The sequence below is a fragment of the Halichoerus grypus genome, chromosome 1 (assembly GCF_964656455.1).
Source record: "Halichoerus grypus chromosome 1, mHalGry1.hap1.1, whole genome shotgun sequence".
Lineage (NCBI taxonomy): Eukaryota > Metazoa > Chordata > Mammalia > Carnivora > Phocidae > Halichoerus > Halichoerus grypus.
The window spans coordinates 8,464,624-8,536,712 of record NC_135712.1 but is presented as its reverse complement, the minus strand read 5'-3'; the positions used below and the strand labels follow the sequence as shown (position 1 = coordinate 8,536,712).

Below are 72,089 nucleotides of genomic sequence, written 5' to 3'. Positions count from 1 at the left end.
AATGGAATCATACAATATGTGGTCTTTTATGACTGCCTTCTTTCACTTAGTGTTCAGAGTTCATCTATTTTGTAGCATGTACCAGAACTTTGTTCCTTTTTATTGCTGAATGATATTCCCTTGTATGAATATACCTCATTTTATTTATTCATTCTTCAGTTGATGAAATTTTGCCTGTTTCCACTTCTTGACTTTTATGAATAATGCTGGAATAAATGTTCAAGTTTTTGTGTGGACATATGTTTTCATTTCTCTTGGGCATATACCTAGCAGTGGAATCCCTCAGTCATACAGTATATATTTAACTTTTTGAGGAATTGCCAGATATTTTCTTAAATGGTGGCTGCACCATTTGGCATTCCCACCAGCAGTATATGAATGTTCCAACTTCTCCACATCCTCATCAGCACTTGCTATTGCCCATCTTCTTTATTATGGTCATCCTAATGAGTCTGAAATGATATCTCATTGTGGTTTTAATTTATATTTTCCTAATGGCTAATGATGTACATCTCAATGACCTCTTCCCCCCAATTTTACTGAGATATAACCAACTTATGACAGTGTGTAAGTTTAAGGTGTACAGTGTAATGATTTGATATATGTATATATTATAAAGTGATTACCAAAATAAGTTTAGTTAACACACCCATCACCTCATGTACTTACAATTTTTTCCCTCCCTTCTCTCCTTCCTTCCTCCCTTCCTTCCTCCCTCCCTTCTTTCCTTCCTTCCTTCCTTCTTCCTTCCTTCCTTCCTTTTTTCTTCTTTTGTGGTGAGAACTTTTAAAATTTAACAATGATCTATTAAGGTGATTTCTTAATAGAGGGGAAAACTTGCTTTCATATTTATCAATATATGTAGTATTTCTAGTACTCTTTCTTTCTCTATATAGATACAGATTTCCATCTTCCATCTATTACTTTTTTTCTGCCTGGAGGACCTCCTTTAAAATTTCTTGTGGATCAGGTTTCCTGGTGATGAATTCATTCACCTTTTCAGTGTCTGAAAAACTATTTTACTTTTTTGTGAAAGATATTTTTGATGACCATAGAAATCCAGGTTGATAGCTTTTTACTTTCAATGCTGTCTATGTGTTCCATTGTCTTTGGGCTCATATTGTTTCCAATATGAAGTCTCATGTCATTCTTATCTTTGTTTCTCTGTATGTAATGTGCCTTTTTTCTCTGATTTCTTTTCAAGATTTTTCTCTTTATCAATGGTTTTGAGCAATTTGATTATGATATGCCTTGATGTACTTTATTCATGATTCTTTGAATTCATTGAATTTCTTGGGCTTGTGGGCCTATGAGTTTCATCAAACTTGGAAAATTCTGTTATTTATTCAAATCTTTTTCTTGTCCTTCTACTTTTCCTGTGGTGTCCAATTACAAGTATGTTAGGCTACTTGAAGTTATCTTACAGCTCAATGATATTCTATTCACTTTTTTTTTTCATTTTCCACCCTCTCTATGCTTCATTTTGGGTAGTCTTATTGTATTCTTAAATTCACTGATTTTTGTCCCTACAGTTTCTGATCTGTTATTAAACCCACCAAGTGTAATTTTCATCTCAGACATTGTGATTTTCAAGTCTAGAAGTTCATTTTAGATCTTTTCAATATTTCTATGTCTCTATTTAACATGCTTAAACATTTCCTCTACCTTCTCAAACATATAGTTTATGGTTATAAGGACTGTTTTAATGTCCTTGTCTACTAATTCTATCATCTATCTCCCTCTTTTTTTCTGTTTTTGTTGATTGATTTTTCTCATTATTATGGATCATATTTCTCTACTTCTTTGCATGCCTGGTAATTTTTGATTGAATGCTAGACAGTGTAATTTTTATCTTATGTGGCAGATATTTTTCTACAAATATTCTTGAACTTTGTTCTGCAGTACAATTAAGCTACTTGGAAAAAGTTTGATACTTTTATTTTTTTTTTAAACTTTGTTAGTTGAGACTCAAGTAGATTTTAACTGGGGCTTTTTTCCCCCTCCATTACTGAAATAATACCTTCTGGGTATTCTATCTGATACCTTGTAAATTATAAACCTTTGTATTCTAGATACTTGGAACATTACTGGTCCCGAGTAAAGTGTAGGGATTATTCCCTCTGGTCCTTTTTAAAAAATATTTTATTTTTAAGTAATCTCTACACCCAATGTGTGAGATCGAGTCACATGCTCCACTTACTGAGCCAGCTAGGCTCCCCTCCCTCTGGTCCTTTTGGGTGATTCTTTCTCCAGTCTCTCTTGGTGTCATCATATACATGTGTTGATCAGTAATCAGCTGAAGACTCAAGGGGACCCTCTGCAAATCTCTGGGACCCTCTCTCTACATGATGCTCTTCTCTCTAGTACTCTGCCTTCTCAACTCTGATTGCTTTGGCCTCTTTTGACTCCTAGCTCCATTTTCTCAATTCAGGGAAACTACTGGCCTCCATTAGGGTTTCCCCTCCCAATGCTGTAGTCTGGAAACTCTGTCCAGACAGTAAATTGGAGACATTGTAGGACCTTTTTGTTTCCCCTTTCTGAAGGACTACCGTCCTGTGCTGCCTGATGCCCACTATTTGCATATCATTGTTTGTTTGTTTGTTTTCTGGTGTTTTAGTGTTTCAAGCAAGATGGTACATCTTGTCCTTATTCTTTCTGGAAGCAGAAGTCTTAGAGGGTATTTTTAAATATTGTGATAAAATACACATAACATAAAATTTATCATTTTAACTATTTTTAACTGTACAGTTCGGTAGCATCAACATTGCTGTGCAACCATCACCACCATCCTTCTCCAGAACTTTTTCATCTTCTCAAACTTAAACTCTGTACTCATTAAACACTAACTCCCTTGGATTATATGTTAGATATTGTGGATGCTCCTTTTTTGAGAGTCTGTATTTGCTTGTCTTCCCTTAAGTAATGGGTAATTTTATTCTGAAAGGCAGCTAATTTGTTGATAGATCTTAACCTTCCAAGTTTTACTAATATACATTGTGAGGAAACGCTTAGAGTGGCCTTGCCCTGGAGCAATGAGGACTACTCTTTCGAGGATCTCAACTAAATGAACAGGATGCTAAGCAAAGTGTCCCCAAGCAGAAAGCCAGGATGAATGTGGTACTCAATGTTTCACTTTCCTCAGGGACCGTAGTCCTCTAATGGCTTTTATCCAATGTCTGAAAGCAGTTGCTTTACATTTGTTCAGTTTTATTTTATTGTGAGAGAATAAGTCCAATACCAGTTCTTCAGTTCTGACCAGACCTGAAAGTCCTGGAGGGTATTTCAAAAACAGGGTGTCTAATACACCATTTGAAGTTGTTTGCATTTTTGTAATATAAGTGCCTCCTTCTCAACCCTCCCACTTCTTCATGAAATCTATTATAGATTCTGTGTCAGTTGAACTTTTGTGGAAAGTACATATTGAAGAAGAGTTTCATGACTCCATGAGGTGTGGAACAGAGCAGCAGAAACTTGGAAAATGAGCTCGTTGAAAGAACAGAAGCCTCCTGGAACTTGCTGGTATATTTAAGGGAAATTTAGACTTTCACAGGATAGGGCAAAGAAGAGAGGATTCAACTTCACCTTTTCTGACTCGGAGATCTGAGAACTCCTGCTGACACCTGGGTTACACTTCTATTCCTCACAGCACCTAAAAGGGCATCTTATTTAGAAGATGATAAGAAGTTATCATAGAAACATAATGAATAAGTGAATGAAGTAAGTTTATGTTCTTACTTCAAAGGAAAAAGAGAATAGTTGCTTATGTGTTTCTGCAATTTTTTTCTCAAGTGGTCAAAGGATTTTAGATTTGTTCTAAGTTCTAATGTCAAACTCTTATATCCTAACACTTTTCCCCCATGCCACACTTTGTAAGAGGTAGGCCTTCTCTGTCTCAAGAAGCATCTGCAGCCAGGGACCTAGCCCTGTGAAAATGGCATGCCCATCTCTGGTGTGAGCAGCCTCAGAGTCCTGAGCTGGGGAGGGTGAAGAAAGAGGGAAGGTGGGGAACCCATGGCTTGGAGAGCTGGCCTTGGTGCTTGGTGGCCGGCTGGTTTCCTTTCTTCTTGCTGACTTTCTCACTGGCCTCTCAGTGTCCTTCTCCCTCCCTGCCTTAGGACTCCAGGACAGGAGCTGTGGGCAGTGGTGGAGCCTGTGGAGGGAGCAGCCCAAAGTTTGTTGGGTGGAGGAGGTAGAGCCAGACTGGGACAGAGCTGCAATGAGGGGGCAGGAGGGAAGACCTGGCAAGTCACTGCCCTGATATCAAAGATAAAGGGGACAGCAAAGAGCTGAGTCTGGAGCTCAGATGAAGTAGATGCAAATGCTGGAAACCCCTTCCATGCCTCTTGCCAGTTGTCACCACACCAATCCTAAAAATAGTCCCCTTAATCCTGAGGAAGCAACTAGAGGAGAAACGGACTGGGTTTGTTTCTAAGGCTTTCCTATATGTTAGATTGGCTGTAGGGTGCTCCATGGTTCTCGCTGGTTCTCACTGACAAATCTTCATCTGTTCGTGCAGTGGAAGTAGCAAGAGGTGGCTAGATTGTCACTAAATGGCACTGGGTTAGCACACCCCCCAAAATAGCATGCAAACACAGAAGATGTAAAATGAATAAAACCCACTAACATCCAAACACTGGGGCTCCTGACTACATAATATGAGAATAGTATTGCTCTCCCCTCTCGTTTACTGCTAGGCCTCCTCACAGCCTGGAAGTCACTAAGGTATAGTGGGAAGAGTCTGGATCTTCAAGTGGAGCTGATGTGAAATTCAGTGCCCGGCCAATGACTTCTATTTAATGAGCATCACTCTGGGCCTGACATTGGGCTGAATTTGTTACATGGCTGATCCCAGGACCACAGAAGGTGGGAGACGTGTCTGAAATAGAACTCTTTCCTAGCAGACACTTATCACAGAGTCTCCTTCTGGGTGTCTAATTGATGTCATCCATCAGTCAGAGTTCACAAGGTGCAGGAGAGCCTCTGTGACTTCAGCCCCTCCATGGGTTGAGACCTTAGTCCTCACTTAGTGGTTCTCAGCTGTGGCTACTCATTAGAATCCCTGGAAGCATTTAAGCATCCTATAACCAGGACCCCTAGCACAACTAAGACTCTTTAGGGGTGAGATCCATGTTGTAGACTGAATTGTGTCTCCCCAAAATTCACATGTTGAAGTCTTAACTCCTAATGTGACTTTATTTGGAAATAGAGCCTTTAAGGAGATAACTAAGGTTAAAGGAGGTCATAAGGGTGGAGCCCTAACTACCCCCCCGCCCAAAATTGCTGTGTCCTTATGAGAAAAGGAAGAGACCAGCAGGGATGCACACACAGAGTAAAGACCATGTGAGGACATAGTGAGAAGGCGGCTGTTTGCAAGCCAAGGAGAGAGGCCTCAGGAGAAACCAAGCCCGCTGACTCCGTAATCGGGGATCTGGGACTTCCAGCTTCCAGAAATCTGAGAAAATAAATCTCTGTTGTTTAAGCCAGCCAGTCTGTGGTATTTTGTCATGACAGCCTGAGCAAATTAATATAATCCAGCATCAGCATTTTCTTTTTTCAAAATAACTGTGGCTATTCTAGGTCTTTCGCATTTCCAAATACAATTTAGAAGCAGGTTATCATTTTATATATAAAGCCTACTGGGTGTTTTGGGATTGCATTGAATCTACAGATCAATTTTAGGAGAATGAACACCTAAACAACGTTGATTATTCCAACTTGTAAACATGATCTATCTCTCCATTTATTTAGATCATTTAAAATTTCTCTCATCAATGTTTTATAGTTTTCATGCTGGTCTTTTGTATCTTTAATAAGATATATACCTAAGTATGCTGCATATTTTGATACCACTGGAAATGCTATTTTTAAACTTCATTTTCCAAGTGTTTTTTGCTGGCACACAGAAAAATAATTTCTGTATATTGACCTTGTATCCTGCAACCTTGATGAATGTTCTTATTAATTCTCATAGTATTTTTTTATTCCTTAGATCTTCTGTGTAGACAACTGTGTCTGCAAATAGAGGCAATTTTACTCTTTCCCTTCCAATCTTATACCTTTTGGTTTTTTTGACTTAACTGCATTGGCTAGGACCTCCAGTATAAGACATTCTCATTTGTTCCCAGTTTTAAGGGGAAAGAATCCAGTTTTTCATCATTAAGTATGATGTTAGCTATGGATTTTCCCCAGATGCCCTTTATCCAGTTAAGGAAGTTTCCTTCATATTCCTAGTTTGTTGAGAGTTTAAAAAATCATTAATAGATGTTGAATTTTGTCCGTTTTTATTAGTGATCACATGATTTTTCTTTTCTATTCTGTTAATGTGGTGAATCACATCTGATGAACCCTATTTATTCATGATGTACATATTTCTATATTGCTGCATTATATTGGATAATACCCTGAAGATTTTTACCTCTGTGTTCATGAGGTATTAACAGTCTGCTAATCTCCAGCTGGAGTGTCTTCGTCAGGATGTGGCATCAGGGTTGACCTCATAAAATTGCAGAGTGTTCTGTTTTCTGAAAGAGTTTGTGTAATATGGGTACTATTTCTCTGTTAGATGTCAGATAATTTGGAATTTTCTCTGTGGAAGTTTTTTTTTATAGAGAATATATTTAATATATATAGGACCATTCCAATTTTCCATTTCTTTTTGTCAATTGTAGTAATTTGTGTCTTTCAAGGTATTTTTCCAGTTCATCTACATTGATTTTGTTGGCATAAGTTTTTTTTTTTTTTTTTAATATTTCTTTATTGTCCTTTGAGTATCTAAAGAAACTCTAGGTTCTTCTTCATTCCTACTATTGGTTATTTGTATTTTGAGTCCCTGTAGCAGAGAAGGGGCCCAGATTTAAATTTTAAACGTCTCTCCATCTAGAAGCAGAATAGAAACTAAAAGTGGTATCAATTGCAGGGATGGATAAAAGGAACAGATAATTTGCTTTATTCACTTTTTTATATGAAAGACACACCAAAGTTCTCTGATTATAGAAAACTTGATGATGCCTTCAGATTATTTTAAAAGGTAAAGCTCTTCCCAGAAAATTATCTCCTAATATGTAAAATGACTTTTTAAATGCCAGTTTTTCATACCTAAATATTTACTTTAAAATATCAGGACCTCCTTTCACCCTCTCGTCTTGAAATCCATTGCCTGGTCTTAATCTAATTACATCCATTACTTCCAACATCTCATGAGTTTCCTCCTTTGACAGCTTCCCTCTAGAGCTCTTAGGATTGGGTGGAGCAGTTAGCGGGTTCCTCTGAAGATCCAGGGAATTAAACAACAGACCCACTTAGTCTCTTGCTAGGCACCGCGTAGGAAAGTATATTTGAGGCTTTTACATTTTTCTCAATGGCAGTAAAAATAAAAGTACACTGCTTGTGACTATAAATGTAGTAACTGGTAGGACAAAATATTTTATTTTTAGGATTACAAACACAAATTCGGAAATTCTCAGGCCCCCAACCTCTGGTTTCTAGTCTGTCTTACCCCGGAGTGAGGTCACGGGCCGTGAAGACAGGGGCTGGCTGCTCGGCCAGGGAGTCCCCCGCACGGTGCCTGCCCCACAGCCAGTGAGCAACGCATGATGCTGATGAAGTCGCTCTCTTCGTACCTGCCTCCTCACTGCACATGTCGAGGGAATAATAATGGCCACATTTACCCAGCTCTTTTTATGGGCCAGGCGCTGTGCCAAGTGTTTGAATCCTTCCCAGTAGGAGTTACTGTCCATATTTTACAGATGAAAGATTTATCTTTCTATTTGCTTCAGGGGCAGGCCTGGGGATTTACATGCAATTACTAACTAAATATGGGTTGAGCTAATTTAGGTCTTAACCTCTTCCGTTTTTCAAAACAATGGCCAATTCAGCGGTACTAACCACAGGTTGGTGATCTCATCAGCTTTTCTCCAGGCCCTGTTTTTCATTCTCCTTATTCAACAAACATGTGTTGCATACCTCCTCCATTTCAGGCCCCGGGGAACTCCAAGAAACCGTTCAAATTCTGCAGGGTGAGGTGGGCCTGGGGTAGGGTAGAAGCTGTTCCCCTCGAAAAGGGTGAGGTTATAGAGCTCTCAGAAAGCACGGTCCTCAGTGAGCAAGGCTCTGGCCCAGGCCGCGGCCCTCCTGCTGGCTGCTCACGGGGGCCACAATTTGGCCTTTCTTCTCAGTAACTGGAATAAGTAGTCAGATGGTGGCCTCTGGGCTTTTAAGAGCCCCACCTGGGTACTTCCAACATGCAGTCAAGGTGGAAGACCAGGGCACCTGGGGGTAAGGTATTGCAGGTGTTGGCCAATTGGGCAACGGAGTTAATCATATGCCAAGCAGGCCTGGGAAGAGCTGCCCCTTGGAAGGGGGCCTGGTTACCTCCGGCCCTGCAGTCAGGCCCCTAACTGGGGAGCAGTGGCTGAGACTATCAGCTCCAACACCCCCCCGCCCCGCCCTGGGTGGTAACCTTGGGCAAATTACACTGATTTCTCCATGCCTGTTTCCTCATCTATAAGAAGGGGGCGTAAGAGTACTCTCTTCACAGGCTTGTGAGAACTAAGAGCTAATATGAGGCACCAACATGGTAAGCACTAAGTGTCAGCGATTATTATTATAGACAATAAGACACGAGAGAGTCTCCTCTCCTACCCTCGGAAACTTTCAAGCAAAGCAGAAGAGACAGCCCTCCTTACCCATCCTCCCTGCTAGCCTGGGAGGCTTTGTGTGGACATAGGCTCTCCTGCCTGGTGTGGGCTGGACCAGCGGCTGCCGATTTAGGGGTGATGGCCTGGGCCTAGGCACTGGAGGGCTATCCTTGAGTCCCCCCAAGGGCTCTCGGGGGTGAATAATCTCTTCTTGGGTCTCACTCATTTTTCTAGCTCTTTGTTTTTTAAGTACTCTCGGAACCTTTACTCTATTTTCTTTCTTTTTTTTTTTTTTTTAAACTAATTATTGTTAGAGACAGAGTGTGGGGAGGAGCAGAGGGAGAGGGACAAGCAGACTCCATGCTGAGCACGGAGCCCAATACAGGGCTCAATTCCATGACCCTGAGATCATGACCTGAGCCAAACCCAAGAGTTGGACGCTTATCCGACTGAGCCACCCAGGCGCCCCTACTCCGTTTCCTCGTGTTTCAGGTTTATATACATCCCAGGAAGAACTGTGTATGTTGGCAAAGATTTAATTTCCTCTGTAATGAGAAAATTATCACAGTGTACTTTCTTTACCTTAAAAAAATTTGGGGGGCGTGCCTGGCTAGCTCAGTTTGGTAACAGTTTGCCTTTGGCTCAGAAGGATCAAGCCCCACGTCGGGCTCCCTGCTCAGCGGGAAACCTGCTTCTCCCTCCCCCCACCCTTCTTGTGCTCTCTCTCTTGCTATCTCTTTTTCTTTCAAATAAATAAAATCTTAAACTTTTTTTGTAGATTCTTTTTGTTTTTTTCTTAATCTGTGTCACATATGTATTTGCATTTGTGTGTATACGTATGTACATATATACCAATTTATAGTCCCACCAGCAGTGCATGAGAACACATCATATATTTTAAATTTTTTAATTGAGTTTGTTTTAAAAATAAAAAATTACCTGGATATGAGAAACATTCAAATACTACAGAAAGTAAGACGACTAAAAATAAATAAGAAGCTGTTCTTCTGTCCCTCTACCCTGATCCCCTGTCCCAGGGACTCCACTTGTGGATACTTCCATATCCATTTCATAGAAGATAATGTGTGCCCTTTTCAAAGTTACACAAATGGGATGATTCTATACCTACTACTGCATACCTTGCTTTTCTCACTTTATAATATATATGACTTTTCCATATATAAGTACATACAAATCTACCTTATCCAATTTAACAACTCTCTAGCATTATATCAATATATTTTTAAAAGATTTTATTTATTCATGAGAGACAGAGAGAGGTAGAGGCAGAGGGAGAAGCAGGCTCTCCTCAGAGCAGGGAGCCCGATGTGGGGCTCGATCCCAGGACCCTGGGATCATGACCTGAGCTGAAGGCAGACGCTTAACCGACTGCGCCACCCCGGGGCCTCGCATTGTATCAATATTGATGTAACAAAATCTATTTAACTATTTCAATTTTCATCACACTTGGGAATTTTTCAGTCATTATTCATGCAGATATTTTTCTGCTCCCAGTCAACATTTTTTCCAGAACTTCAGTGATAAGTAGGATAGACCACTTGACATTATCCCACAGGTCATGAGGGGCCTTCTTCATTTCCTTTCCCTCTCTTCTTTGTTTCTTCCTTTTTCTTTTTTTCTGAAGATGTAATTGACTTTATTCAATGATCCACAAATCAGGCAGCATCCTTTCTAGTAAACAGGTAGGTGTTTCCCATTTGATTCTTTTTTTTTTTTTTTTTAAGATTTTATTTATTTATTTGACAGAGAGAGAGAGAGAAAGCAAGCGCAGGGGGAGATGCAGAGGGAGAGGGAGAAGCAGGCTCCCCACTGAGCAGGAAGCCCGACGTGGGCTCAATCCCAGGACCCCAGGATCATGACCTGAGCTGAAGGCGGACGCTTCACCAACTGAGCCACCCAGGCACCTCCATTTGAATCTTTTTTATGTCTTCAATTTCTTTCCTCATCATGTTATGTTTTCTCATAATTCCTTCAGCATATTTTAAATAGCTGTTTTAAATTCCTTGTCTGCTGGGCACCTGGGTGGCTCAGTCGGTTAAGCATCTGCCTTCGGGGGGCGCCTGGGTGGCTCAGTTGGTTGAGCGACTGCCTTCAGCTCAGGTCATGATCCTGGAGTCCCGGGATCGAGTCCCACATCGGGCTCCCTGCTCAGCAGGGAGTCTGCTTCTCCCTCTGCCCCTCCCCCCTCTCATGTGCTCTCTCTCTCTCTCTCTCTCTCATTCTCTCTCTCAAATAAATAAAATCTTAAAAAAAAAAAAACCTTTAAAAAAGCATCTGCCTTCGGCTCAGGTCATGATCCCGGGGACCTGGGATCGAGTCCCGCATTGGGCTCCCCGCTCAGTGGGAAGCCTGCTTCTCCCTCTCCCTCTGCCCCTCCCCCCTGCTCATGCTCTTTCTCTCTGTCTCTAATAAATAAAATCTTAAAAAAAAAAGAAAATAACATATAATTCATAAATGAATACTACCTTATTTACATTTTTTTAAAATTTAAAATTTGAAAAAAACATATTTTCTTCTATCAAGCAATTGATTTAAGCCAAGAGGTTAAAGAATACATGGCAGGTGTTTAAAGATTATTTATTATTTTGTAATACTGCTTAGCCAAAAGGCACATCACAGAAAATTTAGTTATGGTGGAGCCAAGCCAGGTTTTAGGCTTATTTAGTGTTCCTTGCTTGTTTCAACCTGATTCATGGACAACAAGTTCTTTGTTTATCTCCCTGAGTCATAAATATTTTGTATCCTTAGTTTCTACTGTGAGGACAGAACAGAAAGTTGTAACATAGAGCGTGAACAAGCAAAGGATTATTAGGCCATGTGATTGGCATACCATTTTTCTTTAAATGAAAAGATTCTCACATATCTGATTTCATACATTTCTGAATCAAAGGTCTTATATAATTTTGTTCCCACATTTCTCTTAAAACAGAGAACTTAAGAACATTTAACTTTCATAGACACCATGCTTTTTACCCCTTTCACTAGGTATCTTAAAACAATGGCTGATAAATAGTATTGCTTAACAGATATGTTGCATAAATGAAGAAATTAACAAGGCTGACCCTTTCTTTTCATGAGTTTATTGGCTACATGCTCTTCTTTGGTGAATTGTCTATTCATATCTTGACCTATTTTCTTTTGGGGTGTTCATATTTTTCTTACTGATCTGTAAGAGTATTCCTATATGTTAATGATATTAATACCTTTCAAATCATTATGTCATAAATATTTTTCCTAATCTGTCTTTTCTCTTTTAACTTACAGAAAATTTTTATGTACGGAAGGTTTTTTGTTTTTTTTTTTTGTATGGAAGGTTTTTACCATCAATATTTTTCCTGATGACTTTTGTCCTTGCTGTCATATTGTAAAAGTTCCACCATATAAAAGTTGTATTTTATCTATATCTTCTTTTTTTAAAGTTTTTATTTAAATTCCAGTGAGTTAACATACAGTGTGATAGTAGTTTCATGTGTGGATTTTTCACTTACTGTATCTTTTGGTAGTATTAGGTCATTATTTACTTTATATTTTTATACCTTTGGAATTTACTTCCTTTTGAGGTGATTATTGGCAATATAATTTTTAACACAAGATAATATTTTCAATTCTTCTGCAATTGATTTGAAGTGACATTTTTACTTAGTGTCCCTTGTTTATCCCATCTACTAAATTATTTATACACCTGAGTCCAATTATGGCTTTTTTATTTGTTAAATTGACCTGTCTCTCTTTTTAAATTTATTTATTTATTTTTAAAGATTTTATTTGTTCATTTGAGACAAAGAGATAGAGAGCATGAGAAGGGGAGAGGCAGAGGGAGAGGGAGAAGCAGGCTCCCTGCTGAACCGGGAGCCCGATGTGGGGCTTGATTCCAGGACCCTGGGATCATGACCTGAGCCGAAGGCAGACACTTAACCATCTGAGCCACCCAGGCGCCCCAACCTGTCTCTTCTAACACAACTACTATGCTGATATAATTTTTGTATTTTTTAATACTATTTAAATCTGGTTTGGTATTACCTTTTATTTTTTCCTTCATTTTTAAAATGTTATTGAATATTCTAACATACTTATTCTTCCACATGAACTTAAGATCCAAAGAAAATATTACATTAAGATTTATATTAGAATAATGGAATGCCTGGGTGGCTCAGTCGGTTAAGTGTCTGCCTTAGGCTCGGGTCATGGTCCCGGGGTCCTGGGATCAAGTCCCTCATCGGGCTCCTTGCTCAGCGGGGAGCCTGCTTCTCCCTCTGCCGCTCCCCCTGCTTGTGCTCTCCCTCTGACAAATAAATAAATATTAAAAAAAGATTGTATTAGAATAAGGTTAAATATTAAAATTTTAAAATTAATTTGGTAACTGATATCTTTACAATTGAGTCTTTCTATATGCTATAATTTTAAGAAGTATTCCTAAATGATGTTATATAGATTTCTTTAAAAAGGTCTTACATGTGCCTTATTAATAAGTTTTATTAAAATTATTCTTTGTATTTTATAGTTTGTTGCTATTGTGAATGGAAACATTGATAAAATTTTATCAGTGTTTACCTCTGTTTTTTGGAAAGCTATTTTTGTATATATGTAATACTATTGTATATTGTATTGTACTATTGTATATTGTGTATATGTATATTTGTAATGGGCTATCTTGGTGAATTGCCTTTACAATTATAATCTTTTTTAATTCAGTTGATTTTCTGGGATTTCTAGGTTTTTTTATAATATCTGCTAATAATGATAACTTTATGTCTTCCTTTGCAATGTTCATACCTAGTACAAGGAACAGAAACTCACTCAGATTAGCTCAAGTGGAAAACAAAGTAATTTGTAAGGATACATTCAGACAGGAAGGCAAAAGCTATTTGGATCTAAGGAAATCTAGGGACTTCTATCTTCTGTGCCCACTCCCTTAGTCCCCTTGGTCTCCTGTGTTGTGCAAATGTTGTCTATATCCCTTTCCCTAAGCATGAACCTACGGAAGGAAGGGCTCTCGGATTGACTTATCACTATGTCACCTGCAACTGCCCTCCTACGCTATCCTAGTTCAAGTACCTGGTCCAATCAATTCAATCCAGATTAAAAGGGTTTGTTTTGTTATAAGCACATATAACCATCACTAAGAGGCTTCCTAGTCTATCTAGTGAGCCCTTCTTTTTTTTATCTTACTGCATTTGCCAAAACTTCAACAGAAAATTTGAATAATTACTTGGAAAGCAGATACCCTCTTGCTCTAAAAATTAACAAGATATCCCCAAAACTTTGTTATGCAGAGTATTTCCGATTCATCTTTATAAATCCATTTTATCACAGTTTTAGAATTCCGTATTTCCCCAGTTTAATAAGTTTTTATTTTTTTTAAGATTTTAAAAATTTATTTATTGGACAGAGAGAGAGACAGTGAGAGAGGGAACACAAGCGGGGGAGTGGGAGAGGGAGAAGCAGGCTTCCTGTGGAGCAGGGAGCCCAATGCAGCGCTCGATCCCAGGACCCTGGGATCATGACCTGAGCCGAAGGCAGACAACAACTGAGTGACCCAGGCGCCTCTCCAGCTTAATACGTTTTTAAAAATCAAAATAGATGCCTTGGACAATTGGTTTTTTGAATATATGAATATGGACACAAAAATCCTCAACAGAATACTATCAAACCAAATCCAGCAACATATGAAAAGGATTGTACCCCACTGACAAGAAAGACTTGTCCCAAGGCTGACTTAATACCTGAAAATCAATTAATGTAATATATTGTATCAATAGAATAGAGGGCAAAACCCACAAGATCATTTCAATAGATGCATAAAAGGCATCTGACAAAATACAACACCCTTGCATAATAAAAATACTCAACAAACTAGGTTTATAAGGGAACTTCCTCAACCCCATGAGAGCATCTATGAAAACCCCACATTTAACATCATACTTAATGGTGAAAGACTGCAAAATTTCTCCCAAGATCAGGAACAAGACAAGGATGTCTGCTCTCATTATATGTATTCAACACTGTACTAGAGGATCTAGCTAAGGCAATTAGGTAAGAAAAAGAAATAAAAGACAAAATTAGAAAGGAAAAAGTAAAACTAACTCTATTTGCAGATGTCATGATCTTGTATATAGAAAATCCTAAGGAATCTACAAAAAAAACCCTATTAGTATTTAATTAGCCTATTTTACTAATTAACCTTTTAGTAAATGTCAGCAAGATTGCTGGGTACAAAACAATATATAGAAATCAATTGTATTCTATACACTAGTAATGAACAACCTGATATTAAGTTAAGAAAATTCCATTTACAATAGCATCAAAAATAATGAAGTATTGAGGAACCTGGGTAGCTCATTTGGTTGAGTGTCTGACTCTTGATTTCAGCTCAGATCATGATCTCAGGGTGGCGAGATCAAGTCCCGTGTCAGGCTTCCCACTCAGCAGGGAGTCTGCTTCCCTCTTTTCGCCCTCTCCCTTTGCCCCTCCCCGCACTCACACTCTCTCTAAAATAAATAAATAAATCTTTCAAAATAATAACAAAATATTTAGAAATAAATTTAACAAAAGAAAAGGAAGACTTGTACAAAGGAAAGTATAAAACATTTTTGAAAGAAGTTAAATGGGGTCTAAATCAGTGGAAAGACATCTCATGTTCATGGATTGGAAAACTTAATATTACTACAATGATAATACTCCCAAAATTGATCTACAGAGTCAGTGTAATTCTTATCAAAATCCTAGGTAACTTTTTTGCAGAAATTGACAAGCTGATCCTCAAATTCATTTGGAAATGCAAAAGACCCCAAATAATTTTAAAAATGAAAATAAAAGTTACAGGACTAACACTTCACAATTTCAAGACTTACTACAAAGCTATAGTAACCCAAAACGGCATGGTACTGACATAAGAATAGACATACAGATTAATGGAAAAGAATCCAGGATCCAGAAACCCATACATTTATGGTCAATTGATTTTTTTACCAGGGTACCAAGACAATTCAATGGGGGAAAATAGTGTTTTTGACAAATGGTGCTGGGACAACGGGATATCCAGATGTAGAAGAATGAGGTTAGATCTCTACTTCACACCATACAAAAAATTAACTGAAAATTGTTCAGAGACTTAAATCTAACAGCTAAAACTATAAGTGTCTTGGGAAAAAAAGCCATTGGAGTAAATCTTCATGGCCTTTGGATCAGGCAGTAAGTCCTTAGATATGACACCAAAAGCTTAAGCAAGAGAAGAAAAAACAAGTAAACGGGACTACATCAAATTTTAAAACTTTTATGCTGCAAATTATGTATTAAGATGGTGAAAAGACAACCCACAGAATGGGGAAAATGCTTGTAAACCATGTATCTGAAAAGGGATTTGTAAACAGAATGTACAAAGAACTCTCATGACTCAATAATAGCAAGAAAAATAATCCAATTAAAAATGGGCAAAAGATCTGAATAGACATTTCTCCAAAGATGACGTACAAAATGGCCAATAAGCACATGAAAAGATGCTCAGTATCATTTGTCTTTAGAGAAATGAAAACCAGCATGATAAGGAGATACCACTTCACACCACTGGGATGACTGCAATAAAGCAGATGGACCATAGTAAGTTTGTGAGGATGCGGAGAAATCGGAACCCTGATGGATTACTGGTGGGAAAGTTAAGATGGTGCAGCTGCTTTGGAAAAGAGACTGGCAGCTCCTCAAAAGATTAAACAGTCATATAACCCTGAACTTCTATCCCTAGATCATCTAAGAAGAGTAAAAACATATGTACACACAAAAGCTTGTATGTGTATCAGTGTTCATAGCAGCATTTTTCTTAATTGCCAGAAAGTGGAAAAACAGTTCAAATGCCTGTCAACCGACGAATAAACACAATTTGGTATAGCTATGCAATGGAATGTTATTTGGCAGTAAAAAGTAATGAGCTGCTGATCCACGTTGCAACGCGGATGAACCTCAACTACGTTCATGTGAAGTCAAAGCAGTCAGCCACAAAAGGCCACATATGACTCTATTTATATGAAATGTCCAGAATAGGCAAACGTATGGAGACAGAAAGGAAATTACTGGTTTCTCAGGGCTGAGACAGCAAGTGACTGACTGCTGATAGGTTCAAGGTTTCTATTTAGGGTGAAGAAATGTTCTAAATTTAGATTATGGGGATGGTTCCACAATTCTGTGAGTATACTAAAAACCGTGAAATCGTAGTGTGAATGGGTCAATTTTATGGTAAATTGTATCTCAATAAAGATGTTAACAAAAATAATATGTATCTTTTGGATATGACACAATCTATCTGATTCTCTCCTTTTGTATATGTTGGAAATTTCCAAAATAAAAAGTTAAAATATATACCCTACGGCATCCATCAAGATGGTTTCCTTCAACCCACTAATGTGATGTTAGTTAATAGATTTCCTAGTGCTGAACTGCCTTTTCATACCTGAAACACAATCCCCCAAACTGCCCCCCCCCCACTTTCTGGTCATGATATATTGGTTTTTTAATACACTTAGAAATCAACTTGTATTGATAAGTGATATAGATTTGTGGGTTTTTTCCTGCTTTGTCAATGTTCAGTTTTCCCTTCTTGTAAAACTTCTGGTATTTTTCAGTTAGGCAAATGACCACACAGAATAATGTGCTTCTTGTTTCTGTGCAGCTATTTGTGGCCATACAAGTTTTTGATTATAAGATATAGGCAGAAGTGTCATATGGCAGTTCTAGAAACCATCCTTAATAGAGGTGGCACCTGGCCTTTGCCTTTTCTCACCCTCCCCCCTTCCTCCATCCTTTCTGGAATACAGATGTAATGGCTGGAACTAGCTGTTACTGTCTTACACCATGAAGACAAGGTAGCACCATGAGCCAAAAGTAGTCCGGATCACTGAGGACATCATGGCTCTGTGCTGATGTGTCAGCTCTGGGCTACCTACCTGTGGACATTTACGTGAGTCTTAGTTTAAGTCCCTCCAACCGTGGGTCTCCCTCACTCACAGCTGAACCAAATTCCACCTGATAGGTCAGATTTTGACACTAGGGCTACCCTGGCTTCATAAGATACACTGGGAGGTTTTCAACTTTAGCAGTAACTATCCAGTCTTTGAAGCTCTGATAGAAACCCGCAATACAGGCGCCTGGGTGGCTCCGTCGTTAAGCGTCTGCCTTCGGCTCAGGTCATGATCCCAGGGTCCTGGGATCGAGCCCCGCATCGGGCTCCCTGCTCGGCGGGAAGCCTGCTTCTCCCTCTCCCACTCCCCCTGCTTGTGTCCCCTCTCTCGCTGTCTGTCAAATAAATAAATAAAATCTTAAAAAAAAAGAAAAGAAAGAAACCCACTATACAACCATCTCGGCCCGGCACCTTTTTAGTGTCATTTCTTTGCCAGTTTTTTTTAGTTTCTTCTTTATTCAGGTAGCCTATATTTTCTGGACTCACTTTGCATTTTATTGAAGTTTGCAAATTTATTAGCAGGGCAGGTACATACTGTAATATAACTTATCAGGCTTTTTATGTGAAGTTGTTCCTAGTGTTACATATTTCTTTTTCTCTGTGTTTAGCTTGTTCTATTAAAGATGTGTCAATTGAATCAGTCTTTTCATGGACTTACTCATAAATTTTTCAATAGTTTTGCTTTCATATCAGTTAATTACTGTTTTTATTGTCATTCTTTTTTTGTTCTTGCTTTTCTAGACATTTGGGTGCCTAACTCATTAGTTTTCATTCTCTCCAATATAATAAAAACACGTAAGGCTATGAATTATCCTCTGATTGCAACACTGGCCACAGTGCAAAGATCTTTGCCATATAGCATATATTCATTTTCATTACATTTTAAAAGGTCTGCAAATGAAGTTTTGGTTTCCTTTGTGAAGAATGTTATAAAATTTACAAGTGGTGGGGCGCCTGGGTGGCTCAGTTGGTTAAGCATCTGCCTTTGGCTCAGGTCATGATCCCAGGGTCCTGGGATCCAGTCCCGTATCAGGCTCCCTGCTCTGCGGGGAGGCTGCTTCTCCCTCTGCCTCTGCCTCTCTCTCATGAATAAATAAAATCTTTTTAAAAATTTACAAGTGGTTATACTGAATTTGATTTTCCCTTTGGTATTAATTTCTCATTTTATTGCAATATGGTAGACTGTGCGGCTTCGGCAGTTTCTACTTGTTAAAATTTTATTGAGATTTTCTTTTTTGGAAGAATGTATAACTGATTTTTGCAAATTTTCCATGGATTAAAAAATATATGCATTTTCTGTAAGATATAAAGGAAGACAGTGGTAAATACTTTAGGAAGTAAATGCTCATCTCTTAAATGTATCTGTTTTTGTGTACTGGGTTTTAAATTTGGGTTTTAATACAGACTGATATTGAAAACTATTTTAAAACCAAAATGAATACTTGATTTGTTTTTTTCTACCACCTTTCCACAACTAAGTCTGAGCGCATCCTTTTTTCAGTACATCAGGAAGCAGTTAGGTCTAGGCTGTTGGCCCAGCCTCCTTCGGGTGGCCTAATCAGTGGCTACTCATCTGAAACAGGAAGCTGGTCCCATTCCATCACTTAAGACCCAGAGATGACGGTTTAGAAGCTCCAGTCCTTGTCCCCCAGATGGCAACCCCCAAGAAAGGAGGTGACTACATCCCACCTCATGGGGCCCTCACGGAACAAACCCTGCCTCAGGGAACTCCAGCTTCCCGCCCCTGCTAGACGTTGTCGAGGGAACTGAACAGAGCCGTCACTGGAGGAAGTGACAGTGGATGCTGATCATAGGCAAACCAAACATTTTGGTGTTTTCTGCTCCCTTGGTCTTGGTCAAGCAGGTGCTCCTCCAAATCTGACAAGAGTTTTACAGACCCAGGTGTAAATTATGTCCTTGTACTCTCCTAAGTACTTTCAACCTCCAGAGTATTGCTTGTATGTTACATGCAAGGTTTCAGACGGACTGGCTGGGTTTGGCTATGAAAAACCTCACAACACTTAGGATCCTGTCCACCCGGACAGGGCTGCAAGGTGTTCCCATTTTACCAGCAACATTCACAGGAAAGTACCGGAGGGTATCAGGGCTCCTCACTGAGTTTTCATTCCTGTTTGCCTTTACTCCCTCTATCATTTGACTGCATTTTATGTAAATGGTAGTTGGATCAACTTTGAGTCTACAAACTGGGTGCCCTTAGGTTTCTTAGTAAAGTCACATTCTCTCAATATTTCAGCCACTCTGACAGTCTTGAATATGAATAGCCTTTGGTGGTCACAGGGGAGAAGACACTGACCCAGGAGGCTCATTCTCACCTCCACTTCTTAGACCCACATGCATAACTTTTTTTCTGCTCACGTGTCTAGTTTTGACCACTTGGAGTTACAGAATTTATACTCAAAACCGGCCTTCCCTTCACAGAGCATTTCCCCAAGCAGTTGTTCTTTGTGATTTTTCACCTCTACACCCTGAGCCCCAACATCCGTTAGCTTGGATGAGCCTTACCATGGAGAGATTTCTTCACATAAAATGTTCTGACCTCGTGGACAATCAGTGGGAATTATGAAGAGTAGCTCTGACAGCAGTGGTTCACGAAGAATGAACGGTGGCTCCGTGAACAAGATCACGTGCACCTTGGGCAATGGCTATCTACTCTAATTCTCTCTTGGGAGGGGAAGTTGGGGTGTTTGGGGGGATATCGGGCCAGGGAATCAGCAGAGTGATGTGGCTCGGGCACAGCTTCTCTGTGCCTCAGCTTGCTTAGCTATGAAGCGGGGATAACAAAACCCCCTCAGAAGGCTATTGTGAGGTCATTACTAAAGGACATTATAGTGGTCTGAGTTGGTCTAGAACATTCCCTGATATTTTCACTTTCCATAAAGGAAATCAGGATTAGAATGTGATTTACCTTGGACTTCTGGGCCTTTAAACACTCACCTTATTCCTAAGCTGCATCCAGCTGCAAACGATTTCCTGTCTCACGATTTCATCTTCCTTTGAGTCACCTCATCAAAGCTGAGGCAATCACTGAACAGCGGTAGCAGAGCCCTGGGCTGCCCTCAACAGCCATGGTGGCACGGCCAACGTGTGATGGGGAAACAGGAGGAAACAAGCAGAAAAGCATGTAGCCGACAAGGCAAAGTGAAGCCCAAATGAAGTGGGGCAAGGGTGGCCTGGGCTTTGGTGCTGGGAAAACTGGACCACATTGAACAAGCTCTCCTGGCCTCGGGAAGGTGTGTGGAAACCCAGACAGGTGCCTTCCATCAGTGACAATCCCTTCGGCAGTAATGCGGGTAGCTGTTCCCTCCTCCTAGGAGTCCCACACAGTCACGTGATACGCGCACTTAGAACAGGGCCCGATCCCAAACCACCACGAACGCTTGTGGAGCTCTTACTCACTGGACCCAAAGCCGTAGCTGGGATCTCCGAACCCGCCAGCACCTTGGAACCACCGGAGCTGAGCTCCCCGGAGCAGGCAACACGTGCCCCCCTCCCCCGAAAGATACCCTGAGAGCCCACTGCAGCTCTTCTCCCAAAACGAAGGATGGAGAAGGGATGCACCACAGTTGTCTTCCCAGGACTTACTCTCAGTATGGATACTTGTCTCTAGGAAAACCAAGAACTTAGTTTTTTTTAGTTGCCTGACTAGTACCAGTGAAAACCTGCCCATTTTCCTTCCACTCAGGTCAGGGAAGTTCTTCTGGGTAGGGCTGGGTCCAGTTGGGTCCTGTGGCCACTGGACGGGGGCCGGTGGTGGCTGCAGGGAGTCCTGGGCCTACGCCCGCCCTGGCACTTGACCAGCTGGCTGCAGCAAGGTTCTGGACCCCCGAGAGGCTCCAAGTCCTTTCTCGGCTCAGAGGATGGTCATGAAGACGGGAGGAGTAGTTCTTTGTTCTACACGCATGTGTACCTCGGGCTCTGCGAGGCACTAGGCCCTGGTATAGGAATTCTGGGCCTTCTGGCCATGAGCCCTGGGGTGGGGGCTGGGCTGCCAAGACCCCTAGCAATCCGGCGGCCTGAAGACAAGTCCCCTCCTTTCTCTCTCCTGTGACAACCCAGGGCGGGGAGGTGAGCTGTTCTGCTTACACATTTGCGGGGGGGGGGGGGGTGTCCCGCTTCTCTGCCATCCCCGACGGCATCGAGCTCCAGCACGGGCTGGGCCGGGACGCAGGCCTGTTCCTGGTCCAGCCGCACAAAGGGGCTCCTGTCCTTGTCACAGGACCACACCCAGCAGCCAAGGAGTCGGAAGTCGGTCCCTAGCCAGGGGGCCGTGGGTTCATGGAAGCACAGCCTTATTTCAGAAGAAGGGGGAATCTGAAGGGGATCGTGGGATCCCAGACTGTAGCAATCTGCCGCAGCCCAAATCCCTGCCAGCGAGCGGAGGTAATCCTATCCCCTGAAGTTTTTTTTTTTTGTTTTGTTTTTTTTTTTTTTAAAGATTTTATTCCTTTATTCATAAGAGACAGACAGAGAGAGAGAGAGGCAGAGGGAGAAGCAGGCTCCCCGCTGAGCAGGGAGCCCGATGTGGGACTCGATCCCAGGCCCCTGGGATCACGACCCGAGCCGAAGGCAGACGCTTAACCATCTGAGCCACCCAGGTGCCCCTATCCCCTGAAGTTTTAAGAGGACAATTCAGACTCGGCCTTGGGACTTAGAGATGCCGCTGACGGAGGCAGAAGGGATGCCGGGGCTCCATTTCCCAGCAGATACCGGAGCGGGCAGGCTTGGGACACCAACTGGGAGAATTCCGGCACAAACGCTTCGGCTTTTCTACATCTGATTTCTGATGTACCTCTTGCCTTTACTCTGGAACTTGCAACGTGGCCGAGAATGGGAGCCAGGCCCCATTGCTGCGGGAGCTCGGACAGCCAGGATGTGTGGCTGCCTACAGGGCATTTATTTCCCAAACAAGATACTGTTACGGATTCGCGGTTCAGACTCCTTCCTTCCCCTCCCCTCCCGTCCCCCTGCTCTAATGGGAGAATCTGACAACCCCGAGCCTCCAACAGAGGACGCCTCCCCCCCCGCCCCCGCCCCGGCCAGAAAGCCAAACATCTCTGTTCTCCTTAACCCCCGAAGGGAGGTGCTGCCCAAGCAGGGGAAGGACACGGCCAGCCTGAGGCCCCTGTCTGGGCCACTCAGGATCGAATGAGATGAAAATGAAAGCAGCCAGGGCACGGGCTGGTCTTCAGTTAACAGCTGTTCCCTAAGAAGAACACTTGTCCTATTTATATCCATACAAGCAGTTTACTAAAGAAGTGATATAGCAATATTCATCCCAAACCTTTGCTCAAAATTCTCATTTAGCTTTTTTTCTTTTCATTAAAAATGATTTCTACCTTTGAAATGTCCCAGAAAGTATGGCCTCTTTGTTTTCCGATCCTCTGAACACATTATCAAAGACAGATAATTGTTAATGTCATATGAGCATAAAAAGAGATTTATAAATCAGAAATGTATTCTCTGGGAGCCAAATCAGAAATGACTCCTTGAATAAGCTGTTATCGGTTTCACTGGTGAAGCCCTGGGATAAAGCAGCGCCTGAGTCAGGTCTGTTTGCCCTCAGGCTCACACGTCGTCAGACGCGGTCCCAGGACGATGGCAGCACAGCCGGGCGCGGGGGGCATCGGCCGGGCCGCCTTGCTCAGGCCGGCCCGGGTGCAGGGACTGTCGGGGAAGGCCGGGTGGCGTGCAAAGCACACAGCTTATTTCTGAGGCCTCATTCATCGTGGACCAACAGGATCAGACGCAGAAATGCGTTGCTATAGGCTCTCCACAGTGGCTTCACTCCGGGGGGGCAGGCCAAGTTCACCAGGTCCAGCGCGTCTGCCCGGGGTCTTCAGCTCTGGCCCCGGGCACCCGTCTCCTGCCCTTCAGAACCCACCCAACAACAGCAGGTGCAGACAGACGCTGTTTCCTCCTGCGACAGCCAGGAACGCTCAACGTTCTGAAGTCATCGGGAAAACTGGGATAAAAGAACTACAGAGTGGAAGAAACGCTAGACGGTTCCAGCGGACGCCGCTGTGCAGCCCTCCTTGGATGGTGTCTACAAACATCATAAGCAACCGGTCGGCTTGTCACCATCCCGAGAAGCTGCTTTGCCGCTAGAGGCTTAGCCACCCGCGCTGGCCAGGTGGGGCGGGTTTCCTTCGTCCCCAGGACGTCCCCTCCCAGCCAAGCTCCACTGCTGCTACATTTTACTGCTCCGTAAAAGGCCAGTTAAGCCAGGAGTCCGAGGAAATTCTGCTTTCTGCGAAATGATCTTGCCAACAACAGTTACGAAGTCCTGATGAAGTTTAGAGACAAGGTCTGATCAGAGGTGCCCACTGGAAGAAGCCTCGAGGAAACGAGGAACAACAGTGATGTAATCTGAGGGGTCAGATTCATTTCTGATACCGAATCATCTCGAAAATAAGCCTATGCTGCAGGCTTGAGCTCCCGCGAGCGCCGGCCACCCTGCGGCACGTCTGCTCGGCCTCTCTCGCTGTCCACGCTCCCTGCTCCCCGGCTACATCCTGCAGAGCTTCAGCGGAAAGTTCTCCGTGATGAGGTGATCCGCGTGAAGCAGCACAACGATGTTAACCTCAAATTCTGAGAAGAGAAAGAACGGGCGTCATGCTCACCTGCCCCAGCGGCAGACACCCCACGCCAACAGCACCACGGGCGGAACAGACTCCGAAAGGTGGGGGGGGCCCACCGGGTGTCCGTGTCCGCGTCCCACATACATCACCCCAAGCTTCCAGGAGAACCAGCGAGGACAGCGACACTGGCCTCTGACCGCCTCTGGCGCGCTTTCTCTAAGGAAACGTGTCTCCTGGCCTTGGGACAGTAAGGGGTCTGCTTCCCAACCACACCTCCCTTGTCCTCCATCTTTACTAGAATCTTCTAAAATCCTTTCTGTTCTTTCATACTCGTTTGCTTTATTTTTCCACTTGTCCACTTTTCCACGTGTCCCCTAGCCGTCCGGGGACACGTCTCCTGCCCCAAATGAGAAACAGTGTCCAGAAACAGCGTGCAGTTTAATTGCTGCTGTTTGGGTAGTGATTCATCTACCGAGACCCCTGTTTACACAATCGTCTCTCGTTGACAAGAGGAAGGGGTGCGCGAGCAGGGAGCTTCGTGCCAAAGGGAGAAGGCCTAGCACCGAAGCAGCTCAGCCCTGCGGAGGGGGCTTCGGGGTCACCGCATCGCAGGCCCCGGTGGCTGGAGTCCTGAGGACAATGTCCCCGCGTGTGGCTGGCTGCCTCCGCCAAGCATTGGCCATGACAGAAGCCGTGCGCCCGCAGCACCGGCCCACTACTTCGCTCGCTTTGCTAATCGTCACGGCACTAGGATGGCGCTCCGGGATTCTGGTCCCCATTCTCTGCCACCATTCCCCCACGCACCTCGCTGGCCTGCCCTGGAGCAAGCGTGGTGTGGCCGGACGCCCAGCAGGCGTGCAAGGCCCACATCAGCGAGCCGGTGCTGGCTTTCCTTAGGGCAGAGCAACCACTCCCCGGGGCACCCTCAACTCGGGGTGGGTTCAGGCTGGAGGCCGGGCTCGAGCCCGACTGCGCACCGAAGGTGTGCTCAGCACCGGCAGAGGTGAAGGGGGCACGTGCGGATTCTGCTCGTGACTCGGGACCTGGGGCTCGCTCCCACCTCCCCGCCTGAGACTCAGAGCCTGACCTTGGCTGGCCACGCGGACGGCAGCTCTGGGCCCCCGGGAGGCCGCGGCGCTCCGCGATCGTGCCCCCCCCCCCCGCCGTGGGCACTCCCGTGGGGCGAGCCTCAAACCGGACGAAACTCAGATCAGGCACGAGAAGCATTACTGACGTCCCGGCTGACGGACTGAGAGCGTGATTTCCATGGAAGAATCACAGGCACTGCATGAGCCGTTATGTGGACACTTTCTAAATCTGACAAACAGTAGGCAGAAATCTAGGTGCTTAAGGTAGAGCGTAGCAGAAAAAAAAAAGGTTAGTCCTCTTGAAGTTTATGTAGAAAAACTACGGGAGAAATCGACAGATAAGCTCCCCCTTCTAACTTGAAATCCAAGGACTCTGAAGTAAAATACCGCCTTGAGACCACCGTGCCGTCGCCGTGCGAGCACCTTCGGGAGGGCGAGGCAGGCTGGTCGGGGGCGCCCGGGCAGCCGAGGGCATCACCCCGCGCTCTAGCTCCCAGCGCCTCGCTCTCTGTACTGTGGGCGTAGACCACCGGTTCCATAATAACCATGCACATCTTTTCTGAGAACAGTTACGGCAGCTCAGCTTGGGCCAGGTCTGCCCGTGCGGCCTTCCGGCCGACGTCGCCGTCCTTGTCGGTATTTGGCCAACAGTGAGTCTATGCCCCTCTTTGCTCCTGAAGCGCATGTCCTGACCCCGTTATGTGCCAATAAAAGCACTCTAGGGGCTCCACAAATACTAATCGTGGAAAATGACCACGTCATCCCGAGCCGGTGGAACGGAAGCCCTCGCGATGATCGGCGCTCACACGGGATTGTCACACCCGAGTCTCTGCTCGGATGCCGGCCTGTCCGAGGAGCCTCCCTGACCTCCGCACGCTCCCTGCGGGCTTGCTCCTGGCGGCGTCACTGTCCCTGCCCTAGCCCGCACCGACGGGATGGTGCTGCCTCAGGACGGGTATGGCAGCTTCTCAGGGAGCTTCTGTTGAGCAACCGGAGGACCCAGTGCTCTGCGCTGAGCCAGCCGAGAGCAGACCAGTGTGTCTGCCTCGGGGGCGCTCGGGGGCCCTTCCGTGGGCCCCACCACCGTGGGAGAATCCAGCGGGCCCACGGGCGTGGGGAGCTGGTGCGCTTACCCACTTTGAAGTTGGTGGTTTCCAGCGTAGGGCAGGTGAACAGCCGGGGGAACACCATGTAGATGGGGACGGAGAGGCCCCGACACACATCTCCATCAGCGATCTGAATGTTCTGGATCTCCGTGGCGTCGCGGGCATAGCCTTCCGCACACCCTGCACGAGGCAGAAAGCACCGTGCGCTCAGAGAACAGGGAACGTCCGACAGCCTGGTCCACAGGCCCTCGGTGACCACTTCTGCCACCGGCTCTACAGGACCTGGAGTTCCCTCCCGTCCACATCTCACTTTCCCAGGCAGACGTTTCCTGGAATCGAGGGGCGCGCTCTTACGTTTGCTTCCCCCCGTGGCACGTGAACCGCCGGCCACAGCGGGCCCTTACCACAGGTCTCCACACGGACCAGCTGCAGCTCTATGCTCTTGATGGCGGCCTCCGAGCTCTCAACCACCAGCTCCCCTGTCAGCGGCTGTGTGATGACACAGTTGGTGGAGTTGAGATGCCCTCTGATGAGAAATTTGGGGAGCAAGGCTCGCTAGAACGAAACAAAAACAAGACATCGGGAATGGAAAAGTGCTGAGGGAAATCACTCCAGACTCAGTCACTTGGTACAAATAAAAACTGAAAACAAAGTTGGGCAATTCTTATAAAACCCGCTGGGACCCTGTTTTACAAAATGGGAAAAAGGGACAATGGTACTTATATCTCCTGTCAAGTTCACGAACAGACTGAATTATTCAACAACTGTCTGCGGATCCCCGGCGCCGACTCTGGCTGGCTGGGAACGGCCAGCTCCCACAGGGCCCTCCCGGTTGCCTCGATCTGACCCGGAACGCTCCTTCTTACCAAACTATACTACGTGAAAACTCCTGAGGAAGTTGCCAGGAGTGTTTACAGGGAATCAGTCACACACCAGCCCCAAAACATTTTAAAAAGAGAATCAATTGAAAAATGCTCCCAATTATGCAATTTTGAAAAGCTAAGGCACTTCTTTTATTTCAAGGACATTTATTTATTTATTTATTTATTTATTTATTTATTTATTTTTTAAAAGATTTTATTTATTTATTTGACAGAAAGAGACACAGCAAGAGAGGGAACACAAGCAGGGGGAATGGGAGAGGGAGAAGCAGGCTTCCCGCGGAGCAAGGAGGCTGATGCGGGGCTCGATCCCAGGACCTGGGCCGAAGGCAGACGCTTAACGACTGAGCCACCCAGGCGCCCCTCAAGGACATTTAAAGAGAACAATTTTCATCAACGCTTGACTAAGACCTTCTGGACTTTTCCTCTGTAGACATAGGAACCCAGTCATGGGTAGACGATGATGTTCTTGCGGGAAGCAACTGTCCTAGAACACGTCGTCCCACTGCTCCCAGGTGCTAAAGCTAAGTTGGAGTTTAGAACACCACTGTCTCAGAAACAAAATGCAGCCACAATGTGAGCCACGGAAGTAATTTAAAATTTTCTAGTAGCTGTATTTTAAAAAGTAAAAGGAAACAGCTAAAATCAACCAATATATCCTAAATATCACTTCCACATGTAATCAATATTAAAAAATTACATTTATATTCTTTTCCTCTCTGAAATCCAGTCAGTACCTCACATCTATGGCCCAGCTTGGCTCCGACCAGCCACACCTTGAGGGCCAGTGGTCCCCGTGGCTGGTGTTCACCCGTCATGGGCGCTGGAACTGGACAGCAGGGAGCTCGGTACCTCATGGCCCAGAGGCAGAGAGCTCGAGAAAAGCCTTGATTCAAGACAAAGTTTTAACAACAACTAAAACTAAAGAAGCTATTTGTTTAGAAAAATAAAAAGCAGTAGCAAATAAAAAGCTATTTGTTTAGAAAAATAAAAAGCAGTACATTAAAATTCTTTTAGGCAACTGATGAAAAAGAAAAGCTCTCCACATCCGGCCTAAGATCCTGACTGAGCCTTCATTTTATCCTTTCCTCCCAGGGGTGTGATGTTCACATATACAAATAAAAGTAAACTACACGGAGAAAGCCTATGCAGGATGTCGCACGGAGACAACCCCAGCGAAGTGCTTCTGTGCATGAAGGTGCACAGGGAGGCTCCCAGGAGCTCAGGGGACCACGTCTTGAGGTCGGGGACACATGAGCATCCCCAGCAGGGCCCAGGGCAGCTCTGAGATCAGAGGCAGCGCCCACCAGGGAAGGGGCAGTCGGGGGGCTGTGAGTGGCCTCTGGGGTCAGCAGGTGCCCCAGCTGTCACCACACTTCCTTCAAGGGGACTTCCCCCAACCCCCAGGACACTCCCAAAGCAGGCTGGGCGAGGCAGGGCAAGTGTTTACAGCCATTTACAGCCACAATGCAGGACAACGAGGCCCTCACCCCAGAAGACGAGCTACCCACACACCCTGAAAGAAAGCGCACGGGGTCGAAGGCCTCTTCCCCAGCAGCAAAGCTCCTCTGTCAGAGTGTGCGTTTACAACCAGAAGGACAGACTATCATTTGGGCTAAGGACAGGGAGTCTAGTTAACAAGGCCATACCTATTTGATCCTCATCTATAGATATAAGCTGACAACCAAGAATCAATGAACAGTTGAGGAAATCAGAGCAAGAAAGAGGTACACACTCCACAAACAGAATAACCAGCCCTAGGAAACAGAGATGAAGGGCTGTGCATCTGCAGTAAAAGAAGGGCTATCTTGAAAAAGAAACTGTGCTTGGAATGAATCATGCTATTGCCAAAGTGAACATGTCGACAGTTGGGCGGCATACCAACCAAAGAGCAAACGAGTGAGCTGAAAGACAGCACCAAGATTCTCCGGTGACACATCTAAGAAACCCTGAGAGAAGTTCACTGAGCAGAAGGAAAGACGGCAGGCGCACTGATTAATTAAACACCCAAGGGCTTTGACATTCCAGAACACTAAGGATAGGGAGATGCTGGAATTTTCTGGACTGGGGGGAAGGGAGAGGGAGGAGAAACAGATGAGCTCACACAAATTTGGGGACCAGATCATCAGTATCACGAGGTACCAGAAACCCAGGGAGCTCCTCTCCCAAGTTCTAAGGGCAAATGAAATTGAAGCCAAAAGCTTCCACCTACCTAGACAAACTAGGGTTCAGTGCGAGAGCAAAGTCAGGGGTCTGTTAGACACTCAAGGATATAAGTTCACTCCTCACCTGTTCAGAAAGAATGACTCTAGGATGTACTCCAGCAGCACAAAAAATAAACTGAAGAAAGAAAAGAAGGTGAGAGGAAGCAGAGGTGAGCAATGACCACGGTGAAACTTCCAGTAATTCAGTGACGGCCAAATCATGACTGTGATACTTTGGGCAACTATTAGAAATAGTTTCTAAGCCAACAGAGGCTTGATACTGGGAAAAATAAAACAGATAAACTAGAACTTAGACTTCAGACCATTTCAACAAACGAGAGGGGTATGGAGGAAGGAAAATGCAAAAATGTTACAAACCTTCTGGCAGAAGGTTCTTGTTCTCGGTGTTGTTACTTAAACTCACGAGTGTCTCTATGTTTGAACACTTGGGGGTGACTATTAGGAAAACAGAAAAAGGATGTGAAAGGAAAAAGGAGCAAGCAACAGTAGGATAACAGAAAAAAAACCCTCACGACCTTAATCAATTAGAGTAAGGACAAGAAGAAAGAAAAAGAAAAACAATAAAGGAACACAGAGACACGATACAAGGAACAAAACAAACTGAACAAGGTCCAGCCGGGAGCTCTTTACAAGACACACTTGATCCGCTCCTCTTCCTCACTCCAGTTCTGTCACCGAGTTTTGTGTTATTGAGATTCGTGGAAGGAAGAAACACAAACCCACGTAAGAGCATGAGTGCTAACGGGGCGCTAACAGCCGAGGCCGGGGAGGAAGCAGGGCAGCGAGGTCCCGGGCACAGGGCTGCAACACCTGCGACCGCCCGTGCTCCCTGCGGGCTGCCCGTCACGTTCAAATCCCTGTGAGAGAACAAGCTGACTGGCCCACGGCGGACTCGTCCCCTCCAGTAAATGGACTTTCGGAGAGGCCCCCCAGGCCGCACCCCTGCCTCTCCCTGACATGATCAACAGGGTCTGGAGAGCAGGGGGGAACCGCCATGGGCCTCGGCCTCGATGACAAGACAGCAGGCGGCCAACTACCAAGTAAAGGGGTGCGGCTCCCAGGACAGGCGGCGGGGGTGGCCGGGGCTCAGGAAGAGGGGCTCTGAGCCCTACGCGGTATAGACCAGGGAGAAGGGAGGGGAAAGCGCAGTAAGCAGACAGCCTCCCTGAGCAGCTTTTCAGAAGCATTCTTCTTCTCAGTACTTACTGAGTTTAAAAAGAAATCAAAACTGAAAATCCAGACTATTCTGGGTAGAGACAATAATCTGAAATTTCGTCTTGCCGACAACCTGATGTCCAAATAAAGAACTGGGCAACAGCGTGTCTGCAGGAAGCAGCGGTGAGGCAGGCAGGGGTGAGGAGCGCCGTACCTCTTTGACGTTCTGCAGGGTTTCAGGTGTAATGGTGAAGTCCACGGGACTCGGGGTCAACTTCCCCTTCTGAGGCTAAAACAGGAGGCAAAACCCAAATCAGCTGCTTGAAGCCCAGAGTTCCACAGGCCACGCTCCCCTTTCCCCTTCTAGAGAAACGAAGGGCAGCATAGTGAACCGGGAAAGACTTGGTACTCAGAGGCAGGTCGTGTGGGGTCTAAAAGGACAGTTCTGCCAAAAATCTATGTTGTGTTCTTTGTCAAATTTAAAACACCCCTTGCGACTCAGTTTCCTCATCTATAAAATGAGGGGACCCCTTGCTTAATCTCTCGGGGCCCCTTTGGGTCCAGAAATTAAAAGTTAGACCTAAGAACTGATGGTAGCATTCTTGGAAGGTATTTATCTTAAACCCCTCTCTTAGAACAAGAGCTGACACTGAACCAGCACGATGACGCAATGGGCTGCTGTTCCTGTCACGGGTCCCACTTCACAGACACGGGCAGCGAGGCACAGCGAGCTCACGTGGCTTTCTCCAGTGGCAGAGCTGAGATTCAAACACAGGGCGCCAGGCTCCGACCGTGCTGTCAGCCACTCAGCTATCCACCGGGAAGACTCGCTCATCTCAACTATAAATGTTACCATAGTTACGAATGATGGTCATCCCACATCACAAAACCACAGAAGCCCCCCGGGCGGCCGAGCGTCTCCAGGGCCTGCCTGGCGTGGTGCACTCAGGCGCCGGGATCCACAGGCCGGGGGGCCGCGGTGGAGGAAGGGCGCTGGCTGATCCGCTAAGTTTACTCATTTACCAAAAGCGTATTCTTCTTATTAACAGGTTCGAGAACACACTCTTCAGGGAACATATTCTTCCTCACAGCATTTAAAGGAATATTTAACTTGTCAACTAGAGCTCACACATGGTTTGGCCTTCTCATGAAATCATTCACAAAGAAGAACAGACTTCTTGGAGGCTGTGTGTTGGTAAGCTGCCGGGAGCAGGGAGGAGGCCCCGAGACCTCTGTCCCTGCTGCGCACCCCGAGCTGGCCCGGGGGGGGGGGTGGGGAGGGGCTCTGCAGTCATGAGTGCGCTGTGCGCCCTGGGTCGGGGGCCGAGGGGCATCCTGGCCTGGAGCCCAGCTGTGGGCAGGGAGCTGAACTTGGGTTCATTCTCCTTCACAAAGTTGGAGGCTCTTTTTGCTGAAGACATAGAAAGGTGTATGTCTCTTCTAGGGAATAATCCACATGAAAAAAAAATTTTTTTTTTGCTTCAGTTTGAAGACCCTTGATAGAAAAAAGGAAAATGTCTAAATCACATCACTTCCAAAAAAAGATAACTATTTTTAATATTTTATATGTTCATCACTAAAAGAAACAAATGCAGTAATTATTACTAGTAAGAGGAAAACTATAAATGTTGGAAGTCCCAAAAAGTCAAAAGTGATGCAAATAAAGGACATCAGTGATTTTGCCAATCTTATACACAGGCGACCTAAGTCTTCTGTTTTATTGAGCCATTACTAAAAGACACCTGTGGACATTTCATAACAGCGTAAAAGAAACGCAATTGCAAATGTTCCACAAACACCAACTGCCTCACCACGGAGCTCTGGAGAAGCTCCCACTTACTAATAAGGCCCGTGGCAAAGACTGTGGGACCCGTGTGGGGCCCCCAGGACGCTGAGTCCTGCTCAATGCCAACGAAGCTGTAGGCCGCACCGGGTACACGAGCGAAGGAAAGCTAGCGGCCCTTGTGTCTGTCCAGTCTGGGTGGCACCTTGCCCCGGCCTGCAGCCCCCTGGGATCCATACATACGTCCAGGCTCCGTTCACCTGGGCGCCTCCAGGAACCCCAGTTTGGCTCTCTTCTGTCCCCAAACTGCTCAGAATTAAATCAAAGGCAGAGGGACCACATTCTGAGGCTAGGTGGCTCTTCAAGGAGGGAGCTAGGCTGCCATCGGCCCCGAGAAAGGGGGGCAGGACCAGCCCCGAACCAGAGGTGTGAGCACACAGCCCAGGGAGGGGAGGACAAGGCCCAGCAGCTGCTCCGATACCAGACCTGGAGAGCCTGGGGAGATAAAACAGGGGACTCCAGTGCAGTGGACATCTGTCACCACGTGTCACACCTGGAGCCGGTACTGCCCGTCACTGCTTAGTTCTGCACGATGACCAAGGAGTAGAGCAGATGGGCTGCAGGGGACTTGCCTTGAATTCACAGAGTTGCCTACATCCGTGGGGAGGGGGACCCAGTTCCTTAAGCTGACATGTGAAAGGAAATTTTTAAGAACATTCTGTCACTGCAAAATATGAGCAGAAGGTGTTGGGAGAGGCAACCCACCCTGGCCCTGGGTGTCCCTGCGTGTCCTTGCTGGGCAGACCAAGACTATAAGGTCTAACCCTTCTTTGTCTGGGCCAGGCCGTTGCTCTGGGTTGTGTCTGCCACCGCGACCTTGAGCAAGGATGTGTCTCTCTGAAGCGGACTTGCTCACTGATTGCTCTAGCAGAGGGGGGCTCCCGGCCTGGGGCTCCTCGGCTGAGGCCCGAGCCCCTCAGGTGCAGCGGCGTCTGGGCCACGGCATCGCCCCGTGGGATTCTGGGCCCAGCAGGACGAGGCACACACCCATGCCGGTGCTCTGACCCAGCCGGGAGCAACAGGACCCTCATCTCCCACCCGGGAGTCTCTTTCCCCAGCAGGAATGACAGCACCAGGTTAACGTACTAGCTTAGAAATCGGGTAAAATACCAGACCCTACAGGAGACTCCTATGATTAAACACAGAGCCCCCCAATACAGCTTACAGCAGAGTGAACGATGAATTCGCAGGTCTTTGTCAAGTCCTTGGCCAACAGAGACCGCCTCATGTCACAGCGCAGGGTATACTGCGGGGAGGAGTCAGAGAAGATGGCACGTTAGCGGGATTTGCTTGCATCATGGAATTATATTCAAAGAGACAAGTAAGTCAACGTCCTTGAGGGAAACTCGGTCCAATTACAGTGTTATTTGAAATTAATATACATAATAGGGGGAGCCAGTGCTCAAACTGAAGGCATTTCTATAAAAAGACCAAAACCAAGAACACTTTAAGGTGATTCCTCAGCCTAGTCCCCCAGCCATCCCACAGTTGGACCCACCGGTACAGAGCCAAGGGTCTCAGCCGTAGCACAGGGAGAGAGCAGGGGGGCGGGCAGAACAGAAAAAACAGGCACTCAGAAGCGAAAGCTAGCTCAGCTCCAGCGATCTGTCTTAGTGTGTGAGCCTGACAGATGAGACGACTCGTCTGGGCTTCGGCCTCCTGCTCTGTGAAATGGGGATGTTCAGACCCGCTCGCAGCACGAGCCAAGGGAGACGGTGTGTGCTGGGCACTCAGCACAGGGTCTGGCCCAGAGCAAGCCGCTCTTGGTAAAGCAGCAGCTCTTTTCTAGTAAGGATTCAAGAGCACACAGGAAGGACCAGGAGCCTCAGGATAGCGTCTAGCATTCCACGCAGCAAAGTAAGGCAAATAGCATCACATTAGCTTTTAACCTAGCTGTGTTCGGTCCCTCTGCTGTCCCCGTGCTAGTTTTCTGAACGAGCCACTGCCAGTGTACCTCCCTCCACAGGGAGAGCCAGTCCCTCTGCAGAGCCGGCCCCTGAGCTACGCGTCTGACCCGGGGCTGCTCCTTCACACCCGTCTGTGGGGGGACAGCTGATTGGTAACAAAATTCTACAGCGTGATCATGGTCTTAACGCTAATCTTTTTTAAAAAAAAGTCACATAACCCATATTGAATAAAGTTAAATAAAATCAATGAATGAATTTGTTTTAATCATCCAGATAAAACTTTAGAATACTGTTAAAAACGATTCGTGTACGGGGGCGCCTGGGTGGCTCAGTCGTTAAGCGTCTGCCTTCGGCTCAGGTCATGATGCCAGGGTCCTGGGATCGAGCCCCGCATCGGGCTCCCTGCTCGGCGGGAAGCCTGCTTCTCCCTCTCCCACTCCCCCTGCTTGTGTTCCCTCTCTCGCTGTGTGTCTCTCTGTGTCAAATAAATAAATAAAATCTTAAAAAAAAAAAAAAAAAAAGATTCATGTACCTGGGACTGTATGCATGGTTGACTCAAGGAGCTACATTATTATGAACAACCTATATATATTACATAAGAAGTTACTAGACATTTAAGGTGCCACTGGGAAATTAAAACACTTTTTTAAAAGAAACATCCCTTGTCTGCAAGGACCTTTTCATATACATATATATCCATATATATACATCCACTGTCTTCTGCGATTTCAGTCTGGTCTCCCCAGCCCAACGAGCTCAGCGAGGCCTGGCGCCGTCAGGTCCATGGCGGTGGGCACGCACGTGTGTGCAGCTGCCGTACATCCCTGTATGTATGTGAGCCCGTGTGTGTTTCGTCTTTCTCCCGGACAGCCCACACGCTGGCTAGCACGGGCAACATTTTGTTCAGGCTTGCCCGGTCTCTTGGATCCTTGTCCCAGTGGGAACTGCCCCTTCCTCATTTTTAGTCTCAGGGGTTTAGCGGGGCTGACCTCCCCCCAGCCCTCCCAGGCCGGGCTGCTCCTGGGACTGTTGGGAAGGATTCTTCCTGCCGGGGGTGCCGACCAGGAGATGGTGAGCCTGCCAGGCGGCGGCTTAGCGTGGCCCCGGCCAGGGAAGAGCCTGCCCGAGAATGAGGTCTGCACAGAGGGCCGAGCTGGACCCACCCCCGGCTTCCCTGGAGCTGCCAGCTCGGTGATCTGTGATATCTGTTTTTAAGTTAAGTCAGTTTGAGCTGGATTCGTACAACTTGCAAAGGAGTGAGAACAACAGGCATCAACTTCTGGTCACGAAATGTTTTTGAGTACGAAAGCAATAATCAGTAATCCGGGGCAGCTGCTAAGTGAGGGTGGGGAGAAAGGTGGCGAGGAGAGGAACACACTGACGTTCTGTTCTGCGAATGACGTTAATTCTTTCACATGTACCATCTGAGTGAATTACAAGGACGGTCACCAATAACTCATTTATTCAGCCATTCGGCAAATACATCCTGGGAGCATTCTATGTGCCCGGCACTGCGCTAACGAAGCTCTTCACGCCAAGACCTCATTAATCTCCTAGGAGGAGAGGTCATGAAGGCTGCTCGGGGTCACAGAGGTGGGATTTGAATTTACACCTGCCGGTTGCCAAAACCCAGGCTCTGAATTCTTATGCAATGCTGTGACTCAAGCCCAGATCTGCCTGCTGCAAAGCCCTAGATCTTTTTACTTTATCGTGATCTTGCCCAACTGCTAAGGAGGTTCCAGGTGCTAGGAGAGGTCAGACGGGGTCAGGAAGGTCAGACCGAGCAGGGCGCCAGGAGGAGGTGCAGGACTGGATCTTATGACCGTCAGTAAACACAAGGCCAACAGAAAGAAGGAGGATGCATGTCAACAGACGTGAAGCAGACTCCTAGAAAGGATACGCTTAACTCCGAGACAGAACGACTAGCATCTGGATAAATTAATTCTGAATTACAATTTCGCAGACATGTTGGTACTGCTGTAATGTTGGGGTATAGTATAAAACCTTGCTCCTGTGGCCACAAGAGTAGAACCAACATAATAAAATTTGCCTACGATTTACATCACTTTTAAAAGAAAAGGTATCTGCACAAAGGGCAACTGGGGGAAAGCGGATAGCTTCTGGTACGCATGATCTAATCACAAAGGTGAGAAACAAACACAACATGCCTGGGAAGAACAGGACCAAACAGCACCAAGCCTCTGTCTAAGGAGAGACAAGGAAATCCAGACCCTGCAAGCTGGAAACGTACTACTCGCTACACCTTAAACCCTTTATTCTGTCTCATGGTTTTTACTATGTTTTCATTATGCTACTACAACACAATTCAATTACCAATGTAAAATGCCTTGGCGCCCACATAATTTGAGAAAGAGGATGTTACCAGGTTTAACAACACTTTCTGTCCCAAGTAATGCACCCGTGAATCTTCAGGGTAAGCACGGCAAGCGAGGGTGCGATGGAGGGCAACGCCCTGTGGGACCCTAGGCCGTCACCATCTGCTCTGCTATAAAACAACGAGGCTAGCAAAAGACCCCTCTAGAAACTGAATGAATGAATCAATGAATGAAAAACAGATAAAAAAAACAACAACCCACCATCCTAGTTTCTCTGGAGAAGTATATTTTCAAGGGGCACCTGGCTGGCTCAGTGGGTGGAGCAGGTGACTCTTGGTCTCAGGGTTGTGAGTTCGAGCCCCACGCTGGGTGTAGAGATTACTTAAAAATAAAATCTTTTAAAAAGAAGTATGTTTTCTCAAAAGGAGCAACAACAAATTTGAATACGAATTGGGAATGAGATGGTATTCCGAGAATTTTTGCTAATTTTGACAGGTGTGAAAACACCAGCTGTGTTTCTGTAGGAGAGCGTCCCTATTTTCTATAGATGGACAGTGAAGTAGCCCAACAAGTGTCATGATTCTGGAACTTCGAAACGACTCAGGAAAGATCAACAAAGATGAAACAAAAAGGGCAAAATTCTAATAAATGTTCAATCTAGGTGATAAGCTCTTCTAAATTGGAGGTTAGGATGAGAGGAAATCTCTTAATTTTTAGAAATCTGTGAGATATTTGGGGAGGTAGAGAATTCAAGTTGTAGCACTCTGAAGTTGCCTTCAAGGGGTAAAATCTGTTGACCAAAATAAAGGTTGGGTCTGGGTGATCATACACCGTACTGAAGAATTCACCACCTGCTAACCCTCCAATTGCATTTTAAAGAGTTTCCAATTTACACACAGCCATGCAGGACACAAGTACAGTTTTTTATGTACAATTGACTCTTGAACAATGTGGGGTGAGGAGCGCCGATCCCTGCACAGTCAAAAATCCATGTGTAACTTGTGACTTCCCAAAAACATAACTACTGAGAGCTTATTGTTGACCAGAAGCCTGGCCAGTAACATTAGATATTTTATGTTATATGTATCGTATACTGGATTCTTGCAATAAAGTAAGCTAGAGAAAAGAAAACCATAAGGAAGAGAACATACATTTGCACTCTAAGAGATCCAGGTAAAGGGGATCCACACAGTTCAAACCCATGTTGTTCAAGGGTCAACTGTAAATCTGCATGCCCTTCTTGGCAATATTTGGAAAAGAGTGAGATTTCCAATTTGATTTTTTTTAAAGACTTTATTTTTTAAAGTAATCTGTACACCCAACGTGGGGCTCGAACTCACAACCCCGAGATCAAGAGTCGCGTGCTCAACCGCCTGAGCCAGCCAGGCGCCCCTCCAATTTGATTTGAAACAAATTAATCTTTTTTTTTTTTAAAGATTTTATTTATTGATTTGACGGAGAGAGACACAGCGAGAGAGGGAACACAAGCAGGGGGAGTGGGAGAGGGAGAAGCAGGCTTCCCGCTGAGCAGGGAGCCCGATGCGGGGCTCGATCCCAGGACCCTGGGATCATGACCTGAGCCGAAGGCAGAAGCCCAACGACTGAGCCACCCAGGCGCCCCTGAAACAAATTAATCTCTTAACAAGAACGATGAACATAGGAGGAAGGCACAAGAAGTATGACCAGTGAAACCTGAATGTTAGTCTCTTCAGTTTCTCATGAACGAACACTTATGTTATTAAATAAACAGTATTAAAGAGCTACTGTGTCGGGAAAGCAAGGCGATGCGGATGCTGGGGAGAGAATAAATACGACGCTTGAATGAGACGTCTGAGATCCTGTCAGGCTTGCTAAGAAGGCATTTTGCATGTACTGCGTTCTGCGGTCAGAGTACTCCCGACCTCGGAAGCCGGTCATTGCTGTCACCTCCTGCGTGCTGTCCAAAGCCTCTAGTGCACGCATTGCCTGAAACTGGTGCACCAATAATGAAGGACTAGATGCAGTTTTTCTGGACGGAAAGACAATGACTGCGGTGCAGGATGTCACACGGCCCGTGCTTCTGCTCACCCCATGTTTCCGGCACTTTGTAGAACTCGCACGCAGTCAAATTTTGAGTTGAAACTCTCACAAGTGTTCTGAGGATCTGTATTTTTAAAGTGGTGCATTTTAGGGGCGCCCGGGTGGCTCAGTCGGTTGAGCGTCTGCCTTCGTCTTGGGTCAAGATCCCAGGATCCTGGGATCGAGGCCCGCATCGGGCTCCCTGCTCCGCGGGAAGCCTGCTTCTCCCTCTCCCACTCCCCCTGCTTGTGTTCCCTCTCTCACTGCGTCTCTCTCTGTCAAATAAATAAAAATAAAATCATTAAAAATAAATAAATAAAGTGGTGCGTTTTAGGCAGGGGAGGGGTCTTTTGCCGAGACCAAATTATCAGCTACAAGTTAATAAATCAGGAAACTTCCTAACTTTCCGCCCTGTTGCACGTACGCAAGACAAAATGGTTTTGTCTCACGCGGCAAGGGGAGCCCTGCAAAGCTGGTATCACAAAAGTACCTTTCTTTCCACCGAATAAAGGAAAGGCTCTCTCCCGCCCGCTCCCTCTGAGTCATGACTCCAAACTGTGCCGGAGACAATAGTGGCTAAAGGCATCCTGAGCCAGCAGAGGTAGACAGGAAGTCATAAACTCACTTCCCCTCATTTACAGGGTTTGTTCAATAAAGAATACTAGCCTATGTTAGAGTAGTAGCCTTCGGATATCTAACAAAGAGATATTTATGCGTATAAAACAGACAATCAGTGCGAGTGCCAGAGAGGAGCGAGGGCACAAATGTGCACCAAACACTAACAGCACCTCTCACGGTATCAGTGTGGCTGGAACAGGGCCCAAAAGAAACAACAGGATTTTTTAAAAGAAGGCATAGCAGGGGTCCTCCAGGGTTCCTATCAAAAATAACGGCCACCCCTAAAATGTGTTCCGCAAAGCAAAATGAGAAATCAAACTAGAATATACATGGGCGGTCCTGGCATAATTACAGTATTAAATTCTTGGGTCCCCTATTAACCTTCAGTGAAAGAAAGATGGAGCCGTTTTGCAAAGGAAAAGCCAGGAAATGAACTGCACGGGATTAGGAAACTCTCACCTGAATGTTGACGAACACTCCGTGATAAGTCTCGTACAGAACTTTGTTGCCCTTCACATGCAAAGGAAACTCAAAAGGAATTTCTGTTTTGCCACTGGGAAATTTCCCTGGCTTCACCATTTCAATGGTACTGTTGATAATCTGGATAGGCTGTAAAGAAAAAGCAACTCTATCCATCAACACGCACTTCTGGATGCATTTTCCAATTAGCATGTCTATTAACGATCTCCTGAAAGACACGAACCCCGAGCCCTCAGAGGCTACCCTGCCCGTGTCCTGGCCAGCACAGTGCTGGGACTGCAGACGAGCAGCCAGCTGGCTCGAGTCGCTGGCACAATTATGGTTCGTTCACAGGACCGGATGCTTGGATGTTTGGTGCACATCCGAAGCCGTATTTCCTCTCCTTTCCCCAAAAAGCTCCGTTCGCTGTCCTAACAACCCTCCCGCCAGGCACTCCTACCTTCAGAATGAAGCAGCAGACATGCACAGTCAAGGCGCTGGGCCAGGAGGGCCGCCACCTGAACCTGGGGGCTCCTCACCAGCCTGTGCCCGCCTCAGACCCCAGCCTCCTGGGAGCCTCCCCACCGCCTGCCGCGTGGGGAGGAGCGGGTCTGTCCTCAGCCCCGGGCGCCTCCGCGTTACACCGGGACCCTGCCCAAAGGCAGCTATCACCCCTTAACTAGTTCGTGTATTCGAAGCCTTGGTTTAGCAACACTCAGAAAATCTACCACTTGTGAAGTGAGCCTCTGAGTGCTTCTGGAAGAGAACACGGAGATTGCGGAAGAGCACGGGCAGGCCCTGAATCTGAATGCGGTTAACGAGACCCCTTCTTCCCTCTGACCTCCTTCCCCCTCATAACTCAGTTAATATGTCCCTCCGGAAAAGGAAACTCTAAGTATAGGAAAAGAGTTTATATTCTGGAACACACACTTCTACCCAAAATGACAAAAAGGAAAAGAATGGCCACTGCTCTATCTGCGTCTTACCTGAGTACCAACTCCAAGAGCTGCCGCATACACAGTCCTAACAACAGTTTTGTTTTAGGAAGGTCAGTGCCAGAAGCCAGAGGCACTTCTCAGAAGACCTCTGGTGTCTTTAAAGGCTGAATTTAGTCTACTTACAGTTCTCCTAATCCTATCTTACAGGAATAAAAACTGGCAGACTTGCAATAGCAGGATATATCCAGAGTCAAAATATCTGAATATTTTTGCGGTTTGATTAGCAAGTATTAAAAAAAGTAGGACCACCGCTATACCTTGCAAAATACTGACAGGTAACAACAATAAAGCCAGAAAACAAGTAAAAACCACCACACACATCGGGATAATGAACTAAAAATGTGCAACGTCAGCGTTCTTACCTTAACTGAATTATAGAATGCCTCGAACACACCCACACTCTTGGCACTGAGCTGGAGGTTCACACTTCCTTCCACTGTCAAAGACACTCCCTGGTGCTGGATCGAATCCTTACCAGATATGACCACCACGCCCGAGAGCACTTCCTAGGGGAGCAGAGACAGCCACCAGTCAAATTAACACGTCTTTGCATTCACCTTGTTTATTAGCAAAAGCAGGTCTCCTTAACAAGCAATTTGTTCAAAGATGTAGATATTCACTGAGCACTTAGTGCAGACCAGAGACCTGGATGCTGGGATGGAGCAAGCACAGCGTCCCGAAGGGGTGGATGCTGCGGGGCGGGGCCGGACCTCTGGGGAGCACTGGGGGGTGGTAGGGGGTGGGCAGAGTATCTCAGGCCATCAGGGCCTTCCAGACACGTCCGCACTCCCCGCTGGGAGAATCCCAACAAATGTCTGATTGCAAAAAGGGTAAAGAGCAGGGCCAGAGGTAAATAGCAGGTTCAAGGCCACATTATACACAAGTATGTATAATGACCTCTTCAGAAAGAATACAATAAAATAAAACCCTTTTCTTTGGGTTCTTTCTCAATTATGCTAAAACGACTACACGTTTTCATATGCATAATGTAACACAACTACTGGCCCGGTGCTCCCTCGGCCCAGGAAGCCTCACTGAGGAGGGGTCTGGAGCTTGTCCACAGAACACGTGAGGGCACCCCACCACTTTCGCTAAGTCTTCCCCAGTCTCTCCACGGCCCGGCTCTCTCTGTAGACATTCGAGCCTAGATTTCCCTGGATCATGAAATCGTTTAGGAAAGATTTCACAACAGATCATCTATTCATCTATCTGAAGATAATTATGGAGTAACAGAATATGGACATTATCCTCTCTCCTGGATGGAAGTCTCTTCCTGTCACCAAAGAACTCGGCGGTCTCAATTTGCTACGGGGGTTGGGGGTGGAAAAGGAAGTTCAGGAGACAACACGGCGTCCACCAGAGCGGAAAGAGAATCCACAATAAATTCAAACAACATGTTTGTGAAATGACCTTCAGAAACATAGCACGACTGCTGTCCAATGGTAATATGATGGCAGCAAATTACTGACAACCAAACCAAAAAAAAAAAAAGAAATACAGCAAAATTAAAAGGGGCCTGCAGATCAAAGCATTAAAAACCATCTGTCCTATTAGTGTTTAAATCTTTTTATTTCCTCTAGTCACCCAGTGAAAAAACTTGTACCAAGTTCTCACAGTCTGAAGAATTTGGGGAGCGGGGAGTAGTCTGTGTCCCTTAAATGAACTAAGTATTTTGTTTTTGTTTCCTGCTCCCCCATAAAAAGTGCATAAGCAAATAATTTTTTTTCCTATTTATTTATTTTTGATGTAGTGTTCTATGATTCATTGTTTGCATGTAACACCCAGTGCTCCATTGAATACGTACCCTCTTTAATACCCATCACCAGGCTAACCCATCCCCCCACCCCCCTCCCCTCTAGAACCCTCAGTCTGTTTCTCAGAGTCCATAGTCTCTCATGGTTTAATTTAAACTAAAAGTCCTCTGAAATAATTTAACTTTTAAATTTAATTAAAATTAATTCTATTACTTCTTGTACAACCCAAATTAAATAGAACTCTAATTTTTAAAAATTTAAATTCACTGGTATATTTTTAAAAATTGATCTGACTAGTGTCAAGTAATAAAATGAGCCAAAACAATTTCATGAACTTTATCACTTACACGACATGGCAGCACTTGGGACACTCTGAACCTATCTAATCACACTGTCAGTTAATCTCATGGGAACGGATCTGGGCTGACCACTGATCGGCATATTATAGTCGTGACATCAATACAACCCTTCCTTCCCTGGTCCCTATGGCATAAGGAGAAAAAGGAAGTAAAGTACCTTGGAAGGAAGCAGAGTAAATATTTCATGACCCAAGGGACTCTTCCGTCATTCTTTGATTTAATTAAGAAAGAATAAGTAGTGGGGCGCCTGGGGAACTCAGTCAGTGAAGCGTCTGCCTTTGGCTCAGGTCATGATCTCGGGGTCCTGGGACCGAGTCCTGCATCGGGCTCCCTGCTCAGTGGGGAGGCTGCTTCTCCCTCTGTCCACCCGCCCCCTCCACCCCCCGCTCGTGCTCGCTCTCTTTCTCTCACTTCTTCAAATAAATAAATAAAATCTTAAAAAAAAAAAAAGAAAGAAAATATAGTAGAAATACAAAATTAATGAAATATTTGTAGGTAAGTTTGGCAGGTCTGTTCAATCCCCACCAACAAAAAAGGGGTATAGAATTTGTCCAAGTGTAGCCCAAGAAGCCAAGGTACAGAAATTTTTTTTTATTATTTATTTTTAAGAAACAGAATTTTAGAAACAGAAGACAGTTCAACAAAGAGGTAAGGCCCATAGTAATAGGAACCGATTCTTTTGTTTTTCATGGAAAGATAACTGACGTATGACACCTTATTAGTGTAGGCACCCCAGACAATGCTTGATTAATTCTGGCAAAGGGGCACAGAATGAGCTTGAATAACTAAAACTAAGGGAAAACTCAAGACGTCACCAAGAACGTGCCCCCGACTTTTGTCTAGAACTCTCAACAGGGAGAAAGGAAGACTATGGCTCCAGATGGTGCTGATACGTCACCCAACGTCATTAGCAGGGGTCACTCACAGACTCAAGGATGGGAGCAAACCCCAGAAACGATGCACAAATATCACACGCGCAGGTGCTAATTTTTAGAAGGGCCATGGCTGTCGTCACGGCATCAAGGGGGCCCCGGGCCTGAGAAAGGCCCAGAAATACAGACGTGAGCGATGCAGGCCCCCCACTTGCACGCGTGGAGAAGACTCGAGGTGACAGACCCTGCTTCGGCCGCACGGCTCCGCTGATGGGGACTCCTGACCGGGCCAGCTCGACTCTCTGGCCCGGAGGAGCCAGGTCTGGAGAAGGGCCTAGAACAGCTGTCCTGAGCTGCAAACCAAAGTTCAGGCTGGTACAAGCACTGAGAAGGTACTGGTCGCACCCCGGTTTCAGCCACGCTGGCCCTCTGGGCAGAAATGACACCCAACTCCGTTCAGAGACCTCGTTCTTCTCTAAGTGGAAAAGGCCACTAGCAAACAACACAACTTTTTTTCTTTTGGGTTCCCCAGAATGAAATACCACGCCCATAATCTGGACCCCGGGTTTGAAGATGGTGTCAAGTCGGCATCCCCATGCCAGCCTCCTGGAAGCCGCCCGAAAGAACAAGAAATAATCCCACAGCCTCTATTCTCGGTGAAGCAAGGAGACAGGTGAGGACCAAGACAAGGTGGAAGGCCTGCTAAAAAGGCGAGGAGCCAGCAGGGACCCGCGGGAGAAAGCCGAAACAAGGCCCTGTGGCCGTGGGACTCGGCTTCTGGCGGGTGAGGGCACACGTCGGGGGCGGCTGCCCCGGCTGCAGGCTTGGCCGGAGCTGCTCGGGACCCGAGGGGCCGAGGAGGCAGCCCCAGCAAGAGGTTCCTGCAGGCAGTGGGAAGCAGGAGCCTCTGCAGCACGGGGAGGCACGCAGGCCCTCCCACTGCGAACCCCCCTCCCCCACCCCGCTGCTTCGGCCACAGCGGAAGAGCAGTGAAGGACAAAGACACCCACACATCAAACCTCAGCCAGCCTGGTGGAGGGATAAGTTCAAGGCTTACAAAAAGGAGACATAATCGATGTAAACATGAGTGAGGGAGGGACGGGAAAGAAATCCAAGCAGCAGATGATGGAGCCATACAAGACAGATCATGTCACTCTTCTACTTCAAGGGACCTTATGGCAGCTCCCCATGTCACTCAGGGGAAAGGCCAAAGTCATTTCGATGGCCTACAAAGGGGAGGTCTGCCCCTCCCCTGACCAGTCTGGCCTCATCTCTTAACCCGCCCCCTCAGTCACTTCATTTCACTCCTCCCTCCCTGGCCCCCTTGCTAGTCCTTTAGGTGCCTGCAAATTCCCGCCCCAGGGCATTTGCACGTGTTCTTCCCTCCACCTGGATGCTCCTCCTGCAGGTACCCACGTGGCTTATGACAAAAATTCTCTCCTTGACCAAACGCTACTCAGCCTTCCTAGAGCTGTTTTTCGACCAGGCCTTGACGTCTGGACTTCCATGTTTGTCTCTGCATGGTCCAACCGTAGCAAGAATTCTGCTAATTGCTTTAGCCAGCCCCTATATCTGATCATCCTTGCTCGGGTTTCTCATCCTCCCCCAGAGCCCCATATGAGGTCAGTCACCCTGGCCTGCCTTCAGCAAGAATCTTGTTAGGTTGGTTAGCCAGAATCCACTCTTAGACTTTGTCCCTGATGTCTCCTCTCTGTAATTTTCCACCCACTGACGCCGCCTGGTCCCCCAGCTCTTTGCCTGCACTGTACTCAGAGTTGAGTCTGTTCTCTCTCCTACTGCAAGCCCCCACTGCAGAGGTCTCCACACCCACCACAACAGTTCCCCTTGAAAAACCCTGCCTGATGTCTTTTTTTTTTTTTTAAAGATTTTTTTTTTATTTATTTGACAGAGAGAGAGACACAGCGAGAGAGGGAACACAAGCAGGGGAGTGGGGGAGGGAGAAGCAGGCTTCCCGTGGAGCAGGGAGCCCGATGCGGGGCTCAATCCCAGGACCTGGAATCATGACCTGAGCCGAAGGCAGACGCTTAACGACTGAGCCACCCAGGCGCCCCACCCTGCCTGATGTCTTTAACAAGTATCATGGATAATTTTTTCTTTAACATTCACTCCCTCATCTCCATCAAGTCATTGTGCAAATGACACCATTTTAGCGAGGGCTTCCCTGACCATCCTCTTTAAAACTGCCCGCTTCCCACACTCACTTACCCCATTCCTCAACTCTGCTCTAGAGCACTTGTCACCTTCTAAAATATACATAAGTAATGATCTCTTATATGTTATCTGTACTCCTGAAATATAAACTCCACAGGTTCGAGTGATTGTGAGAACAGGACCTTGATGAATGCTTACTGAATATTCATTACTCAATATTCAATATTCATAAATGACCATTCACCAGAAAAAACAGTACCATCAAGCAGATGAAAACTGTGAACATGCATTTCACCATGAATGTTTTAAATTGCTTACATAAAAGATGGACAGAAAACAGAGCTGTAAGAGCTCAGGGATGATGAAATGAAGAGGTCACAGAAAGAGATAAAAATAGAAGAAAAACTCAGGAAAGAAGTGGAAGGAAAAAAATAAAAACATCACAGGAAAGGAGGTGAAACTGAAAGAGGCAAAAAGTACACGCAGGCAGAAGTGAGAAAATGCAAACAAATTAAATGAAAATTTAATAAAGTATTAAAAAGAATCACCAAAAAAGTGACAAATATAAGGGACAGTGAGGAACATCCAACATGTGCATAATGAAGTTCCCAAATTAGGAAACTGAAAGAATGGAACAGAACACATATTCACTGATACAATTTTAAAATACTCAAAGGGTCGGGCCCCTGGGTGGCTCAGTTGGTTAAACGTCTGCCTTCAGCTCAGGTCATGATCTCCAGGTCCTGGGATTGAGCCCCGCATTGGGGGTCCCTGTTCAGCAGGGAGTCTGTTTCTCCCTCTCCCTCTGCCCCTCCCCCCAACTCGTTCTCTCTCTCTCTCTCAAATAAATAAAATCTTACAAAAAAAATACTGAAAGGGCAAATGAATCAGGAATGGTCAAGCAAAGGACAGATTTTAGTAAAATTATTCTATCTCAAAAAGAAAGAATCCTTCAGGAGTCAGGCAAAAAGATCAAGTCACTCATAAGAGGGGAGAAAAACCAGACTTCTCCATAGTAAGATGCAATTCAAAATGAAGGTACAGCCATGGCCATTACAATGCTCAATGAACACAGCATGATCATAGAATTTTATACCCACCTAAACAGTCACTCCACTATAAAGAAGCTTTAAATGTGTAGAAACAAATCCCAAGGAGCACTGCGTGAAAATCCTCCTTGAGGAATTTAGTACATAGTGAACTACAAGCATCCATGGGATGGCTAGAAAAACTAGCTAGTCAAAAAAAAAAAAAACTGGCTAGTCAAAAAAAAAAAAAACCACTTGTGAAGACTGAATCCCTTTAACTCTAATAATAAGACAAGGAGATACGTGATGATGATGGTAGGAGAACAGAATGCAAAATCCAACAGTGTAGAGGTGACTTAAGTAACACTAGCCGGGAGAGGAATGGAGCAAGAACATGGGAGGTAGCATAATGTCCATGCTTGCCCTGACTCTCATAGCTGGGGCTTACAAACACTCCATGAAAACCATGCTCTCCAGGGCACCTGGCTGGCTCAGTCGGAGGAGCGTGTGATTCTCGATTCTGGGGTCGTGAATTCGAGCCTCATGCTGGGTGTAGAGATAACTTAAATAAATAAATAAACTTAAAAAAAAAAAAGACAACCCATGCTCCCCAGCATGGCAGCCATTAGCCATATGTGGCTATTTAAACTCAAATTTATACGGCTTAATATTAAATAAAGTTTAAGTTCAGCTCCTCAGTCGTACTAGCCACATATTCAAGTGCTTAAAAACCACTTTATGGCCAGTGGCTGTCACAGTGGACAGGGCAGATAAACAGGACACACACATCACCGCGGAGAGTTCTACTAGACAGTGCTGCCCTAAACAAATCGAATCACAGAGTACAAATAAACCTCACAAACGTAAATACCAGTAAAGGTGATATTTGTAAATAACTAAGACCAGTTGGTAGAAGAGAAGAAAGGAGGAAGGAAAGAAGGGGAAATACAACAATTTCATCATTGCTCACAAGAGGGGATTAATAAATAACGTCTAAAACATAGCAGATGTAGGGCACAATAAAAAGTTGTAAGGGTAACAATTATAACAAATAAAACTCCAAAGTATTAGAAAATCATATAAACAACATAAAGCAAAGAAAAGAAGGCTGGAGAGAGGAAGTTTTAAAAGCTACTTAAAAAACCATCCCCTCAAGTGACACCAAAGCAGCAGCGACAGAACTCATGCCAAACACATGCCAGATTAATAAATGGGCTAAATTAATGTCTATTAAAAACAGACATTCAGATTCTATCTCAAAGCAAAACCCAATTTTCTGTTGTATGACAGAGAAGCACCTACAAGAAGAAGAAAGGCTAAGCAAAGGACTCTGAAGCAAGAGCGAAGAAATCAATCACAGGCTGTAATCTGCACATCAAACAAGGCTGAGTTCAGGGCGGGAAGGACCGGACGAGACAAAGAAGGGCACTGTGCAATTCCCAGCAGTGTAGCTCGCGGCGAAGACCCGCGGCACGACTCCCTGCGATCGAATAACGTGGCATTGACACTCGCAAGCAGAAACTACAGCGGACACCAGCAGAAATTGAGGAAAACACATCCGGTGTGGGAGATGTTAATTTGCCCCCTTAGCTCATGACACATAAAAGGACAAGAAGAAGAAAAGGTATAAAGGACCTACGGGACGCGTCAGAAAGGTATGACTAATGGGCACACGTGGAACCCCACGCCCTGGGGGAGCTACGTTCTTTTTCGTGTCCATAGTTCATGCACAAAAATTGACCAAACTGGCCCGTAAATAAGTTCAACGGTTCTTTTTTTTTTTTTTTAAATAGCAAAGCAAATTATTCAACTCATCAAGAAAAAAAAAAAAGAGGAAAGCAAACACAAATTTCCAAAATAAGAAATAAGAAATAGCAGAGATACAGAGGTAATTAAAAGAATAGTAAGAGAATGCGTTGTTCGATTGCATGTGAGTCAATCTGAAAAGTTGATAAAGTGAGTTATTCTGGGGCACCTGGGTGGCTCAGTCATTAAGCGTCTGCCTTCGGCTCAGGTCATGATCCCAGGGTCCTGGGATTGAGCCCCACGTCGGGCTCCCTGCTCCGCGGGAAGCCTGCTTCTCCCTCTCCCACTCCCCCTGCTTGGGTTCCCTCTCTCACTGTCTCTCTCTCTGTCAAAATAAATACATAAAATCTTAAAAAAAAAAAAAAAAAAAGTGAGTTATTCTTCTAGGAAAATATAATTAACCCAAACTAACCATAAAGGAGACATGAAACCTAAGCAAATTGGTCACTGCAGAAAAAGTAGAGGAAGTTATAAATAAGCCCCCGCTCAAAGCACCAGGCCCAGAGAGTTTCTGAGATCATCCCCAAATGTAGAAAGAACAGAAAATTCCAATATGAAACTACTCCAAAACATAGAAAAAGGAGCTTCTTTTAAAAAAATCAAGCAAATAAAATAATGATACCAAAAGACAAAATCTATACACATACTCATTCCCACAGAAAGCTAGATTTTTCTCACTTATAACTATCAATCCAAAGGTCCTATATAAAATATTAACAAATACAATCCAGGAACAACTTAAAGGAATATCACACCGTAATCCCATGGGATTTAGTCCTGAATGAATGGATAGCTCAATTATTGAGAAAAACTACTAATACAACTTACTATATTAATAGCTCTCCAAAGAAAAATCACAGTCGTCTCTAGAGATGCTGAAAAGTCAGTTGCTAAAATGTAATATCCATTCTTGGTAAAATTCTTAGTAAAGTAAGAAGGATACTTCCTCAACACGACAAAATAGATCGATCTTTCCCAAAAGCCAGCATCAAACTTGATGGGAAATGAGATACGCTGCATTTAAATCAAGAATAAAATAAGGATGAACACTGTCACCACGATTAATGGACTGCAAGTACTAGTTAATGTAACCAGAGAAACAGTATGAAAATTGAAAAGGAGAAAGTAAAATGGTCATTATCTGCAGATAATATGACTGTATGCCTGAAAGAACCCACAACAATTCACTGAAAACTATCAACATGAAGAGAATTTCAGAAGACAGTTGGGTTCAAAATTAATGTGCAGAAATTTATAAGGCATCATGTACAAAAAACCACCAATGAGAAAATAGGCTGGAAGAAAAGTCTTTATTTTCAAAAGCAACTAAAAGTCAAAATATTATAAGTTAACAGGAAATGACCAAAAACACTGATAAGACAAAATTTAAAACACAGCTGAGGGGCATAAAACAAATGGAAAGCCAGACCATGTTTTTTAAAACAAAGTCTTTTTGTGTTTTTTGTTTTAGATTTTATTTATTTATTTGAGAGAGAGAGAGATAGGGAGAGAAAGCACGGTGGCGGGGGGGGGGGGGGGGGGAGAAGCAGGCTTCCCGCTGAGCAGGGAGCCCAGTGGGGCTCGAATCCCAGGACCCTGAGATCATGACCTGAGCTGAAGGCAGCCGCTTAACCAACTGAGCCACCCAGGGGCCCACGAATACAAAGTTTTAACACCTTCGATGTGTCTACTTGCCCAAAGTTAAGTCTATAAATTTAGACAACAGAATCCTAAGGAAAATAATTCTTTCTGCGGCTATGTGGTATGGTGATATAGACCAGATAAGCGGATTTGAAAATTCTTATACAATAGTCAATGAATGTTGAAGAGAAGAGAAAGGAGACTAGCTCTATGAGATGTTACATTGCCACGATAATTTACAACGTGTGGTACAGGGCAATAGAACAAAATGGAGGAGACCAGAAATAGACCCAGATAGCAGGGGAATTTAACAGATGATAAAAGTAGCATTTTAAATCCACAGGAAAAGATGGAATAGTCACTAAATGATACTAGAAAACTGGCCAGAGAACTGGAAAAAAAAACATTAAGTGGGAGCCATATTGCAAACCTTCATACATGGAAAGTTCACAATGCATCAAAGACTTCAATGTTTTTACACAAACAAACAAAATGTTAGAAGAAACCATTCGGGATGACTTTTATCATATCCAAGTGACTCAAAACTCTGAATAAATACTACTACAAATACAACCCAAAATAAAGTTTGTTTCCTAAAAGTGATTAGGACTGGTATCACTTACATAAATGATAAACTAGGGAAATAATGCAACTCGGTGTAACAGGCAAATATGAAAATATGCCCAATCTCAATAATAACATGAGAAATAACAATTAAAACCATCATACCTAACAGATTACCAAGACCACAATATTTGAGGGTATTGTGTTAGGGGAGGTGGCAATGGGTGCTCTCAGATGTTTCTGGTGGGAGTCTGAAATACCATGACCTCATGAAGAACATGTGGCAATACCAGGACATTTTACAAACACCTGGGCCGGGCAATTCCATTTTAGGGATTTTCCTCAGATATACTGGTACAGGTGAAATGACTTATGAACATGGTTATTCAGGGCAATGCTGTTTGTAATAACGAGACTGTAATAACCTAAATTCCAACAGTAGGAAAATGGTGGTTTTTCCCTTGAACAATATCCTGACAATCATTCACATTAGTATATACATGTTCTTTTTTATTTTTTTAAGGCTGTATATTGCACCACTGTGAAAAAACATTGTTGCCATTTGTACATATTTACTTATATATGTATAAAATATCTTTGGCAGGAATCACAAGAAATTGATAGCTTTTGGTTACCCCATTGAGAGGACCTTGATGGATGGTGAGGGGAAGATGCGTCCATCTTGAAACTCATGAATTTTAAACCACGTGCACTGATTAACTATTAACATAATTAATAATAAATCAATTTTTAAAGTAAGATCAGCCCCAGAATGGGTGGCCTCTGGACCTAAATGTACAAAGATCTAAGCTCTTTAAATTCTGATAACCCAAGGGCATACTGCTCGCCTTGGGAAAAGATCTAAAGACTGTGTGCTAGAAAGTCACATTTCTGGGGATTATCTCTTGCTTTGAACTTGAACACAACTGCCAGAGAAGCAAAAGCCTCTTATCTTACCTAATGCCTCAGCCCTTCTCTCTCCAATATCTCTCCTTTCTGATGGTCCCAGCACCACGAGGAGCATCATTGTTCTCAAGAGTCCTCCGAGTACCCAAACACATCCCTCCTTCCTAACGCTGCGGCAGTACTCAGAACCACCTGGCATCCTCCCACTACATCTGGTCTGGAGATCTTGTACACCAATAGTGGGCTGCCCCTTCATTTACCCACAGAGAATCAAATGCACAACAAAATCACAGGGTAAATCAGTGAGCTGGGTGGGCAAACACAAGTTAGACGATTAATTGCTAAGACAATTGTTAAAACACTAGTCTTTCTTAGTAGCACTCAGAGACCCATTTTGGTTGGAAAACAGAAATCAGAAACATTAGAGAGATTTCAACTTGTTAGGTACTCCCATATCCACAATTCTGTATCACAACTGTTATCCGTCTTGTTTGAAAAAGAGAACAAATGATTACCAAATATTTCTCCACACGGTCAGTAATGACCAATATTATGTGGTGTTTACTGAAGTTCTAGAAAGAAAAATTTTGAAGAGACTGCATCATCTCTAATCTGTCATTAAAACCCACAATGCTACTCAACAATTCTATTCTTAGATTTTACTCAAGTGAAATGAAAGATTATGTCCACACAAAAATCTGTACGCAAATGTTTCTAGTAGCTTTATTCCAAATCACCCGAATGTCCTTCAACGGGCGCATGGCTGAACACAGCGGTACATCCATACCAGGGAAGACAACTCAGCAATGGAACGGAACAAACCACTGATGCGCACAACTTGAATGAGTCTCAAAGGCATTATGCTACCTGATGAGGCCAGATTCAAAAGGCTACCTATCATGTAATCACACTTACGCCACTTACAAGATATTCTGGAAATGGGCAACCAGAGGGACTGAACGTGGACTGGAACTTGCCAGTGGCTGGGGGGAGGGCGAGGAGTGGGGGAAGAAAAGGGGACTATAGAGGACACAGGGAATTTCGGGGAGGGCCAGAACTGTTCCACATCTGGATTGTGGTGGTGGTTATGGTCTTAAAAGAACTCTACACTGGAGAGTAATGTATTGTATGTGATGGCCTCAGTTAAGAAAGCCACAGAGATAATCAAGTATAGAAGGAAATACAGTCATCCTACTTTCTTGACAACAGGGTTACAGTCTGAAAGTGGTTAATATTTAAGTAAAAATCTATGCAAATCAATCAGGTCACTAGCAACAGAACTGTAACAAAATACTGAGATACTAATTTTGTTTGGCTTACGTACACATACTGCCAAAACAGCAGAAATAATATCAACACTGTTCCAGGTACTATGGACAGGGCAGGGGACCAAAGAGGCAAAGCCCCTGCTCTCAGGGGCTTACATTCTATTCATTCATTCATTCATTATTTTTATTTTTTGGGGAGGAGGAGAGAGAGAGTGCGAGGGGGGGACAGGGGCGGACGGAGAGAGAGAGAATCCCAAGCAGGCTCTGCGCTGAGCATGGAGCCCAACGGGGGGCTCAATCTCACAACCCTGAGATCATGATCTGAGCTGAAACCAAGAGTCGGATGCTTAATCGCCTGAGCCCCCCAGGCGCCCCAGGGGCTCACATTTCAGTACTGCATTCTGCTGCTGTTCTACTCTGGTGGGAGACAGCAGGTTTCTCCTAGGTATGCTACAGTGTTAAGTACGGGTGTAAATACTAAGTAAAATGGGCTGACAACACTCACGGGAATTGTCCAATGTGGGTATCTCTGAAATTTCCAGTTCTGAAACTTTCTTGAGAGTCTGGAAAAGAAATCTGAGCCCCTGAGTAAAAGTTTCAAAGGGGCAAAATAAGACTGCCAGTCCTAGTCACAAAAAGTAAAACTTTTAAAAGTAAATATGGAGTCTTTCGTGCAGGAGTGTTCCATTAGAATCCTGTCCCATTAGCTGTGTGGTTTCAGGGGTTGGATACTACATATTAGCAAAACTGTGAGTTAAAGGAGATTACTGGATTTTAGATTTCAATAACCGTAAAACTCATGGAAAGTTTGGAGCACTGACGTTTGTTTGAAGTACTGGCGTAAGTGAACGTAAAGACTGGGGACTATAAACCAAGAGTTTTGGCGAGCTCCGATTACAGGAGGCTGGGAGCTGCCCTAATTATATGCCAAAGTAATGGCCGTGGAATACAGGGAGTTATAGCCTGCCCACTTACATAATGAACAGCTCCAACAGCCACCAAACTGCACCCGGGGCAGAGTGAACTCACGTATGAAAGAGAACAGTAGATCAAGTCCAAGGCAGAGCCTGGACCCAGGAGGAGAGGGCCAGAGGTGGGTGGAGCACAGCCCACAGGGCTGCTGACAGGCAGGAGTGGGCCGAGAGAGTGCAGGGCCGACCGTGCTCCCCAGGACGGCGGCAGCAGCCTCTGCTCCCCGTGGCCCAGTGGCACTTGGGTGCCATGCCCATGGCGGGCCCCCTGCCCATGGCGACCCCAGGACCACGCTGTGGGAGGCTGGGAATGTCAAGTGCCAATTCTCGGGTGTGTTTATGGAGCAGTGAAGGAGGGGGACGGGGAATGTTACTTCTCATTTGATACTCCTTCCCATTACTTGAATTTTCTTAACAAGTGAAAACATGCACATTTTTAAAATTTACAGAATGAATCTGAAAAGTATGATCAAATTAACACTACTAGAGCTTTTTTAAATTAAAAAAAGGTGGGGTTTTTCTTCCTGATTATTATTGAAGAGAGGAATTTCTGCCCTTTTATCCCTTACTTTTCTTTGATGGGACTTCTGTTCCTTTCCCAAAGATGGTGATTTGGGTTTTAGAGTAATGGTCTTAAATGACCTTTTCTTTTCTTTTTTTTTAAGATTTTATTTATTTATTTGAGAGAGAGAGAGAGAGAGAGCATGAGCAGGGGGGAGGGGCAGAGGGAGAGGGAAAAGCAGACTCCCCGCTGAGCAGGGAGCCCGACGAGGGACTCGATCCCAGGACCCTGGGATCATGACGTGAGCCTAAGGCAGACGCTTAACTGAGCCACCCAGGCCCCTTAAATGATCTTTTCTGATAAAACAAAGGGCAGACCCATTTTTAGCTACCATCACGCCAGGTGTGTGACAGAAAACCATAAGCACAGAGAATAATGTCAGCACAGAGGACAGGGTGGTGAGGATGAATGGGACCCAGCCATCATCAGAAAGCACACGTGCCAACGTCACCCACCAGGGGATCCTGCCCAATAGCCAGGAGGACAGCTGGTGTAAGCCCTCGGTTTCTCAGAGGCACGCTCTTTCTGAGCATCAGCATCTGGAGTCAGAAAAGCATTATCAGGTACAGGTTCCTAGCAAGAATCAAAGGCTACCGACAATCTCACACTGCCCTTCCCAGGACAAGGAGACCAAAAGTGAGGTGGTCAGACCCACCAGCTTCTGCTGGGACTCCTGGCCCAAGAACCCCAGGTGAGCAGGTTGTCAAGGAGGAAATGGGCAGAAGATGAACCGACAATGTGGGTTCTGTGTGGAGTGGGTAATCTGTGTGGAATAGGGGGCTATGTTTTTCGATTTAAATCCTCCAGTGAATAAAAGCAAAATGTTGTCAGCCTGGTTGCCTGCACTGCATTGTATCTGGAAGTTAATAGAACTTTTAAGTTTTGGCATAAGACAAAATAAAATGGGATGGTATGAAGAACTTCAACCTTGTCGGCTCTGGCCGGTCACTACATCGTACAACCAATACTTTTCAAACTGTGAGCCACTGGGCCCCAGGCCTGTGCAGACACCTCAGCAGCCATGTTGGGATTTGAGGATGAGTCGGGGAAGGCAGGGTGGGAATCGCTTCAAATGGAAAAGCTCTGATTTTATATGGTTATAAGACAGACTATTTTAATAGATATTATAGAAATTGATATATTAGAATTCTATATAAGATTTCATTTAATAAAAAGTTTCATTGCGGGGCGCCTGGGTGGCTCAGTTGGTTAAGCGACTGCCTTCGGCTCAGGTCACGATCCTGGAGTCCCGGGATCGAGTCCCACATCGGGCTCCCTTCTCAGCAGGGAGCTTGCTTCTCCCTCTGACCCTCCTCCCTCTCATGCTCTCTGTCTCTCATTCTCTCTCACACAAATAAATAAAATCTTAAAAAAAAAAAAATTTCATCGCTTTAATTTTTTTTTTTTTAAATCTTCATCCTAAACAATGTTGTTCATCTTCTTGAGCTGTTTATAAGGAAACACTCACTTTATTTTTTGAGATGAAAGGTAATATATATTTTCCATCACCTGGAGAAAGGCACATTGCTCTGAGCCTGAATGTTCTTCTACCTGTCAGTGAGAAAGTAGACTTTCTCTTCAGTAGACAATAAAAGACCAAGACAGTCTTTTTAAGAGTTGCTCACCATATAAATGTGTCCAGAAAGTCTTGTGTTCAGGTAGAAGACAATAACTGAAATTGATAGGCATTCTTCACTTCACAAAAGTATTTTTACAAAAGTTGGCCCTTTACCTGTTTGTGTTTGTATGGAAAGCATCTGAAAGGACCCAGAACCCCACGGGCGGAGAGCAGCAGTGCCCAACACACCACAGAGCCCAACACCCTGGATCTCCAACCACACGTGGGAATCCTGGTGGCTCTGAAGCAAGCCGCTGTATTAACTGACGGCTCCTTAACCTCTCCATCCAGATGGTTTACTTCTGAGCTTCAGAACACTGTGCTTGTCTTGTTGGCATGATACTCTCAGTTGCTGATTTGTTACTAATGCTATTCTGGAACTTCCATGTCTTCATCTGCTCACAGGGAGGGGAAACAGATCAGCCCACCTGCCCAATGGCTAACAAGTAACTGTTTTCTGAACAAAAGTTGAAGCCAAGAAAACAAAGCAGGGGTGGAGGTGAGGTCATAGATCTGTTTACTAAAAGAATTCCATTTGACTACTTGATTAAAAAGAACATTGAGTGAGAGGAAGAGATATTCAGAGTTAGGGGGTTAAAAACTCCCAAAGTGTAGCCTAAATGAAAGTGGAAAGCGAATGGAACACTGACTTCAAATCACAACTTTTCCAGAACAGGCCTGTGCTAAGAGGGCAGAGAACAAGCAGGGTGAGCAGAGGTGCACGAAGAGCAGTGGAGGCAGGAGGGGGCCAAGGCCACGGGGAAGGGACAGCCAGGGGGTCAGGTCAGCTCGGCCCAAAGCTGAGGGAGTGGCGCCCGGTTCCCCGGAGCAGGAGAACCAGGAGCGGGCGAGCCAAGGGAGGCAGAGCAGGGACCATCGGGAGGAGGGTTAGCACAACTGCAAGTCCGTAGAACAGACCAGTGGGGCTCTGCCAACTCAGGTTGGGGCAGTAGTAGAGAAGGAGTCAAGAGGGGGAACAAGAGGAGAAGAGAGGCGCCATCTCCTCGAAACTGGCCTGTGCCACGGGCTCTCTGGACTGCGAACAGCACTGCTAGGAGGTCAGCGCTGGGGGCCAATCAGCCGCTGGAAGCAGGCCGGGGCAAAGATGCAAGCTGAGCCCGCGGGGAGGGCGTGGCTCGCTCCGCCGGCAGATCAGGATGCTGCAAGGTCGGAGGTCCACACTGGGAACTCAAGGTCAGGAGGTCCACACTGGGGACTAGCATCAAGAGGAAGGTAGAGGAAACCCAACCACCCTGCTGGAGTCAGAGCAGCCTGCTGGGAGTCAAGGGTCCCCCTGCTGCAGAGTCTAGCAGCCCGCACGCCCACAGCGGTCAGACAAGCTTCACTAATGCTCAGGCCAGTACAAAACGTGCTGTTACAAACACCAAACGGAGAACTACATGATTCATTTTACTGCACCCAGTTTTCAAACAGGCTTGGATAATTCTGAAAATGCCTCTCTTGCATTGCATCAGGGTGAGGTTATGATTTTGGAGACAGGCCTTTTCAGGAGCATTCAATTCTTCAAGAGAGAAGAAGCCCACTCAAAGTTGAGATGACAGCGATTCCTCAAAGGTTCATAGCTCCCCCAAATTATCTTGGGATCCCTCCTGGCTCATTTTTGTACCCTAAGCACTTGCAACAGCATTCACCAGGACTGACCATTCATGTATCAAGAATCCAACAGTACAAAGCACAATAGTTACGCTTTTTTTCCATACCATTACGGTTTTGCAACTTTTCTTCATAATAATGAACTGTTACATATAGGATTTTTCCTCTTTAATTTTTAAAAATATTTTATTTAAGGGGGGGAACACGAGCGGGGGGAGGGGCAGTGGGAGAGGGAGGAAACAGACTCCCCACTGAGTAGGGAGCCCCACGTGGGGCTCAATTCCAGGACCCTGGGATCGTGACCTGAGCTGAAGGCAGATGCTTAACTGACTGAGCCACCCAGGCGGCTCTCCTATTTAATTTTTCAACAGGAAATTACATGCAAGCCAAATAAGCCAAAATGGAAATCTAGAGGTTCTTGTGGGAACAGTAACCAGCCCATTGTGCAGATTCCTTATCACCATAACCTGGTTACACTGGATAGCAAAGCTCTTATTTATGGTTTTCACAACCACAATATTTAACAGTGTCACTTTCATGAGTACATGTGCCAGGAGTTTAGAATGTAAAACATTCTGGGGGCGCCTGAGTGGCTCAGTCATTAAGCATCTGCCTTCGGCTCAGGTCATGATCCCACAGTCCTGGGATCGAGCCCCGCATCGGGCTCCCTGCTCCGCGGGAGGCCTGCTTCTCCCTCTTCCACTCCCCCTGCTTGTGTTCCCTCTCTTACTATGTCTCTCTCTGTCAAATAAATAAAATCTTTAAAAAAAAAAGAATGTAAAACATTCTGAATCTGTAAAAACAAATGAATCATATTTACATTACAAAAAGATTTACTGCAGGGTTCTTTCAACCAATAAGCTCCTCCGGTCCACTGAAAACGTAACATACTTTATGATGCAGTTGAGTCAAACTTTTTGATCAGGAACACCTCTCCTTGCACCATGCAAGAAGCATACAGGCTTACCCGAACCACACTCGGCTCCCAGTGACCAAACCCGCTATCGGGGTTCCCAGGGCACTGGCCCTCCTTCCTCCAAGTCCACTGTGGACAGACATCCGACAATCTGAGAAGCATCTGATACGCACTTACTTGGACAGTGTACTAACCTCCGGATCCACATCATGGCAGACACAGCAATTCTGAGTGAACAGACATTACCGAAAAGCACACCGATACCAACACTCACCATCTGAGCCCCTGCTAAGGGTCAGAACCTACAATAAAATGTCTTAAAACATTATCTCATTTAATCTCACAATAAAACCTTTGATTAGGTATCAGCACCATCCTCCAGATGACAAAAATTAAGACCTGGAAAAGGCATACAGAAGTGTGATTTCGAAGATTTATTCTTCTCAGTGCCCTTGGCATGTCACTGAGTTCTCTGATCCTCAGTCTTCTGAACCATAAAATGAGGGGGGGATTCTTCAGTGTTAGTGGGGACTAAAGCAGTCTGTGAGTGAGTTGGAAAGTATGTTATTATAAAACAATATTAGTTAAGTGCTCTCATGGGATATTAGAACATTCACTAGAAATACGGAATGAGGGAATTTTTTTTTTTAAATCACATATTCCTGATGATCTTGTACCATACATAGGGTTTTGGAAACACAAGTCAAGTTTCTGGACTCAATGAGAAGGACTCTCAGAGTGGAATGGCAAGGATGCTTCAAGCTCTGAGGAAGGTCTATTCACTCTGAACTGTGTAAATTGTGAAAACGCCAGGAAACAAATTTTGGACAGTTTTCTATTATTTTCTATATCTGAATTTGAAGAGAATCACACTGACAGGAATTTGGAAGTCCCCATTCCCATATTTATCTGAATCTTTCTCTTAAAAATGATTGTCCTAGAGCAAATACAAGTAATGGGGGGTTCGTGTGTAGCTCTGGGGCTATGCCAAAATAAGAATCTTACCAACACCTGTCTGGAATTTATGCCTAAAATATTATTTGTAATTACAAAGGAAAATCTATAGTATACCTATAAGACCTAGCTTTCCCTTTCTGATCAATGCATTTATAAAACTATTAGCTTCATGAATTTTGTTTAAATGTTTTAAGGCTTCAACTATCATTTAATAAAGTTTTTGAGTGCCTACTGAGTGGGCAGGTACTGATAGGCCTAGGTATATAAATATAAACAAAACAGTATTTTAGTTAGGCAGACTCAAAGAACATATTAATTACAAGTTTAATCAGTGCAATGACAGAAGAATATATAAAATGTGTTGCTAACGTATTACAGGTTACCACTAAATTACTGAAAACTTTCCGTGATATTAAGTCTTTTCCTGACCACTGGACCCGATATTTCTCTGCTCCACCGTGACCTCACATTCCAGTTCAAGGTACTCTTCTCATAAGGAATTTTCTAAAATTTTAATTTAAATGTAAGCATTATTGTAAGTCTATGAGAGTTGTTTTTAAGATTTATTTATCTGAGAGAGAGAGAGCGCGCACACGAGAGTGAGTGACAAGCTGGGGGAGGGGCAGAGGGAGAAGGACAAGCAGACTCCCTGCTGAGCAGGGAGCCTGATGCGGGGCTCGATCCCACAACCCTGAGATCATGACCTGAGCTGAAATCAGGAGTCAGTGGCTTAACTTGAGCCACCCAGGCGCCTGAGAGTTGTTTTTATAACGGAAATGAAAACACACACTTCTAAACAATTCAGGTGTCAAAAAAAAACCATAATGAAAATTGGAAGACATTTTAGTACAATTATAAAATTGCCACAAGTCACATCTCATGAGACAGGGAAGTAGAGCATTATTTTGGGGTCTTCCCATGTCCACAGAGTGTGAGGTTGCTGCACCAGGCGGCCTCAGCAGGGTCCTTTGGAGCAGCGACTTCGGACAGCACATGGGCAGAGCGGTTCTACTTCTTCCCATCTCCCTGGCGCTCCTGGCCTTGCCCCTCTCTGGCAGGAGCTGGGCGGGGTTACAGGGGTGTCTGCTTTACAGAAACTCCAGCCAACCCACTAGAAACAAAAGACCGTAGGGATGCAGCTAAAGCAGTCCTTAGAGGGAAATGTCTGCATTTTTAAGAGGCGTCAGGGGTGCCTGGGTGGCTCAGTCGTTAAGTATCTGCCTTCGGCTCAGGTCATGATCCCAGGGTCCTGGGATCGAGCTCGGCATCGGGCTCCCTGCTCGCCGGGAAGCCTGTTTCTCCCTCTCCCACTCCCCCTGCTTGTGTTCCCTCTCTCACTGTGTCTCTCTCTGTCAAATAAATAAAATCTTAAAAAAAAAAAAAAAAGAGGAGGCTACAATTTAAGAAGCTGAACAGCCAACTTAGGAAGGTAAAACACAACTACAGGAAAAGAGCCGAATAAATTCAAGGAAAAGAGAATAAATATCTGGAAAGATGATAAAGTGAAATCCCTTTTAAAAACTGCTGCCAAATGAGATTCTAGAAGTGCCTGGAAAAGCCTGGGAAACAAAGGAAACAAAAGCTTTTGCTGGGCCCGGACTGTTCACTCTGCCGCCGGGTCTGCTCCTCCCGCTGGGAATGAACAGGAGCGCCTGTGGTCTCTGGTGGGAGGGAGACTCCGGCCTGGCGCTTACATTTCAAAACTAGGTGCAAGCATCACAACCTCAGTGAGGCTCCAGAGGACCCTATCTTCCCCCCACAAAATGTTGATGCCCCGCTTTGTGCTCATCAGATCCCACAGATGCTCCTATTTGAGCACTTGATCACCTTTTGTTTATGTATTTACCTGTCTCTCTCTACGACCTGCAAGCCTCATGAGATCATCAGAAACTGGCTGAGTAAATTTGGGTGGATTTAATAAAAACCTACAAAAGGATGAGATTGACAGATGTCCAAGATAAAGATACACCGTTAAGCAGAAAGAACAGGCTGTGCGTGCGCGCTTGTGTGTGTGTGTGTGTGTGTGTGTGTGCGTGCACGTACACCATTCGTCACAGGAAATGCCTGGAATAGTACACGAAGTGTCAGCGGACACCTCCAGGGACAGAAAAGGGGGAAAGAGGAGGAAGAACTTACTCTTCACTTTCCAGCCTTTTGTAAAATGTTAAGTCGTTCACACGGCATGTATTACATTTATATATTCTTAAAATGATTCAACAGTGATTCTTTAAAAGTCCATCATTTCGTCAATAAGCATTTTTTTCCTAGGAAAAAACCCAAATGCCAATTTTAAACCCAAGTATAACTTAGGTTCTCTGGTATCCACAGAATGAAAGCCATTTTCAAATGCTTTCGAAAGACAACTAAAACACTGAAAAGCATAGTAATAGAATCAGTACCTTTTCTGAATAGAAGTCATAGTTTTTTATTTTTTAATTTTTTAAAAATATTTATTTATTTGTCAGAGAGAGAGCACGCAAGCAGGGGGAGCAGCAGACTCCCCACTGAGCAGGGAGCCCCGATGCGGGACTCAATCCCAGGACCCCCAGGATCATGACCTGAGCCAAAGGCAGATGCTTAACCAACTGAGCCACCCAGGCGTCCCAAAGTCATAGTTTTTTAAATGGAAATATTACAGTGCTATTTAAAGCACTCCTAGGAAATTGATAACTATTTCTACATTATAAATTCTTCCATTTGCACAAAAATGGCCACTCTTAAGGAGGCGGTATCAGAGATTGTTGGAAGCACAAAGCTGACTGGCCTGAGCTGGAATCCAGGCTGTCTGAGTTGGGAAGCCTTGGGCAAATTCCACACCCCGCTTAGGCCTCAGTTTCCTCATTAGTAAAATGGAGTGACGCAGCCTGGCTAAAGTAACTCTATGCCAGTGCTTCCCAAGCACCTCTGAGTGCAAGAGAAGACTCTTTTTTTTTAAAGATTTTATTTATTTATTTTTCAGAAAGAGAGAGCACAAGCAGGGGGAGTGGCAGGAAGAGGGAGAAGCAGGCTCCCCGCTGAGCAGGGAGCCCGATGCGGGACTCAATCCCAGGACCCGGAGATCATGACCTGAGCCGAAATCAAGAGTCAGACACTTAACCAACTGAACTACCCCGGCGTCCCGAGATGACTGCTTTATGTGGCTACACAGGCAAACGTGCATCGCGTGAACGACACTCACTTACGACCTAAAGATCAGGCTAACGTGGGTGGCAGCCACGTCAAACAAACTATGACAATTACAGGTGCCCGCTGAAAAGTCTAATCCTTAGTAACAGAAACTTTACCACAGCTGTTAAGATGTACAGAGAACATCGAAAACTTGTATTAGTTCCACCTGCAGCCAGTAAGAGTGGGGAGAATGGGAAAGAGAGGCACCCCTTGCACAATCATGGCACAAACTGTGCTTGCTACACGCACCGTCCACAGCACTGAGACCATCAAGCAACTGGCCAGCAAGGGTCCTGCCACCTGGAGCTTAGGAAGCAGCCACGACAGCGCTGGCCACCTATTCCACCTATCCTGAACCACAGATGACGGAGTCTAATACCTGAGCCATAGCACATAGGTCCAAATACATACTTTTGTTGATTGATTAGACTTCAGTCTATTTTCTTTTTTGGCTTCTAAATGATATATAGCAACCATCTGTTTAGGAGAAATTACCTTGATTTTTCTTTCATAATTGCCATATAAGGCCCCCCGACACAAGATTAAGAAACACTGCCATAAGCCAGCCACTGCAGATCCTGTTCCCATTAATGGCACCAGGGGACGCGCCCTGCTTGCGCAAAGCTGACACGGCCTTCAGCTCTCCCGACCACGAGGCCTTCCGGCTGGGTCAATTTTACCATTTCAGTTCTTGCACCTTTGCTTAATGTACTTTTCATTACTTGTACCATTATTTAAAACCACAGAAAACATCTCAGCTGGAACATCTCTGAATGGAATATGTTGAGTTTTTGATGAAATAATAATTATTAAAGCAAAATGTATATAGTCTCCTATCACTGCCTCCCCCAGTTCTTATTCTGAATTTCCAAACTACAGAAAAGTTAATCTCTTAACAAAGAAGAAACAGAGAATACAAAGCAGAAAGGAAACTGGAGCCCTCACACACTGCTGGTGGAATGTACAACAGCGCAGGTGCTTTGAAAAACAGTTCGATGGGTCCTCAAAAAGTTAAACATAGCAGGGGGCCTGGGTGGCTCAGTCAGTTAAGTGTCTGACTGTTGATTTTGGCTCAGGTCATGATCTCAGGGTCAGGAGACAGAGCCCCTCGTTGGGCTCCATGCTGGGCATGGAGCCTGCCTAAGATTCTCTCTTTCCCTTTGCCCTCCCCACCCCTCCAGCTCATGCATGTGCTGGCTCTCTTAAAAAAAAAAAAAAAGTTAAACACAAAAGTATCATATCATCCAGCAATTCCACTCCTCTGCCTACATCCAAGAGAAATGAAAACATATGTTCACACAAAAACTTGTACTAGAATGTTCATAGTAGCATTATTCAAAAAAGCCAAAAAGTGAAAACCCAAATAAATGTCCATCAATAGATGAATGGGTAAGTAAAAGATGGCCTATCCATACAACGGAATATTACTCAGCCATAAAAAGGAACCAGGAACTGATACACGCTATAGGTATGAACATTATGCTGAAAAACATTATGCTAAACATAAGAAGCCAGTCACAAAAGGCCACATATATGAAATCTCCAGGATAGGCAAATCCATGGAGAAAGAAAGCAGATTTGTGATTGCCACGGGCTGAAAGGTAAGGAGGATGAGGAATATCTGCTAATTGGTACAAGGTTTCCTTTTGGATGGACCAAAATGTTCTAAAATTAGATGGTGGTGATTATTTGAGCAACTGTGAATATATTAAAACCACTGAATTCTACACCTTAAATGGGTATATTCTATGGTATCTGAATTACATCTCAATAAAACTGTTATTAAAAAAGAATATAAAGAATATAAAGTAGACTCATAGAGCTTTCAATTAGAGTTGTCAATTAACACTTTGCCCTATTTGCTCTCTCTCTTCTCCTCACATGCACGCACACACAATCTGTGGTTGGACTATTCAAAATTGAGTTATTGTCATACTTTACTCCTGAATACTTCAGTATGTGGAGTATTCTCCTACATAGCATAGCCAAAATACAAATATCACACTAGGGAAATTTAATACAAAGCTATTATTTAATATATAGCCCATACCCAAATTTATCAAAAATTATGTGTATTTGGTTGTCATATCCCTCTAGTTTCTTTTAATCTAGAAAAATTCCCTTTTCTTCATGACATTCACATTTTTTAAGAATGCAGGCCAATTATTTCAGAGTGTTCCTCAATTTGGAAATGCCTGATTGTTTCCCTATGAATTGATCTAAGTTGAACCTTTTTGGTAGGAATACTACATAAAAGAGTTGTTCCCTTTTCAGCGCATCAGGCCAGACCCTCTATGATCATGCCTGAACATACTGTCAGCAGCATCATTAGTGGTGATAGTGAGGTGATGCTCACTGTTGATCGTGGCCAGACTAGTGATGATCTGATTCCTCCATTAGGAAGGTAGCCTTTTCCCTCTAAAATTAATAATTTGGGAGGTGACCATTTGAGTCTGTGTAAACATCAGGTTTCCCCAGTAGTGTTGCACTCAAAAGGGTTTAGCATCTGTTCATGATCTTTGCCTGCCTGGTATTCAATCCCTTTTGAGACTGCGCTGCATTTATGGGACCAACCACTACTCTCAATTTTATTCCACAGCGTGAGTTAGCTGTGATTTCAGCGCTGGCTGCACATTACAAACAATGGTATCTTTGGGAGTGGGACCCGGGCAATCATACTTTAAAATTCCCAGGGTGAGTGATTCTGAGGTAGAGTAGGGTTGAGCTACAGGAACCTTGCATCATCCGCGTTTTGCAAATAAGGAAACTGAGGCCAGAGGAGGTTAAATGATTGGAGAGTAGCACAAAACTTGTTAATGCCGTCATCAAGATTTTTATTTTTTTGTACTTGCATTTTAATATGCCATGCCCTCTGTACATCATCCAAAGAATAAAAAAACGAGTAACTTTTGCATGGTGTTAGAGCTGACCGGACCCTGAAGTGCGTTTTTTTTTTTTCAAGGCGAATTCTGCCTTTCATTCATTAAGACCTCTGCAGTCACGTCGAGAGTGAGGGAACGGGGCATGTGGACACCAAGCTCCTCCGCCCTCAATGGACAGCTCAAGCTCTGGACCCAAGGCCGAGCGGATGTTCAAAGGGCCAGCGGTTAACGCTGCAGCTCAGGCGCCGGCCCCTCGGCCCGTACGCCCGAGGACGTGGCGGGGACTCCGCCCGGGGTCCTCCGAAGGCCTGCGAGCCGCGCGAGGGGCACACCTGGCGGGGCCGCACCTGGCGGGGCCGCACCTGGCGGAGCGCTCTGCCCGGCCCAGGGACACCCAGAAGTGCGCGGGGCCCTGCACACGACCGAACCTGCAGACCCGCCCACCCTACTTACCCCGGCGTGATAAACCTTGTTCGCTCTCTTAATCTTAATGTCCAGGGAGGTCCCCATTTCGATACTCGGCTGAGGGCGCGACTTCCTGCCGCGCGTGACCCGAGGGGAAGGCGAGTCGCCCCGCCCCTGCGAGCCGGGCCCCGCCCCTTTCTCCTCGCCGCCTGCAGTCGTTTCAGGAGATCTCGCTCCCCATTCCAGATCGACTCTCCCGCCTTCCTTTTTCCGGTGCAGGGGCGGGCCTTAGCGCAGGCCGAGATGCTGTCACTCTTCGCCCCGCCCCTGCCGGGCGGGAGGGGCGGAACCAGGCCGGCCCCACCCTTTCCGTAAAGACTGTCTTAACACCGGAAATACCCTCCTCTCCCTCGTTTACTGGAGGGTGGGGGAAAACGGCTCTCTCCCGGCGTGCCCCGCGGTGGCGGGCGGCGTCGAGGCCGTGGCGCGGGCTCTGCCTGCGACGGGAAGGTGAGGCTCCCGTCAGGCTGTGCGGCGCAGAGGCGCTGCGCTATGGAGTTGGCATTAAGGCCGTCATAGCTTGTGACTGCGTTCCCGCCCCAGCCTCCTTCCTCTCGTCATCTCTAGTCCTCCCCCAGTCTCTCCCGGGGGCTCTGAGGACCAGCGTCCTCGGCTCTGCGGCGCTACCTCCCCTTCCCGCGGACTCGCGCCCCTGGCCCGCAAGGCGCCGATTGGCGGGCGGCCCGCCTGGCCCGCCTCCGCCTCTGCCGCCGGGCCGGGGGCAAGGTCTCGGGGAGCGCCGGGTGACCTCGCCCCGCTCCGAGCCACGGCGCTGGGTCCCCGCAGCCCCGGGGCCGCGGGGGCTTGTGGGTACTTCCCCGGCGCGCGCCCTGGAACGCGGTGCTGAATATTCATGTCGGTGCGCAGAATGCGGGAATGCGCGGCCCGCAGGCCCTGGGTCCCGGCGGCGCGTGGACCGGAGAACCTCAGAGCCGGGGCGGACCTGCCAAGTCTCCTTTTTATTCCCGGCCAGAGCCGGCTGAACCAGACACAAGACATCAGCTTGGTTTGGGAGGAGAGTTGCCTCCAGGCAGGGCAGCAGTACAGTGCTAGGCAACACACTGCTTTGACTGAAATAAAATTCCTTGTAGATGTTTTAAACCAGGACTTTTCCAATAAGCAGAAAAGTAACATTTCGTTATTTTGGTAACGCAGTGCGGTGAAGAAGTGCTTTTTGTTTTTAAATTCCTTAGTTCTGATGTCTGTTTTTTAGAGTGCATCACTTTTAGGATTACATTGGAAATTTTCTGTAAAACAATTTCATGAGTCAGTATCACCGGTGGCTCCCTCTTGAGAATTTAAGCATTTTATAGGACGACAGTGATGATGCTGTAGCTACAATTGCTTTTGAAGGGTGATACAAGGTGGTATTTCCCAACATTCAGGTCTCCGGTTTCAGCTCCTTCCCCTCTGCCCTCAGGGCTTCAGTCTCTCTTGGATGTCTTCCTGCAACCCAAACTCAGCAATTCTAAAACAATTCATTAGGGATTTAATAATCGCAGCCTAGTCTACTTGCAATTCAGGAAATGAATCCCTCTCCACCAGACTCACCCATCATTTCCAATTGGTAAAATATCAATCTCTGTAGACAATGCAGGGAAGCAGGAAAAGAAACATAAGGATCCACATTCTAGACTTGTTTGCTCAGCAAACCTGCTTTATACTTAGTTTACAACAGAATATTTCTTGTTCCTTGAGGTCAGGTATGCCATGTTTTACTCATCTTTGTAGGTTGTACACAATCTTTATGGAATGCTAGTGCAGGGCAAAGAGGTTTTGTTCCAGCAATTACCAGTGTAATCAGTTTTTGAGCCCTCTCTGTGTGATGGCTTCCAAACACGAAACAGTCCAGTTTTCTCCCATCACTGCTCTTTTTAATCTTTCCCATCCCTTAACCACACCTTAGACCATACCCCTAACTTTCTGGTCAATTTCAGTTAGTAAAAATCAGACCATGTCAAAGTGCCACTCTCATGACTTCAGTGGGAGGCCAGATCCTTAGTGGGGGTGGGAAGGTGCAAGTCGTGGTTCTGGCTCTTGGACACTTCAACATCCTCTTCAGGCCTGGCATCTGTGTTGAGGCAAGCATCGCTTAACTGGCCTCTGCCCAAAGTTCTCTCTTAATTGGTTCCTGCTTGTATGGATAACTGGCCCTTGCTTGAAACTTTCAGGGGACACATATGAGAAGGCCTTGTGGGCCTTTTCCCTTCCATACATTTCCATGGGAGATTGAGCTCCAGCTTGATCTTTTCCATCACCCCCCTGCCAGCACCCACTAGTGCACTCAGTCTCTTGGTGAGGGTTCAACAGGCAGCTCAAGACAGTCTGTCTTCCACGGGGTCCACGTGACTCATGAGAAATACACATCCTTACCACACAAAAGGGCTGGACTGGAAGCTGCCCCAAGGCCTCTCCTCTCCACCCTGCTGTCTCTCTTCAATCTTCTTGCTCCCTCCTGAAATGCAGACAGGAATAACTCCGCAAGAATGCTGACCAGACAGATTTGCAAGGAGTGACTGGAAGACCTTGCCTTCCAGTAGGCCCAACCCATACCAAGGAGAGATTACCTTGCAGCCTCCCCCTCTACATCACTTCCCACAAGAAACACTGCACTCTCACAAGGCCAACCGCCTTCTTTCATTCTTTCCTCTCCCTCCCTATGTAGAATGAAATGGAGAGGATTGGGGAAGTATTTGATGGAAGCAGGGCTTGATCTGCAGCTTTTTATTAATCCCTGGGAAAGTGGCTCCAGTTGTAGGCATCTTTCACTAAAAGGTAGGGCACTATGCTTATTTCAGCTGTGAGCCTAATTCCCATTTCAGGACAGTAGGAGAGATTCCACTAAACATCTTTCAGTGGAGGCTGTGATGCTCTGCCCAGACCTTTCAGGACTGAGGGACATGTTCCTGAGCTGCTGAGAGTTTTGCTCTCAAGAGCTGTCAGATCAGTCACTCTTCACAACTTGCCCTTAGGTGAAGAAAACTGCTTTGCCCAAAGTCATGGTCCTTTGGGGCTGGGGTGGGGGAGGTTTGGGGGACAGCCCACATCTAATGACCAGTCAATTTAGGATATAAAGACCTCTTCTCCTCAGCCCAGTTTGGAACAACTCTGAAGGACAAGTCAGCTCCCTATATTAGTTATCTATTGCTGTGTAAAACATTACCTTCAACAATTAGTAGTTTAACACAACAAACATTTTTTATCTCATAGTGTCTGTGAGTCAGGAACTCAAGAGCAGCTTCCCCGGGTAGTTTTGGCTCAAAGTCTCAGGTGGTCACAGCCAAGATGTTAGACAAGGCCACAGTCATCTGAAGGCTGGATTGGGCTGGGGTCCACTTCCAAGATGGCGCCCTTACGTGGCTATGGGCTGAAGCCCTCAGTTTCTCACCACGGGGGACTGTCCACAGGCTGCCTGAGAGTCTTCACAGCATGGCACTCTGCTCCCATTAGCTGGGGAGCCTTTGCTGTGATTGCATCACAATTACACTTCTTCCTCTGCCCAACCCAATCCTGCTTGCCTCACCTCCACCCCCACACCTGTTGATTTGGAGCGTACCCCCTAATATATTTCCTGCACATTAATCTCCATCTCAGGGCCTGCCCCTCCCCCACCCCGCCGGCAACCCAACCTTCAACAATCCTGTCACACCAGCTTCCTGACTTAACTCCTCTGAGCCTCTGTAAAATGATCTCAGTACCTTCATTATAAAGTTGACAGGATTCATAATGACTCACATATATGTTAAGTACTTGCTGTGGGCCAGGCACTGTTGTAAGCTCTTTAAATATTTTAATTTGTTCTATCCTTATAAGGACAATTACAGCTCCTTCACCTTACAAAAGGGAAAAACTGAGGCACAGAAGGATTAATGGACTCTCCCAGTGCCATGTAGCAACTAAATGGCAGCCACCCATTTTGACCAGAGCTCACATGTGCAATCACCAATCACCATACTCCATATGTGCACATGACAAATGTCTGGGCTTAGTGCAAGGGGACACAGCGTCTTAATGAAAAGACCGGACAAAGGACTGCCAATCAAATGTAAAAATCAAGCAGGGGTACAACTTAGAGGCAAAGGCAATTTTACAGAAACTGATAGTGAAGACACATCGTAAGAGCCATAGGAGAGTTGTATGGCATATTAGCTTACTGGGGCTGCCATCACAAAGTACTGCAAATAAGCAGCTGAGAACAATGAACACTGTTCTCTCTTTCTTGGTTCTGGAAACTGAGGTCTGAAAAGGTGTCAGCAGGGTCAGTTCCTTTCAAGGGCTGCGAGGGAAGGTTCTGCTCCCACCTTCTCTCCATGGCTTGCAGATGGCTGTCTTCCTCTGCAACTCTTCACTTTGCCTTCCTTTTATGTGTCTTCATCTTCACATCACGTTCTCCCTGCATGGGCATCTCTCTCCAAGTGCTCCCTTTTTATAAGGACACAGTCTTATTGGAGTAGGGCTCACACTAATGACCTCGTTTTGACTTGATTACCTCTGTAAAGACCCTCTTTCCAATTACAGTCACTGGGGGTTAGGACTTCACTATATGAATTTGGTGGGGACACAATTCAACCTGTAATATATAACAACAATATATATACAACAAAAATATTTAGATAAATGGACAGTTAGTAGAAGATTTTAACACAACACAATCTGTCAGAGATTGAGTGCATAAACAAGGCATAGAGGGTTTTAACAAAGTAATTAAGAGGTACAATTAAATACAATGGAATCACAAATATTCACCTTTTCAAGTGTCTGTATGCATTTATAAGCATTGATTGCATACTATGCCACAAAGATAATCTCATATTCGATTAACTAAGTACAGTCCAGATCCTTTAACCACCCAAATTTTAGCTATTTAGAAATTTAGACAAACTCCCCCGAATACATTAGGTCAAGGAGCAAATAAAAATACAGTAACCAACTAAAAATAAGAAAGTGTGAATGCTTCATACCAAAGCCTGTGGGATATACCAAAGAAAGAATCCTCTGAAAAATTATTAGAAAAGACTTTAAATATTTGGCCACAGTGAAATGACATGATATGTGGAATTTGTTTTAAATTAACTCCAGGGGGAAGGGAAGAAAAAAGGAGAGAGGAGGTGTGGTTGGGGCAGGGCCATAGGTGAGAGATGTTGATAATTATTGAAGCTGAATGTGATGGGGACATGGAGCTTTATTATACTATTCTCTGTGCTCTTCTGTATGTTTGAATTCCATAACAGAAGGAGACAATATTGTTGAAATATTAGCCAAGGTATTTTTTTTATGCCCTGTAATTCCTAGTAGACACCCCCCCTCCAACTTTCCCTCCATCAAATTTATGCCCTGGATCACAAAATGTGTGATAAAGAGCACTTTGCCAAAGACATGACATGTGTCTGATCTAGAGGAAAAGGCACAAAAAGAGAACAGAGCGAAGTACATCTTGGGGTAGGGTCTGGCTGCCTGTCATCTGGAGTCACCATCCCAGTTGAGGACGGGAATGGGCCAGGCTATAGAAAAGGACAGAAAAAGGCAGAGAGCCTGAGTGAAAGAGCAGAGGATTAGAAGACCCTGCAAGAGTGAGTTGCAGGTTGAGTCAGAATGGCTTATTCTAACAAACCCCCTGGCATGGTGTTGCCTGTGCCGGGACGGGACTGCAAACTGTTCCAGCTGGGATATTGGCCAAGACGTGTGGCAT

At 45.3% G+C, this 72,089-nt stretch overlaps 1 protein-coding gene across 4 annotated transcripts; it reads right to left on the bottom strand.

The window, feature by feature from the left end:
- Positions 1 to 22,849: 22,849 nt before the first annotated feature.
- Positions 22,850 to 67,045, bottom strand: VPS26C (VPS26 endosomal protein sorting factor C). 4 transcript variants are annotated; one of them, XM_036106354.2, is made up of 8 exons: positions 66,389 to 66,786; positions 41,240 to 41,383; positions 39,880 to 40,029; positions 33,667 to 33,747; positions 30,873 to 30,947; positions 26,802 to 26,952; positions 26,425 to 26,577; positions 22,850 to 24,213 (listed from the first exon to the last, which is right to left on the bottom strand). In XM_036106354.2, exons 1-8 carry the CDS (start codon positions 66,443 to 66,445, stop codon positions 24,131 to 24,133), a joined length of 894 nt encoding a protein of 297 aa, XP_035962247.1. In that variant the 5' UTR covers positions 66,446 to 66,786; the 3' UTR covers positions 22,850 to 24,130. The 4 variants fall into 4 exon arrangements, with proteins under 4 accessions (XP_035962247.1, XP_035962248.1, XP_077930050.1 ...); XM_036106355.2 differs by lacking the exon at positions 30,873 to 30,947 and having other exon boundaries at positions 66,389 to 67,043; XM_078073924.1 differs by lacking the exons at positions 39,880 to 40,029; positions 41,240 to 41,383 and having other exon boundaries at positions 66,389 to 67,045.
- Between the last annotated feature and the right edge of the window lie 5,044 nt (positions 67,046 to 72,089).

Excerpts from the sequence above, each read along its gene's own strand:
- VPS26C (XM_036106354.2), bottom strand. The coding sequence starts at position 66,445 with ATGGGGACCTCCCTGGACATTAAGATTAAGAGAGCGAACAAGGTTTAT. Across the intron at positions 40,030-41,239 it reads CATTCTATAATTCAGTTAAG|CCTATCCAGATTATCAACAG; the intron begins GTAAGAACGCTG and ends TTTTCTTTACAG. Across the intron at positions 30,948-33,666 it reads AATTCATCGTTCACTCTGCT|CCTCAGAAGGGGAAGTTGAC; the intron begins GTAAGCTGTATT and ends CTCCTGTTTTAG.